Consider the following 72,089-nt stretch of genomic DNA (forward strand, 5'->3'; position numbering starts at 1 on the left):
GACTTCAGTTATGTGGAGAGATTGGAGAAGCTGGGATTGTTCTCTTTAGAGCAGAGAAGGTTATGGGGAGAACTAACAGAGGTGTTCAAAATTATGAGGGGTTTTGACAGAGCAAATAGGGAGAAACTGTTTCCTTTGGCAACTTGGTCAGTGACCAGAGGTCATCGATTTAAAATAAAATCAAACGAACTAGAGGGAAATTGAGGAGAAATCTTTTCACACAGATGTTTGTGAAGATCTGGAACGCACTTCCTGAAAGGAGCTTTCAAAAGGTAATGGGACAAGTAATTGAAGAGGATTAATTTGCAGGGTGATGGGGATAAAAGTTGGGATGTGGGACTAAATTGCACTGCTCTTCCAAACAGCTAGCAAAGGCAAGATAGACTGAATGGCCTCCTTCTGTGCTGTAAGATTCTATGGTTCTTTGATTTAGCCATAATCTTCCAAAGCTCTCTTGATTCAGGAAATTGTCCTTTTAGATTGGAACTGGAGGAGGCCATTCAGCCCCTCGAGCCTTTTACACAGGAACAGGAGGCCATTTAGCCCCTCGAGCCTGTCACATCGGAACAGGAGGCGGCCATTTAGCAACTGGAGCCTGTTAAATAGCACGAGAAAGGGACCATTCCGGCCGTCGAACCTGTTACGTTGGAACAGAAGGAGGCCATTTCGTCCCTTGAGCCTGTAACATAACAACAGGCGGCGGTCATTCAATCGCTCAAGCCTGTTTTTTCGGAACAGAAGGAGGTCATTCAGCCCCTCGAGCCTGTTACATAGGAAAAGGTGAAGGTCATTCAGTGCCTGGAGCCTGTTTGCTGGTGGTGCACTGCTCAGATCTGTGCACCTGTGTTGACGTTTATGGTTAAGTTAAAAAAAATCCTTCCCCATTGATTTCTTATTTAAATGATGCATTAGGACCGTAACTGGCAGGGTTCGAACCTGCAAAATGAAACCCCAGTGGAATTCACCGTTTGTCCACGATTAGGAGCAAGACAGTAGGGAAGTGAGATGATGGCGGTGGATGGGGACCGGCTGATCCTCTCCAGGGGGAAGATGGCGGTGTATTGAAATGATGGCGGTGGATGGGGACCGGTTGATTCTCTCCAGGGGGAGGAAGGCGGTGGATTGAGATGATGGCGTTGGAAGGGGACCGGTTGATCCTCTCCGGGGGAATATGGCGGTAGATTGAAATGATGGAGGTGGATGGGGACCGTTTGATCCTCTCCAGGGGGAGGATGGCGGTGGATTGAGATAATGGCGGTGGATGGGGACCGTTTGATCCTCTCCGGGGGAATATGGCGGTGGATTGAGATGATGGCGGTGGATGGGGACCGGTTGATCCTCTCCAGGGGGAGCATGGCGTTGGATTGAGATGATGGCGGTGGATGGGGACCGGTTGATCCTCTCCAGGGGGAGGATGGCGGTGGATTGAGATGATGGCGGTGGATGGGGACCGGTTGATCTTCTCCAGACCCCTGAACGCTCCCATCAGTCACCTCGCGACCACGCCCCTCGACACACGTCACACTCGCGCTGTTGCCGTGTTACTAACGACACACATGACAGCTTAAACCGCCGCACGCGTTTAAAAATCAGGAGCCACGTGACCCCTGTGCGGGTGTGGGGCGGTGTTCGTGGGCTGGGCCGGGCACCTGATTATTGGACAGAGATGTCAATCAGGTTTGACCCAATGGCATGGACCGACTCTATGGTGGCGGGGGGAGAGGGCGTTTATTGCTGCCGAGTCCGCAGCGCGCATGACCAGCCGCGCCGCCCCCGATCATCGGATGGTCCCAAGGGGGAGTGGGAAGAGGGAAAATGACAGAGAGCCCGTTACTTTAATCAGTGAAGGGCGTGGGGTGGGGGAAAAGGAGAATGAGATGGAGCCCCTTACATTTATCAGTGATGGGTGGGATGGGGGGAAGAGGGAGAACGACAGAGACTTCAATAACATTAATTTCCAGCAACTATCCTGCAACCTAATTTTCTGAGTCTGGCCCTCACTGTTGTTGTTTGTTTTTTATACTACTGTTTTCACAACACGGGAGGGTCTAAATCATTGGGGGTAAAATTGGACACTGGCAGCGGGCGTAAAATATTCGGAATCGCTTTTCCCGCCACTTACACCATTCACCTGATATTGAGCTGTATTGAATTCAATGGGACTGTATAACGGGTCAGCCATGAGAAACCGCTACTTTTTCGTCCACGCCCATGTTCAATTTCACCCCATTCAGCGTGTAAGAGCGTCCAAGACCATAGACTTCCCTACAAATTAGAGGGGAGGTGGTTGTCCATAACTTGGAGAGGATGCAGAAAGGATTTCCCAGAACCGTACCAGGGATGAGGGACTTCAGTTATGTAGCGAAACTGGAGAAGCTGGGGTTGTTCTCCTTGGAGCAGGATAAGGGGAGATTTAATCGAGGAGTTTTGATTGGGTCGATAGGGAGAAACTGTTTCCACTGGCAGGAGGGTCGGTAACCAGAGGGCGCAGAGTGATGATAATTGGCAAAGAAGCCAGGGGGAGATGAGTGGAATTTTCTTTACGCAGCGAGTTGTTCTGATCTGGAACCGAATACCTGAAAGGGCGGTGGAAGCAGATTCGTGTTTAAAATCTACCCCAATGACTCTGTGTATAACTGATGCTCTCTCTGTCCAGTCGGTCCCAGTGAAATAAAGCAGTTTAGTGATGTTCAAAATAGAATCGGATCAATAATTGTAAAGGAGAAAGTTTGCAGGGCCATGGGGAAAGTGCAGGGGAGCGGGACTAAATGGATCGCTCTTTTAAAGAGCCAGCACAGACACCAGGGGCCGAATGGCCTCCTTCTGTGCAGTTTGATTCAAATCAATGGGGTGATTGTAAATCGAAGCATTTACATCATTTGAGCATTTAATAGAAAATTTAACCCGCATCAAACCCACGTGAATCAGCTGGTAGGAAGAGTAAAGGGAACCCGAGGTTTCGGGTTTTGCCCCACACGAACTTTGTATGTCAGTAACATTTAGCGGAAGAGGTGACAGCGAGGTTGATGTGCGCTGACACTTCCTGGAGGCTCCACTCAGATTGTGTCGAGCGGACAGCAAAGAGGGGAGATCAGCCAAATCCCCGAGTACCAGAGTCCTGACTGGGGACAGGGAGAGCAAGGCGGGGAGATCAGCCGAATCACTGAGTATCAGCGTCTTCACTGGTGACCGGGAGAGCAAGGCGCGGAGATCAGCCGAATCCCCGAGTATCAGAGTCCTGACTGGGGACAGGGAGAGCAAGGCGGGGAGATCAGCCGAATCACCGAGTACCAGCGTCTTCACTGGTGACCGGGAGAGCAAGGCGCGGAGATCAGCCGAATCCCCGAGTATCAGAGCCTTCAGTGGGGACAGGAGCCGTGCGGACCGGATCTCATGTCGCTTCAGTCTTTTCAATGGATGAATTGGGTGAGTGACTGAGAATGTCTCAGAGTGGGGGATTATTTCGAAGGAAACACATTTCTACATTAAGTGCACAGCTCGTCGCACACACGGTTCTGGGTAGAAACCAGATGGTGATCAGAATTAAAGATAAAACCTTATGCAGAGAATGAATCAACACCAAATGCGGGTGATCCCATTATTCTCAGGTGAATGTTAGGGTCGAATTGAAACCCAGAGCTACTTTAATCAGAACACAGTGGGATTGAATAAACCTTCTGGTAAAAAAAAACAAATTGAAGGGGGAACTGAGTGCGTCTCAAAATGTCTGCCCCTGAGTGACACAAATTAAAAGCAACATGCTGAAACTTGCAGAGACAGAGGCGAACGGTTTCCATTTGTGGGAACTCACTTCCTCCAGCTTTTTATCGATAAGAGAAAGAGGTTTTTGCACTTTTCACGTTGTCTGCCCTTGCTATGTCTGATTCAACGTTTGATATGGACACGTGTCTTCTGGCAATTTAACTTGTTAAATACCTGTCTGTGTAGGATTTTAGATTTGGTTGATGGTTAAAGGTTAGATTTCATCATCCTGCTGCTTCTCCCCAACAGAAAATACACACAGGTACTCAGTCACTCACTTATATACAGAGGCATCCTCTGTCTCCCTCTCTGATGCGCATACTCACTCAGATATGGAGAGCCATTTTCTCTCTCTCTCTCTCTCTTCCTCTCACATACGCACACATTCAGTCAGTCCCTCACTGATACACTGTGTGTCTCCCTCCATCACATATGCACGCACCTGCTCAGAGTCACTCAGAAAAACAGAGCCATTTTCTCTTTCTCTCTCCTCTCTCTGCCTCTCACATACGCACACACTCAGTCAGTCCCTTACTGATACACTTTGTGTCTCCCTCCATCACATTACCACACACCTGCTCAGAGTCACTCAGATATACAGATGCATCCTCCCTCTCTCTCTTTGTCTCTCTCATACACACGCACTCACTCAGTTGTTCACTGATACACTATGTATCTGGCTCCCTCACATAAACACACATTCAGAGTCTCACAGTTATACAGAGGCATCCATTCTCTCTCTCATACTCACACAATCCTCAGTTGCCCACTGATAAAATCTGTTTCGCTCTCCCTCTCTCTCATATGCACACATACACATTCAGATTCATTCATTGATATAGATAAGTAAGCACTTCCCCTATCTCTCTCTATGAAACACACAAAGAGTCACTGACTGATGTACACACGCCTCCTCTCTCTCTCATATGGTGCACTGCCATCGTTTGGGGTCGGTGCCCTCGAGTGCCTGCCCCGCCTCTTGTGTAAGGAACAGTAAACTGTCATCCTGTGGTAACACAGTGTCCTCCCCGCCCCGTTGTGTCAGGCACGGTACAACGTCATCCTTTGGTGACACCGTGCCCTCACTAAAGTGTGAGTCCTTCGATCATATCCATTGTGTTTGGAGAGTGGCCCCGAGAAATCTTTCAACTCCAATTCCCCATCAACTACTGATATTTTTGGAGATAGTGATTTTATTTATCCTAAAACTAAGAGTAGGCCATATTTGTTTACACATTCTACTTCAAATCATTCACTTACTGATCCTGATTTTCTCTGATCAGAGATATTTTATTACAGGCATGTGAATGAGTTGTAATCTATCGTCCAGTTGTGTACATCAATGACCATTTATAGCAAAATAGAAACAAGTTAATTGCTGAGAGCTTCTATTTTCTTTTGTTCTCTTAAATATGGTCAAAGTTCCCTCCACATTCCCACACTGAGGTGTTGTTATTATAGTTAATATCTATTTGAGGGTAAAGTATTCTGATTAAAATGTCTCACTTGTCGTTACAAACGTTCCGTCCCCACCCACACATACCAGCACTTTGGAATTTGCAGCTAACTGGAGACACATCCAGTCTCTGAGTCAGGAAATGTCAATTCAAGACGGTTGGAAACCCAGTCCACAGCTGTCAACAGGACTTTTACTCATCGGAGTGTCCACAATAAACAGTAACACTCACAGCAAGGGAAACCCCTTCTTTCTATGATAAATCAGTCCCATGTTATGTTATATAATTATTCAGTGAAGTGAACTCTCTACAATAGTGACACTTCCCAGTCACGGTGTTGGGGCAGTACAGCTGCCTTCTGTGGGTAGAACCATGTCGCTGAGGATATTGTCCCATCAACTCTCCCTGTTTGTCGATGATGCCACTAAAATACACTTGGAAACTAGGAGTCTGGCCCCTCGATGAAGTTCAGCCAGAAAATATAAAGGAATGGCCACTGATTCACAAATAGCAAATGTGATCCTAAAAACAGGGGCAGCACATGTAGAAGGAATTGCCTCTAATTGTGGCTGGACAATGAAACGATCACATATTGTGGTCGGGGTGGTAAAGAGACATGGAATGTGGGAACAGAGTTCATCAAACAGTGTGTTTATTCAATCAAATATTTGATATTCAATCGTTTCAGATTCAATTCCTTTTATTTTAATTCAATATTAAAGGAAAAGTGTATTTTGCATTCGACTTCACATCGTCAATATTGGTCTCATTTTCTCCCCTGCCATAATTAGATCTCCAGGTGAATGACAGAGTGATTGAGAAACGTCCACAGCTGGAAGTAAACAGGGATTGTAGACTGATGAACAACAGCATGTTAAACAGCACAGGATTGTGAGAGCAACAACCAGAGAGAACCCTTCCGATTCAAAGAGCTTCCAAAGTTCGACTGGGGAGAAAGGTAAGAGAAAGTCCCATTTCCTCAGATAAACACTGTTCCTGTAGACAGTCCACAAAGGTTACAAGGTAAGGGGGGAAATGTTGAGAATGAGACTGGGAGAGTCTGATCACCGAGTACAATTATCCAGCATGAGGCCGTGCAATGAAATGTGAAGTGAGATCAGTTTCTGTCTCAAAACACACAGTCACAAATTAATCTTGTTTGTATTTTAGAGTGAAGGGGTTTGATCTAAGAGGTGACTCCATTCTGAGGCAGAGCCCAGCAGATAAACTGTGTCTCCCCGCCCCCAGCACCAACTCGGAAATAACCCACCATTATCGCCCCGATAATATCGATATTGCACTGTATGTTAATGCAGTAGCAAACACTGTTACCGAATTCAAATATATTTCATATCCAAATATCAAAATCAGTCCTCTTACAATTCTGAACTGGTTGGTGGGTTTTACTTAATGTTATTTCCCATCAGTAAGTCTATTTCTGGATATCACAATTGGAGTTGAAATAAATGATAATTTAAATATAAATTGGTGATAAAATAATACGTAAATTGTATTCTAATATTGATTTGTAAAATTTTTCCATTTGATTATTTTTTGTGTTGTCAGAATAAATGTTCCGGGTGATCACCTGATCCATCTCCCGGCCTCGGCCGAGGGTTCTTTTTATTCAACTGAAAGCGATGTTTCTCCAGATACAATCTAGATTCATTTCCGTGCACTTTCAATACATTTACCTGATTATTATGGGGACCTGCTTCTGGCAGAAAATATAAACACCGACTTTCATCCCTTTTAACACTAACTGGAGGTTCCAGAAATGTGGTTGGTCCAAATTTTGTAACATTCCAGATGTACAAAGAATGTGACGATCAGATGTTTTGCCATCGAATTCAGTATTGTGGCAGTAATTTAAATGGTCCCTGTTAACTGTTACAGGTTTAGATGGCTTAAGACAATCAGATTTACAGAGCAGACGGGGTCTGTTTTTAACAATGTGACTATTTTATCGATGTCCTTCTGTAGATGCGGTGCTGCTTAATATTCTGAGAAGCTCGAACTGATAGTGAATTCAGTAAATCCCCAGTATCTGGTCTTGTGGTGTAAAAAATCCGTTACTGGAATCGCAGCTTCATGGGTAGAAAAAGTGTCTGAAAGTTTAGGGTTAATCTTCATCTTAACTGAACTCCAAGTACGTGATGGTGGTTTTTGTTATTTCCGGTTGAGTTATTTTCGTTGAGTGATTTCCTGTATTGCCAGGGAAACAATCTGTCAGATCTCAGTACAAGAGGCGTTGGTTCCAATTTATATCCGAAAGACCATGAAACATTCATTTTGAACTCCTATCGATATATTCTGACCATGAAACATTCAGTGTAAACTCCTATCGATATATTCTGACCATGAAACATTCAGTGTAAACGCCTATCTATATATTTAGACCATGAAACATTCAGTGTAAACTCCTATCGATATATTCAGGCCATGACACGTTCAGTGTAAACTCCTATCGATATATTCAGACCATAAAACATTCAATGTAAACTCCTATCGATATATTCAGACCATGATACATTCAGTGTAAACTACTATCTACATATTCAGACCATGAAACATTCAGTGTAAACTCCTATCTATATATTTTTAGTGTAACATTGAGCACTGTTGCCTTTGCTGATTATAATATTCAATAACCTTTTAAGTGTTCTGTTATATATTTCAGAAATCTTATATCAGTAAATTTAAATTCATAATTCCTCATTACTTTAATTTAGGCAAATGTTACGCAGTAAGGATTTTTTATTAACACTTTGACATTTCACCAAATATTTCAAACTGAAATGTATGGCCTGATTTGTTACTGTTCTCTAGATATTACATTTCTAAACTTCCAGTTTAAGCTGAACAATTCTCAAAACTAGTCATCTGTTTTTTCTGTTTATGATCTTAAAGGAAAGTTTGGAAAACTGCAAAACAGTTTTGCACTGATCAGTAAAGAAGGTTTCTGTAGTTGAACTCTGAGTAACTTATTGAACTAAACTTCCCCATTTATAGAACATATCTTCTGGCAACACGCAGAGAGGGAAGGGATCGTGTCCTTTAATGGGGTGGTTTTAAAACCGTTACATTTTTCCGTGAAAAGTTGCTTACATCTTGTCCAAACGATATAGATCTGAAGCCTGAAATATAGAGTTTGTAAAACGTGCAGTTTATTGGGATAAAAAGCTGTGGCCTTTCAGTGGGATTTTCTTTTCCAGCTGAAGTGTGTGTCCCTCGGTCACATCCATTGTGTCTGGAGTGTGGCCCTGGTAAATCTTTCAACTCCAATTCGCCAGGAACTACTGATATTTTTAGTGATTTGATTTATCCTAAAACTAAGAGTGGGCCATATTTCATTAAACATTCTACTTTAAATCATTTGATTACTAATCCTGATTTTCTCTAAACAGAGATATTTTATTACAGCCATGAGAATGAGATGTAACCTGTTGTACAGTTGTCTACATGAATGACCATTTTTAGCAAAATAGAAAAAAATTAATTGCTGAGAGCTTTTATTTTCTCTTGTTCTCTTAAATATGGTCAACGTTCCCTCCACATTCCCACTCTGAGGTGTTGTTATTGCAGTTAATACCTATTTGACAGTTAAATATTCTTATTATAATGTCTCACTTGTAGTTACAAACGTTCCCACACCCACATGCCAAAACTTTGGAATTTGCAGCTAACTGGAGACACACCCAGCCTCTGAGTCAGGAATTGTCAATTCAAGACGGTTGGAAACCCAGTCCACAACTGTCAACAGGACTTTTACTCATCGGAGTGTCCACACTAAACAGTAATACTCACAGCAGGGGACACCTCTTCTTTCTGTGATAAATCCGTCCCATGTTATGTTATTTTGTGTAAATATTCAGTGAAGTGAACTCACTACAATAGTCCCACTTCCCAGTCACGATGTTGGGGCAGTACAGCTGCCTTCTGAGGGTAGAACCATGTCACTGAGGATATTGTCCTATCAACTCTCCCTGTTTGTCGATGATGCCATTCAAATGCACTTGGAAAATAGGAGTCTGGCCCCTGGATGGAGTTCAGCCAGAAAATATAAAGGAATGTTCACTGATTCACAAATAGCAAATGTGATCCTAAAAACAGGGGTGGGGCATGGAGAAGGAATTGTCTCGAACTGGGGCTGGAGAATGAAACGATCACATATTGTGGTCGGAGTGGTAAAGAGACATGGAATGTTGGAACAGAGTTCATCAAACAGTGTTTATTCAATCAAATATTTATAGTTTTTCAAATGTTTAAGTTTCAATTACTTTTATTTTAATTCAACATTAGAGGGCAACTGTATATTACATTCTCCTTCACACCATCAATATTGGTCTCATTTTCTGCCCTGTCATAATTAGAGCACCCGGTGAATGGCCGAGTGATTGAGAAAAGTCCACAGCTGGAAGTATACAGGGATTGTCGACTGAGGAGCAACAGCAGGTGAACCAGCACATGATTGTGAGAGCAGCAACCAGAGACAACCCTTCCGATTCAAAGAGCTTCCATCGATCGAATGGGGAGAAAGGTAAGAGAAAGTCCCATTTCCTCAGATAAACACTGGTCCTCTAGACAGCCCACAAAGGTTACAAGGTAAGGGGGGAAATGGTGAGAATGAGACTGGGAGAGTCTGATCACCGAGTACAATTATCCAGCATGAGGCCGTGTAAAGAAACGTGAAATGAGATGTTTCTGTCTCAAAACACACAGTTACAAATGAATCTTGTGTGTGTTTTAGAGTGAAGGGGTTTGATCTAAGAGGTGACTCCATTCTGAGGCAGAGCCCAGCAGATATACAGTGCCTCCACCCCCTCCCCGCCACCCTCCAACCCCACCCCGACCCAGCACCAACTCGGAAAGACACCACCTTCATGGCCCCGATAATATCGATATTAGGCTGTGTGTTCAGGTAGTACCAGACAGTGTTATTGAATTCAAATATATTTCATATCCAACTATCAAAATCAATCATCTTACAATTCTGCACTGGAAACTGAGTTTTACTTAATGTTATTTCGTATTAGTAAATCTATTTCAGCATTTCACAATTACGGTTGAATTAAATGATAATTTAAATATAAGCTGGTGATAAAATGATACGTAAATCGTATTCTGATAATGATTTGTCAAATTTCTTCCAATTGATTATTTTGTGTGTTGTCAGAATAAATGTTCTGGGTGATCACCTGATCCAGCTCACGGCCTCGGCCGAGGGTTCTTTCTATTAAACTGAGAGTGATTTTTTTCCACATACAATCTGGATTCATTTCCGTGCTCTTTCAACACAATTATTATGGGGACCTGCTTTTAGCAGAAAATATAAACACTGTCTTTCAGCCCTTTAAACACTAACTGGAGTTTGCCGAAATGACGCTTATCCAAATTTTGTAACATTCCAGATGTATAAAGAATGTGACGATCAGATGTTTCGCTCTCGAATCCAATATTGTGGCAGTAATTTAAACGGTCACTGTTAACAGTTACAGGTTTAGATGGTTCAAGACAATCAGATTTTCAGAGCAGACAGGGTCTGTTTTTAATAATGTGACTGTTTTATCCATGTCCTTCTGTAGATGCGGTGCTGCTTAATGTTCTGTAGGGCTGGCACTGATAGTGAATTCACTAAATCCCCACTATCCGGTCTTGTGGTGTAAAAAAATCCGTTATTGGAATCGCAGCTTCATGGTTCGAAGAAGTGTCTGAATGTTCAGGGTTAATCTTCATCTGAACTAAACTCCCAATACGATGGTGGTTTTTGTTATTTCCGTTTCGTTATTTTCGTTGAATGATTTCCTCTGTTGCCAGGGTAACAATCTGTCAGATCTCAGTACAAGAGGCGTTGGTTCAAATTTATATCCGAAAGGGAGGGAAGGGGATCAGGATCAGACTGTGCGGAGAGTGTCTGGGACTGGGGAGGGAGGGGGATCAGGATCAGACCGTGCGGGGAGTGTCTGGGACTGGGGGAGGGAGGGAGGGGGATCAGGATCAGACCGTGCGGGGAGTGTGTGGGACTGGGGGAGGGAGGGAGGGGGATCAGGATCAGACCATGCGGGGAGTGTCTGGGACTGGGGAGCGAGGGGGATCAGGGTCAGACCGTGCGGGGAGTGTCTGGGACTGTGGGAGGGAGGGAGGGGGATCAGGATCAGACTGTGCGGGGAGTGTCAGGGACTGGGGGAGGGAGGGAGGGGGATCAGGATCAGACCATGCGGGGAGTGTCTGGGACTGGGGAGGGAGGGGGATCAGGATCAGACTGTGCGGAGAGTGTCTGAGACTGGGGAGGCAGGGGGATCAGGATCAGACTGTGCAGGGAGTGTCTGGGACTGGGGGAGAGAGGGAGCGGGATCAGGATCAGACCGTGCGGGGAGTGTCTGGGACTGGGGGAGGGAGGGGGATCAGGATCAGACCGTGCGGGGAGTGTCTGGGACTGGGGGAGGGATGGAGGGGGATCAGGATCAGACCGTGCGGGGAGTGTGTGGGACTGGGGGTGGCAGGGAGGGGGATCAGTATCAGACAGTGCCGGGAGTGTCTGGGACTGTGGGAGGGAGGGAGGTGGATCAGGATCAGACTGTGCAGGGAGTGTCTGGGACTGGGGGAGGGAGGGAGCGGGATCAGGTTCAGACCGTGCGGGGAGTGACTGGGACTGGGGGAGGGAGTGTGGTTTTTGGGAGGTGTATGTGTGAGTGACGGTTGAGGGTGGAGGACATGTGATTGAGGGTGGAGGGTGGGTGACGTGAGTGAGGGTGGAGCGAGGAGGCTGTGTGAGTGATGGAGGTGGTGATATGTGAGTGAGGCTGGAGGGAGATGGATGTGAGTGAGGGTGGAGGGAGGTGAATGTGTGATTAACTGTGGATTGAGGAGGATGTGTGATTGAGGGTTGAGAGAGAGGGATGTGAGTGATGTTGGATGTAGAGCGATGTGAGGGGGAGGGAGGGAGGTGTGAGTGAGGGTGGATGGAGTGGGATGTATGAGTGACGGTGGAACGAGTTGGATGTGTGAGTGATGTTAGAGGGTGTGGGATGTCACTGAGGGTAGGGAGTGTGAGATAAGGTGGAGGGAGATGCATGTGAATGAGGGTTGTGTGTTTGGGATGTGCAAGTGAGGATGGACGGAGGGCGATGTGTGAGTGAGAGTGGAGGAAAGGTGATGTGTGAGTATCGGTGGACTGAGCGGGATGTGTGGTTGAGGATGCAGGGAGGGGGATTTGCGTGATGGTGGAGGGAGGTGGATGTGAGTGAGGGTGCAGACAGGGGGATATGTGAGTGAGGGTGGAGGTTGTGGGATGTGAGTGTGGAGGGAGGGGGATGTGACAGTGATGGTGGAGGGAGGCGAATGTGTGAGTGAGTGTTGCGGAAGGAGTGTGTGTGTGGGTGTAGGATAAGGAGGGAGATGTGTGAGTCAGGGTGGAGGGAGGGAAATGTAATTGAGGGTGCAGTGAAAGTGATGTGAGTGAGAGTGGAGGGAGGGAAATGTGAGTGAGGGTGGAGGGATGGGGATGTGAGTGAGGTTGATAGGGGTGACGTGAGTGAAGGGGAGTGAGGGGTTTGTGTGTGATGGTGGGGGGAGGGTGATGTGAGTGTGGATGGAGGGAGGGTGATGTGTGATTAAGAGTGGAGTGAGGTGTTTGTGGGTGAGAAGGGAGGGAGGGGATGTGAGTGTGGGTGGGGGATGTGAGTTAGAAAGGAGGGAGGGCATGTTAGTGAGCGTGGAGTGAGGGGTATGTGTGTAGTGTGGTGGGAGGGGGACGTGAGTGAAGGTGTAGGGAAGGGGCTGTGAGTAAGAATTCGAGAAGGGTGATGTGTGTCAGGGTGGAGAGACGGTGATGTGAGTGAGAAGGGAGGGAGGGGATGTGAGTGTGGGTGGTGGGTGGGGGATGTGAGTTAGAAAGGAGGGAGGGCATGTTAGTGAGCGTGGAGTGAGGGGTATGTGTGTAAGTGTGGTGGGAGGGGGACGTGAGTGAAGGTGTAGGGAAGGGGCTGTGTGTAAGATTTCGAGAAGGGTGATGTGTGTCAGGGTGGAGGGACGGTGATGTGAGTGAGAAGGGAGGGAGGGGGATGTGAGTGAGGATGGTTTGAGGGGGATGCTTGTGAGTGTGGAGGGAGAGTGATATGTGTGAGGGTCGGGGATGATTTGTGAGTGAGGGTGGAGGGAGGGGGATGTGAGTGAGGGTGGAGAGAGTTGATTTGTGAGTGAGGGTGGATGGAGGAGGATGTAAGTGGGGTTGGTGGAAGGGCTAAGTGACTGAGGTTGGAGGGCGGGGTATATGAGTGATGGTGGATGGTGAACAACATGACTGAGTGTTGGTTTAGTTAGTTCGGGAAGAAGGAGGAGTATGTGAGTGAGTGTGGAGGGAGTGGAATGTGAGTGAGCATGTAGTGAGGGGATGTTCATGAGTGTGGAATCTGGGAATGTGTGAGTGAGGTCGGAGGGAGGGTGACGTGAATGAGGGTAGAGGAAGGGTGACGTTGGTGAGGGTGCAGGGAGTTGGATGTGTGAGTAATGGGGTGGGAGAGGGAAGTATGTGTGAGTGTGGAGGGAGGGGGACGTGAGTGAAGGTGGAGTTAGGGGATGTGAGTGAGGGTGGAGGGACGGATATATGAGTGAGTGTGGTGGGAGTAGGATTTGAGTGAGGGTGGAGGGAAAGGGATGTGAGTGATAGTGGAGGGATGGGACGTGTGAGTGAGAGTGGAGGGAGAGTGATGTATGAATGAGGGTGGAATGAAGGGTATATGAGTGCGGGTGAAGGTGATGTGTTTGAGAGTGAGTGTGGAGGAACGGGATGTGAGTGAGGGTGGAGGGAGTGTGAAGAGAGTGAGGGTGGAAGAAGGGGTTTTGAGTGAGGATGGAGGGAGGGGAATATGTGTGTTTGGAGGGAGGAGTTTGTTATTGAGGGTGGAGGGAGTGGATGTCGATTGAGTGTGTAGGGAGGGGTTGTGAGTGAGGGTGGAGGGAGGGGGATGTGAGTGATGTTGGAGGGACGGGGAGGTGAGTGACGATAATGAGATGTTAATGTGAATGATGGTTGTGGGAGTGGGATGTGTGAGTGAGGTTGGTGGGATGGTGTGGGAGAGAAGCTGGAGAGAGAGAGATCTGAATTAGGATGGAGGGAGGGGGATGTGTGAGTGAGGCTGGAGGGAGAGGGATGTGAGTGAGGATGGAGGGAGGTGATTGTGTGAGTGAATGTGGAGTGAGGGGGATGTTTGATTAAGTGTGTAGGGAGGCAGATGTGAGTGATGTTGGATGTGGGGCGATGTGAGTGAGCATGGTGGGGAAGGGATGTGAGTGAGGGTGGAGGGAGGGAGATGTGTATTAGGGGGCGGGAGTGGGATGTCTGAGTTTGGTTTTTGGGAGGGGATTGTGTGAGTGACGTTTGAGGGTGGGGGGCGTGTGATTGAGGGTAGAGAGTGGGTGACGTGAGTGAGGGTGGACGGAGGAGGCTGTATGAGTGATGGAGGAGGGGGATATTGAGTGAGGCTGGAGGGAGAGGAATGTGAGTGAGGGTGGAGGGAGATAAATGTGTGAGTGACTGTGTGATTGAGGGTCGAGCGAGGGGAATGTGAGTGATTTTGGACGTAGGGCAATGTGAGAGAGGGTAGCGGGAGGGGGATGTGAGTGAGGGTGGAGGGGTGGGATGTGTGAGTGACGGTGGAACGAGGTGAATATGTGAGTGATGGTGGAGGGTGGGGGATGTGAATCAGTGTGGAGGGAGGGGCATGTGTCAGTGAGGGTGGAGGGAGGTGGATGTGTTGGTGGAGGTGGAGTGAGTGTTGTGGAAGGGGTTGTGGGTGGGGTGGGGGGTTAGGGAGGGAGATGTGTGAGTGTCGGTGAAGGTTGAATGAGGGTGGAGTGAAGGGGATGTGAATGAGGGTGGAGGGAGTGGAAGTCGAGTGAGGGTCTAGGGAAGGGATGTCAGTGAGGTTGGAGGGAGGGTGTTGTGAGTGAGGATGGAGGGAGGGGGATGAGAGTAAGTGCAGAGGGAGCTGATATTCAGTAAGGGTGGAGGGAAGGGTTTGTGAGTGAGGGTGGAGGGAAGGGGTTGTGAGTGAGGGTGGAGGGAGAGTGATTTGAGTGTGGGTGGAGCGAAAGTGGGTGTGAGCAAGGGTGGAGGGAGGGGTATGTGTGTGTGGCTGGACAGAAGTGAATGTGAGTGAGAGTGGAGTGAGGGGTATGTGAGTGAGAGTGGAGGGAAGGCGATGTGAAATAAGGTGGAGAGATAGGGATATAAGTGAGTGTTGAAGGAGTATGATGTGAGTGAGAGTGGAGTGAGGGGTATGTGAGTGAATGTGGAGGAAGGGGGATGTGATTGAGGGTGCAGGGAGGGGTATGTGTGTGAGGGTGGAGGGAGGGGGATGTGTGAGGGTAGAGGGTGGGGTATTAAGTGAGAGTGGAAAGAGGCTAAATGTGGGTGAGAGTGCAGGGAGAGGGATGTGAAAGAGGATGGAGAGATGGGGATGTGGGTGAATGTGGAGGGAGGGGCATGAGAGTGACTGCGTTGTCCCTCTCTCTGGGCCCGGGAAAGTTTGGTAGCTCCGGGAATTGTGGTTGTGGCTCAGAGAAATCTCCCCCTCCCTGAACCCTGGGCCTCAGTCAGTTTGGAGCTGCACTCCCGCTCACCCCGCCTGGTCTCACTGCCTGGTCTCACAGCCCAGTCCATGCCCTGGGTTACCTAATAAGAACGTAAGAAATAGGAGCAGGGGTGGGCCACAAGGCTCCTCGATCCTGCTCTGCCATTCAACTCCACTTTCCCGTCTGATCCCCATAGCCCTTGATTCCCTTAGAGTCCAAAAATTTATCCATCTAAGCCTTGAATATAGTCAACGACTGACCATCCACAAGTCCCTGGGGAAAAGAAAATCCATAGGTTCACAACCCTCTGAATGAAGATATTTCCCCTCCTCTCAGTCCTAAATGTCTGACCCCGTATCCTGAGAATATGCCCCTTGTTCTGGACTATCCATCCAGGGGAAACAACCTCTCAGCATCTACCCTGTCAAAAACCCTCAGAATCTTATATGATTCAATGAGATCACCTCTCACTATTCGAAACTCCAGAGAGTATAGGCCCATTCTACTCAATCTCTCCTCATAGGAGAACCCTCTCATCCCAGGAATCATTCCAGTGAACCTTTGTTGCTGTGCCTGTAAGACAATACACCCTTCCTTAGATAAGGAGACCAAAACTGTACACAGTACTCCAGGTGAGGTCTCACCAGACCCCTGTACAATTGTAGGAAGACTTCCTTACAATAAAGGCCAACATGCCATTTGCCTTCATAATTGTTTGCTGCACCTGTATGTTAACTTTTTGTGTTTCTTGTACGAGGACACCCAGATCTCTCTGAACACTAATATTTAATAGTTTCTCACCATTTAAAACTTATTCAGTTTTTCTTTTCTTCTTACAAAAGTGAATAACCTCACATTTCCCCACATTATATTCCATCTGCCACTTTCTTGCCCACTCACTGAACCTGTCCATACCCCTTTGCAGACTCTTTATGTCCTCCTCATAGCTAACTTTCCCAACTAGCTTTGTATTGTCAGCAAACTTGGATACATTGCACTCGGTACCTTCATCTAAGTTATCAATATATATTGTAAATAGCTGAGGCCCAAGGATTGATCCTTGTGTCACTCCACCAGTTACAGCCTGCCAACCTGAAAATGACCCGTTTATCCCTACTTTCTGTTTTCTGTCCGTTAACCAATTCTCAATCCTCAATATTACCTCCAACCCAATGAGCCCTTATCTTGTGTAACAAACTCTAATGTGGTAACTTATCGAATGCCTTTGAAAATCCAAATACACAACATCCACTGGTTCCCCTTTATCTGGACTGCCAGTTTCATCCTCAAACAACTCCAATACAGATTGTCATCAACGAGTGAATTCCGCCCTTTCTGTTGCTTCAAAACTAGCGGGGGTGGTGCTGTGAAAGGGACCAGGCTCTGATTGGCGGGTGGGGGTATCAATCACTTGTTTTGAACCAATAGAAGGGGCGGACTCCGTGAGGGACATTAATTTCTGCAGCGAGGAAAAGTGCAGATTAGATTCTCCTTCACACCGTCAATATTGGTCTCATTTTCTGCCCTGCCATAATTAGATCTCCGGTGAATGATGGAGTGATTGAGAAAAGTCCACAGCTGGAAGTAAACAGGGATTGTAGACTGAGGAACAACAGCAGGGGAATCAGCACAGGATTGTGAGAGCAGCAACCAGAGAGAACCCTTCCGATTCAAAGAGCTTCCAGAGATCGACTGGGGAGAAAGGTAAGAGAAAGTCCCATTTCCTCAGATAAACACTGGTCTTGTTGACAGTCCACAAAGGTTACAAGGTAAGGGGGGAAATGGTGAGAATGAGACTGGGAGAGTCTGATCACCAAGTACAATTATCCAGCATGAGGCCGTGTAATGAAACGTGAAGTGAGATCAGTTTCTGTCTCAAAACACACAGTCACAAATTAATCTTGTTTGTATTTTAGAGTGAAGGGGTTTGATCTAAGAGGTAACTCCATTCTGAGGCAGAGCCCAGCAGATCTCCAGTGTCTCCCCGTCCCCAGCACCAACTCGGAAAGAACCCACCTTTCTGTCTCCCATGATGTGAATATTACACTGTGTGTTAATGTAGTACCAGACAGCGTTAATGAATTCAAGTATATTTCAGATCCAACTATCAAAATAAATCATCTGACAATTCTGAACTGGATACTTAATGTTATTTCCTATCAGTAAATCTATTTCTGGATTTCACAATTACTGTTGAATTAAATGATAATTTAAATACAAACTTGTGAGAAACTGATACGTAAATCGGATTCTTATAATAATTTTTAAAATTTCTTCCAATTGATTATTTTGTCTGTTGTCAGAATAAATGTTCTGGGTGATCACTTATCCATCTCCCGGCCTCGGCCGAGGGTTCTTTTTATTAAACTGAGAGTGAAGTTTGTCCCGATACAATCCAGATTCATTTCCGTGCTCTTTCAACACAATCACCTGATTATTATGGGGACCTGCTTTTGGCAGAAAATATAAACAGGTCTTTCAGCCCTTTAAACACTAACTGGAGTTTGCGGAAATATTGTTCATCCAAATGTTGTAACATGTACAAAGAATGTGACGATCAGATGTTTCGCCATCGAATTCAGTATTGTGGCAGTAATTTAAATGGTCACTGTTAACAGTTACAGGTTTAGATGGTATAAGACAATCAGATTTTCAGAGCAGACGTGGTCTGTTTTTAACAATGTGACTATTTTATCGATGTCCTTCTGTAGGTGCTGCTTAATGTTCTGTCGAGCTCAAACTGCTGGTGAATTCACTAAATCCCCATTATCAGGCCTTGTGATGTAAAAAATCCGTTATTGGAATCGCAGCTTCATGGTTAGAAAAAGTGTCTGAATGTTCAGGGTTAATCTTCATCTTAACTAAACTCCAAACACGTGATGGTGGTTTTCGTTATGTCCTTTTCAGCAACTATCGTTGAGTGAGTTCCTCTATGCCAGGTGAACAATCTGTCAGATCTCAGTACAAGAGGCGTTGTTTCCAAATTATATCCGAAAGACCATGAAACGTTCAGTGTAAACTCCTATCTATATATTCAGAACCTGACACGTTCAGTGTAAACGCCTATCTGTCTATTCAGACTATGAAACAGTCAGTGTAAACTCCTATCTACATATTCAGACCATGAAACAATCAGTGTAAACTCCTATCTATGTATTCAGACCATGAAACATTCAGTGTAAACTCCTATCTATATATTCAGACCATGAAACATTCAGTGTAAACTCCTATCTATATATTCAGACCATGAAACATTCAATATAAACTCCTATCTATGTATTCGGCATACCAGGAGTAGGGACATCGTCTGGATACGATGAAAACATTTTAAGAGTTGCTTTTACTCCAGAAGAATAATATTATAATACAGCAGTAGGTTGTGTAGATATATATAATTCATAAGACTTCCTGTTGCCATGGTTTAATGATCATTTTCTGAAATCGATAACTCCTGCGTGAATACTTTTTTAATGGAGATTATTATTCCACCAGTTATTCAGTCCTCCCAGCACTGCTGGCACTGTAGTGAACATTCACACATGTCCTCCTCCCATTCTGGCCTGTTTCAACAAACAGTGAGAACACATTCCAGTTCATCTATGCCAGTGTGAGCAAGGCCATCGAGATGCACTAGTAATGAATTAAAAGTCTTATTTCCAACGCACACTTCCTGTAAGTGTCACACTTAATGCTGCACTCGTCTCCTGTCACATTCACTCGCTGTTACACATCAAACTTCATAATTCAGAAATTAAACTTGGAGTATAACCTCTCGCTCCCTGTCAGTGGCGTATGGGTGTGGGGCCGGGTCAGTTGTGTGTGTGTGTGGGGCCGGGTCAGTAGGGTGTGGATGTTGGGCTGTGTCAGTGGCGTTTGGTTGTGGGGCCGGGTCAGTGGGGTATGGTTGTGGGGCTGGGTCAGAGATGTATGGGTGTGGGACTGGGTCAATGGGGTTTGGGTTTGGGGCCGGATCAGTGGGGTGTGGGTGTGGGGCCGGGTCAGTGGGGCGTGGGTGTGGGGCCGGGTCATAGATGTATGGTTGTGGTACCTGGTCAGTGAGGTATGGGTGTGGGGCCGGGTCAGGTGGGTATGGGTGTGGGGCCGTGTCAGTGAGGGATGGGTATGGGGCCGGGTCAGGTGGGTATGGGTGTGGGGCCGTGTCAGTGAGGTATGGGTGTGTGGCCGGGTCAAATGGGTATGGGTGTGGGGTCGTGTCAGTGAGGGATGAGTATGGTGCCGGGTCAGGTGGGTATGGGTGTGGGGCCGTTTCAGTGAGGTATGGGTGTGGGGCCGGGTCAGGTGGGTATGGGTGTGGGGCCGTGTCAGTGAGGTATGGGTGTGGGGCCGGGTCAAATGGGTATGGGTGTGGGGTCGTGTCAGTGAGGGATGAGTATGGGGCCGGGTCAGGTGGGTATGGGTGTGGGGCCGTGTCAGTGAGGTATGGGTGTGGGGCCGGGTCAAATGGGTATGGGTGTGGGGCCATGTCAGTGAGGTATGGGTGTGGGTCCGGCTCAGGTGGGTATGGGTGTGGGGCCGTGTCAGTGAGGGGTGGGTATGGGGCCGGGTCAGGTGGGTATGGGTGTGGGGCCGTGTCAGTGAGGTATGGGTGTGGGGCCGGGTCAAATGCGTATGGGTGTGGGGCCGGGTCAGATGGGTATGGGTGTGTGGCCGTGTCAGGGGGTATGGGTGTGGGTCCGGGTCAAATGGGTAATGGTGTGGGGCCAGGTCAGTGAGGTTTGGGTGTGGGTCCGGATCAGAGGGGTATGGGTGTGGGGCCAGGTCAGTGAGGTATGGGTGTGGGTCCGGATCAGAGGGGTATGGGTGTGGGGCCAGGTCAATGGGGTGTGGGTGTGGGTCCGGATCAGAGGGGTATTGGTGTGGGGCCAGGTCAATGGGGTGTGGGTGTGCGAGGCCGGATCAGTGGGATATGGGCACGGTGCCGGGTCGGTTCGGAATGGGTGTGAGGCTAGTTCAGTCGGGTATGGGTTTGGGGCCGAGTCAATGGAGTGTGAGCGCGGGGCCGTGTCGGTGGGGTGTGAATTTTGGGCCGGATCGTGGGGTGTGGGCGCTGGGCCGGGTCAGTGGGGTGTAGGATTGGGGCCTGATCGGTGGGGTGCGGGTTTGGGGCCGTGTCAGTGGGGTACGGATGTGGGGCCAAATCAGTGGGGCGTGGGCACGGGGCCGTGTAGGTGGGGTGTTCGTTTGGGGCCGTGTGGGTGGGGTATGGGCGCGGGGCCGTGTTGGTGGGTTGTGGGCGCGGGGTCGTGTCGGTGGGGTGTGGGCGCGGAATTATATTTGTAGGACGGTGGAACAGCAGCGTATGAACTGTACAGGGTCGATGAGAAGGCAATCTCCAGGTAACAGAGCCTCACTGCAAAGAAAATATGTTTTTAAGGAGAAGGCCGATAAACACGAGGGAGAAAGATAGAAGGATATACTGATAGAGTGAGATGCAAGAGGGAGGTTGGAGGCTGACGAGGTGCAGAAACTCCGGCATGGTTCAGTTGGGCCCAATGGCCTATTTCTGTGCTGTACATCCTGCATAATTCTACGTAAAATAAAGGGAATTGACGAGGCTGCGTTTTCTGCAGCAGTTTTGTAGAATGCGAATATCGGAATCTTTTCTCTCATTCTGTAGTCTGGAACACGTGAACTCTTCGAGTGGAACGGAGAGATTCTAGTCGCCCAGTCAGAGAGTTATGTGATGCACAAGTGAAATGAGTTTAACTTGTTCTATAACATTAAACCACCAATGAGACTTTTGTATTACAGACGAGAGGGTTTGATCAAAGAGACACGCCCAGTTTGACACGTGGGTGAATAGGTGGACTCGTGCATCTCGATCTCTTCCTCCAACGCCTCTCCTCCATTGTCCAGCTCAGTGGGGCTCCCCTCGCTTGGTTCCAACTATAACCTTTGACTCCCTTGTTAATCAGGAATCTATTCAACTCAAAATATTTAAATGGAGAGAGATATTAAAAATATTTAATGACCCTGCCTCCACCACTCACTGGGGAAGGGATTCCACAGACTCACAACCCTCTGAGAGAAAACATTTCTCCTCATCTCCGACTTGAATGGGAGACCCCTTATTTTTAAACTGTGGCCCCCTAGTTCTAGTCTCTCCCACAAGGGGAAACATCCTCTCAGCATCTACCCCTTCTAGTCTCCTCAGGATCTTATATGTTTAAATAAGATCACCTCTCATTCTTCTAAACTCCAATGTATACAGGCCCAACTTGTCCAACTTTCCTCATAAGATAACCCCCTCATCCCAGGAATCAGTCGAGTGAACCTTCTCTGAACCGCCTACAAAGCAGTTATGTCCTTTCCCAAATAAGGAGACCAAAACTGCACACAGTATTCGAGATGTGGTCTCGCCAATGCCCTGAACAACTATAGCAAAACATCTCAACTTTTACATTCCATTCCCCTTGCAATAAATGGCAACATTCCATGTGCCTTCCGAATCACTTGCTGTACCTGCATACTAATTTTTTGTGATTCATGTACTAGGACACCCAGATCCCTCTGGACCTCAGAGTTCTGCAATCTCTCTCCATTTAAATAATATACTGCTTTTCTAATCCTTGTGGACAAGTTCATATTATCCAACATTATACTCCATCTCCCTAATTTTTCCCTACTCACTTAACCTATCCCTATCGCTTTGCAGACTCCTTATGTCGTCTTCACAAATTACTTTCCTACCTCCCTTTGTGTCATCAGCAAATTTAACAACCATACATTAGGTCCCTTCATCCAAGTATAATTGTATAAATGCAGAGATTAGACAAGCGTGTAAGAAAGGCATAGTGGTCTTCATGGGGGACTTTAACCTTCACATAGATTGGGAAAAGCAGACTAGCAACTGTCAGAAAGGTAGTGAATTTCTTGCGTGTGTCCGGGATAGTTTTCTACTGCAGTATGTTCAAGAGGCAACAAGGGGCAAACCATACTGGATTTAGTAATGAGTAATTAACTAGATTTAGTTAACGGCTTAACTGTGTGTGAACATCGATCCAATAGTGATCATAACATGAACAAATTCAATGTAGTGTTTGAAAGGAAAAAAAGTGAATCAGCTGCTAAGATTCCAGACTTGGGCAAGGCCGATTTCAATGGAATGAGACAGAGACTGTCCACAGTAAACTGGGCAAATCTGTTAATAGGTAAAACGACTGATGATCAGTGGGAAATGTTTAAAGAAACATTGAACGTGATCGAGAATCGGTTTATACCCATGAGGGGCAAGAACTCTACTTGACAAAAAAAAAGCCATGGACAACTAAAGAGGTAAGGGATAGTATAAGACATAAGGAAAGGGCATACAAAAAGGCAAAAAATGGCACAGATCCTGGCGAATGGGAAAGATACAAAGATCAACAAAGTGTCACAAAACAGATAGTAAGAGCTACAAAAAGAGAGTATGAAAAGAAACTCACAAGGGATATCAAAACCAATACGAAGAACATTGATAGTTATATTAGGAAAAAGAGGGTGGTCAGGAGCAGTGTTGGCCCCTTAAAAACTGAAAGTCAGGATATTGCCATTGACAATGGGGAAATGGCGGACATGTTAAACAATTACTTTGCGTCAGTATTTACAGTCGAAAAAGAGGATAGCATGCTGGAAATCCCAAGAAAACGTATATTGAATCGGGGACAGGGACTCGATAAAATTAACATAAGTAAAGCAACAGTAATGAAGAAAATAATAGCACTAAAGAGCGCCAAATCCCCAGGACCAGATGGTTTCCATCCCAGGGTTTTAAAGGAAGGAGGTGAGCACATTGTGGATGCCCTAATTATAATCTTTCAAAGTTCTCTAGATTCAGGAACTGTCCCTCCAGGTTGGAAAATTGCACATGTCACTCCGCTTTTTAAGAAAGAAGAGAGAGGGAAACCGGAGAAATATAGACCAGTTAGCCTCACATCTGTTGTGGGGAAAATGCTGGAGTCTATAATTAAGGATAGGATGACTGAACACATCGAGAACTTTCAGTTAATCAGTGAGAGCCAGCATGGATGTGTGAAATGTCGGTCGTGCCTGACAAACCTGATTGAATTTTTTGAAGAGGTGACTAAAGTAGTGGACAGGGGAAGGTCAATGGGTGTTATTTATTTGGACTTCCAGAAGGCATGTGTTAAGGTCCCACATAAGAGAATGTTAGCTTAGATAGAAGCTCATGGAATCGGGGGAAAAGTACGGACTTGGTTAGGAAGTTGGCTGAGCGAAAGGCGATAGAGAGTAGGGATAATGGGTAGGTACTCACATTGGCAGGATGTGACGAGTGGAGTCCCGCAGGGATCTGTCTTGGGACCTCAATTATTCACAATATTTATTAACGACTTAGATGAAGGCATAGAAAGTCTCATATCTAAGTTTGCCGATGACACAAAGATTGGTGGCATTGTAAGCAGTGTAGATGAAAACATAAAATTGCATAGGGATATTAATAGATTAGGTGAATGGGCAAAACTGTGGCAAATGGAATTCAATGTAGACAAATGTGAGGTCATCCACTTTGGATCAAAAAAGGATAGTACAGGGTACTTTCTAAATGGTAAAAAGTTAAAAACAGTGGATGTCCAAAGGGACCTCGGGGTTCAGGTACATAGTTCATTGAAGTATCATAAACAGGTGCAGAAAATAATCAAGAGAGCAAATGGAATGCTGGCCTTTATATCTAGAGGACCAGAGTACAAGGGGGCAGAAGTTATGCTGCAGCTATCCAAAACCCTGGTTAGACCGCACCTGGAGTACTGTGAGCAGTTCTGGGCACCGCACCTTCGGAAGGACATATTGGCCTTGGTGGGAGTGCAGCACAGGTTTAGTTGAATGATACCCGGAATTCAAGGGTTAAGTTACGAGGAGAGATTACATAATGTGGGGTTGTATTCTCTGAAGTTTCGAAGGTTAAGGGGTGATCTAATCGAGGTTTATAAGATATTAAGGGAAACGGATAGGGTGGATAGAGAGAAACTATTTCCGCTGGTTGGGGATTTTAGGAGTCGGGGCACAGTCTAATAATTAGAGCCAGACCTTTCAGGAGCGAGATTAGAAAAAATTTCTACACACAAAGTGTTGTAGAAGTTTGGAACTCTTCCACAAACGGCAATTGATACTAGCTCAATTGCTAAATTTAAACCTGAGATCGATAGCTTTTTGGCAACCAAAGGTATTCAGGGATGTGGGCCAAAGGCAGGTATATGGAGTTCGATCACAGCTCAGCCATGATCTTATCAAATGGCGGAGCAGGCACGAGGGGTTGAATGGCCTACTCCTGTTCCTATGTTCCTACGTCATTGATAAAGATTGTGAATAGTTGAGGCCCAAGCACTGATCCCTGTGGCACTCCACTCGTTACATCTTTCCAACCTGAAATTGAACCATTTGTGCCTATTCTCTGTTTCCTGTTAGCTAACCAATTCTTTATCCATGCTAATATTTTACCCCCTCCACCATGAGCTCTTATTTTGTGTAGTAGCCTTTGATGTGGCACCTTGCCAAAAGCCTTTTGGAAATCCAAGTGCACAACATCCACAGGATCCTCTTTATCCATGTTGCTTGTTGCTTCCACAAAGAACTCTAATAAATTAGTCAAACACAATTCCAGCCGTACAAGCCCCACCACCAGGATCTCTATGAGCCTCCGACTCTGGCCTCTTTCACATTTCACCCATTCTTCACCCGATCTATGGCTGCCGGGCCTTCAGCTGTCCCGGCTCTATGTTCTGCAATTCTCACCCGAAACCTCTCCACCTCCCTCTCATCCTTTACGATCCTTCTAAACCCACTTCTTTGACCAAACTTTTGCCACCCCTCCCTCTACCTCCTTTATTCAGCGCCCATCTTTTGTCTGATTCGGGGTCTGTGAAAGGCTTTGGGATGTTTTTCGATGTTAAAGGGTCTGTGGTAATGCAAGTTGTTGCTGTTTTGTGTTTATTATACTAATGTCAGTGTGAGTGAAACAAGAGTAACTCAATTTTACAATGTCTCAAATTTAGTTACAAATTAATGCCGGAGAATAACTTCAACTCTAGTTTGGTAGGACGTCCGTTCGTGGGCATACACACCGCGAGACACACACACGTGGAGAATCTTCATTGTAAAGTAGCAGTAAAATCGACCACTTATATATTGATGGTGTTTTCTGAGATTGTAAGACCCCGAAAGATATACAACAAATAAATTCCGTACATCACCGAATGGTTTAACGTTACACGATTGATAACATTTCAATTAGTGTTAATATTAAAACATTGGTAATTCTCTTCATCTCCGAACAGTGCTTATTAGTGTTAATGTTAGAATAGTGGTGAATCTCCTCACCTCTTACAGTGCTCATTAATGTTAATATTAGAACAGTGGTAAATCTCCTCACCTCCTACAATGCTCATTAGTGTTAATATTAGAACAGTGGTAAATCTCCTCACCTCCTACAGTGCTCATTAATGTTAATATTAGAACAGTGGTAAATCTCCTCACCTCCTACAATGCTCATTAGTGTTAATATTAGAACAGTGGTAAATCTCCTCACTTCCTACAGTGCTCTTTAGTGTTGATATTAGATCATTGGTAAATCTCCTCACCTCCTACGGTTCTCATTAGGTGCTGACACCATGAGAAATATGGTAAATATATATATATCCAATAGAAGCACCAACCAGGACACATCTCCTTGAACTCAGGGAGGCTGTCACTGCCTATAAACACCAGAGGAATCACACCCAGCTGGATATTGTGCATGTCGATAGATATCATATTCATAAAGTACCAGGATTTAATATCAAAACACAACTGATCAAAAATATGAAACACTTCTGTGAATAAAATAATACAATAGCGCCAGAATGTAAAACCGAGTGAGGGGTCATTTAATACATCAATGATCACCCAGCTCCATATTTCCCTCCAGAATATTCACTAACTCAGGAATAAGGCTGATGCTGGCCTGCACTGTGAGTAAATCTTACTAATGGGCGCTCCCAGTGCAGAGTCTCTGCCGACGGGAGCCCGTCTGGAACTGGGTTGTTGAGATCAGCGGGACTCACTGGATTTCACTGGGCAGCTGACTGTGTCACACCTGATGTGGAGTATTGATCATCACACTCGGGAAATGCTCCATCCCAGAGCTAACAACTGTTGTACTGATGGGAGAGGAGGGATTTGGTATCATGTTTAACAATGCAAAGCTCTCCTGCTCATTGTAATATTGCTGCCTAACCTCCTATTAATATCATATTGATTACAGAGCATTATAATCCAGGAACGTCTGTCACCACCATGGCTGAAGGTTGAAACAGGGGAGAAGATCCAACATCTTCAAAAAGAATGAGAATGGACACAGGTAGGTTCAGAAAATTCATCAAAATATAATTTCTGTCCTGACAAAGGGTCCAGATCACGAGCAGGAACCTCAGCTCACACAGGAAGAGGTAACAGCACAGATACTGTGTAGATAGAGAGAAGTGAGTGGCCATCTAGAGGGACGGTGCAGTCACAGGTAGAGGGATCTCCTGAGTACTGGAACTGGCTAATGGATACCTGGTGTTGGGGGCTGTAAGGTGGACAGAGACAGTGACTCAGAGGATGGTCTTCCTGAGTAACAGTGTGAGACCAGGGAGCAGGGGGACACCCCGAGTGGGGCGGGGGTGAGAGACAGGTGGGACACAGGAATAGGAGAGCGATAGTGGTGGGAGATTCTATAGTCAGGGGAATGGACTGACTCTTCTGCAGCCCTGGTGTCAAAGGGAAGAACATCCTGGAACGTGTGGGACCATCTTTTGGAAGGAAAGGAGAACAGAGAATAGCCATGGTCGGAACAAATAACAAGGATAGAAATACGTGTATCGAGGGAACACTGAGACTTAGCACTAGACTAAAAAACAAGGTTTAGAGTCGGCCATCTCCGGATTGCTTTACGCTGGGCTGTTTAAGGGGGGAAATATCAGTCAGGTCAATCTGTGGCTGCAGTGCTGGAGCAGGAGGGAAGGGTTCACGGTCTTGGGGACTGGAGTGAGTTCAGGGAGAAGGGAAGGGATGGTCACGGTCTGAACCGACCAACAATGGTTTTACAGACTGGGTGAATGGAGCAATGGGAGGGTTTCAACTCATAAGACTGCATGGTGGGAAATCACAGGTTCTGAGACTAGAGAGTGAAATTAATAAAACTGTTGGAGCAGAACAGAAGATTTATGAAATTGTGAAAAGTTATTAGCAGGAAAAAAAGAAGGTTGTTTTGAAATATTGAGAGATCAATTCATTTGGTATTTAAAAAAGCAAAGAAACGGAAACGGGTCAACATTCCAAAAAATCGGAGTTCGGATTGTGTGTTATGTCTGTGAATATACAAATAATTCCAAACATATTCGGAAAATCAGAAGTATAAGAGATGTGATCTAGTATCAGGAAGACAAGGCCTGAGCTTTCACAGGGCTCAGAGCGAAATGTTTCTCATTAAAACATTTTGAGGGGAGAGAAAAATAGTTCTGGACGCCAGTATTAATAAAGGTTCTATGACAGAGCTAGAACAATAACAGCTTGCATTTATATACTGCCTTTAATGTAAAACGACCCAGGGTGCGTGACAGGAGCGATTATCATACAAAAATTGACACCGAGTCAAATAAGGAGATATTAGGACGGGTGACCAAAAGCTTGGTCAAATAGGTAGGTTTTAAGGAGCGCCGTAAAGGAGAAGAGAGAAAAGGAGAGGTTTCGAACATCAGAATGTTCCAGGGTGCTATGTTAAGGTCGATTCCTTATGAACGCAGTTAAGCAATAGGAAGGGAAATAGCACAATTCTCGGTGTGTTTTGCAGGACAGCAATCAGTGAAGGTGAGATGGAGGAGGAACTGGGGGAAACGAGTTGTGGATGAAGGTTTGGGGAGATAAAAAATATTTCATTTCGTTTCTAAAAATGATGGTGGAAGTGAAAATGTTGGTGTACGAGAGGAGGATGTGGACACATAGTTAGTGATAACTGTAGAGAAGGATTTGGATCGCCGAGGTGGATAAATCACTGGGCCCAGAGATAACACACCCGAGGCTGTTAAATTGAGTCAGAGAGGAGATAAGAGGGACTCTGATCACAATTTCTCAATCCTCGATTGTTGTCAAAAATATCCAGGTGGACCGAAGCAGAACAAGTAATGTCTCTGTTAAAATAGGGAGAGAGAGTCAACGGGTAACTGGAGACCAATTAATCTCCGTCAGTCGTGGTCTGTAATTCCAGGTCGAATTAGCGAACATTTAGAGATACAGGGGATGATGAGCGGAGGCTGGAACTGATTCGCTGCAGTCAGTCGTATTTGACAAATCTGATACAGCTTTGTTGAGAGATGACTATATCGATCGATGGGATGTAGCACAGGCGGTGTATATATGGGTTTTCAGAAGGTGTTTGATAATGTGGCTCACAGGAGGCTTCAGCCGTTTGGTTGCAGAGGAAATGTAGCCGCCCGGATAGAAAGTCGATAATGTGTTTAGTTTTCTCCATTTTTGTTCACAGATCCGAACACTGCAATCACTGAGTTGCTGACAAAGTGCGACGATTACCAACTGTTCCAGTTGACGAAATTCTACCGGGACAGATTGGAACAGGCGATTGAAGAGGGGGTGGAGGGCGTCAGCTCGTTGTTAACATACGAGAGACATTTCAGTGGACAGGAACATCAGGTAAGTGGGAAGGATACAGAATGAATTTGGTCATTTAAACATCACATAACTAACAGGATATCAGATCTTAGAATCAGAGAATGTTACAGAAGAGAAACTGGTCAAATAGGAAAGAAATGGATCAAACTGAAAATACAGTGAATCTGAAACAATGATACGAAATGGTGAAAATACCCAATGGATCGTTCAGTCTCTGTACAAAGGAGAGGGGAACGGTTCGGGTATAACTCTTGTGTGGACTGAAAACAAAAGGGAATCAGTTTAAGTGGGAATGGGAAAAGGAGGTACCAATATATTCATTATAATTATTTACAGAAAGTCACTGGTCTCGTGGAGAAGGGAAACAGGGCGGACAGTTCCAACCTTCTCCTAAATCTGGTGATGGAGAACGGCTCTCGGGCCCGAAGGGTGATGTGGGAATCCTTTGTGAAAATGCACCATGCGGTACCAAAGTTGGACAAAATACTGAACGAGATGCAGGAACTTGGTACGGTAATATCACACACTGAATTCAATTTCAGATTGAAACACTGCAGAATTTACCAACATATTACACAGATCTTATCTCATGAAAGCTCATTGATTTAAACAGGTCCTGATCCATTTGATTATATGAACATCGGACGAAGTTTAACTGAAATACCCAGTCATCTGAAAGGTAAGTGACGACATGGAGATTTCAAACTGTTTATTTCACTTCTGAGAATCAGAATGTTTGACTGTAGCCTTTTGTTTAGAGATTGTCAGAATCTGTGAATCAGAAGTTGAAAGGTTGGAGGGAACAGAATAAAGTTTGATTTTGATTTGTTAATAATCTTCAGATCGTCTGCACGATCTTTTACTATTCACGTTTCCCAATTATTTGTAAATTTGTAGATGTTTTATTACTCCAACTAATCCAGGTGCTGATTGCTAACAGCTGTGAAAAACCGTTCATACCTGGGAGGATCCCGATACACCGTGAATCCCCATACACACCTGGGAGGATCGTGATACAGCTTTAATCCCCATACACACCTGGCAGGATCCTGATACACTGTGACTACCCATACACATCTGGCAGGATCCTGATATACTGTGACTCCCCATACACACCTGGCAGGATCCTGATACACTGTGAATCCCCATACACACCGGGCAGACCCTGTTACACTGTGAACCCCCATACACATCTGGCAGGATCCTGATACACTGTGAATCTCCATACACACCTGGCAGGACCCAGATACAGTGTGAATCCACATGCACACCTGGCAGGATCCAGATACAGTGTGAATCCCCATGCACACCTGGCAGGATCCTGATCCACTGTGAATCCCCATGCACAACTGGCAGGATCCTGATACACTGTGAATCCCCATACACACCTGTCAGGATCCTGATATATTGTGAATCCTACACACAACTCCAGTGTGCCTCACAGATCCTTTCGGCTCACAATTAATGAGCAGTGCTTTGTGCCAGACGTCACGGTTTACCTGCGCCCCTAGAAATCTGCTCCCAATCACCTGTAGGGAACGAGGTGGAGAAATGCGAAATATTGAAAATGTTATCTTTTCACAGACGTCAAAGTATTCGATCTGATCTGAGAAGATTTGCGGATTTTCACACAATAGATCATTAATCCGTGGAGAAATGTGAGGGAAAGACAATGTTCAGGGTAATTCGGAAGTTATGGGCTAGCTTCCTAATGGCAGGGAAAGGGAGAACTTATTCTACTCAAAGAATAGTCCTTTAACTCAGGGTCTTTTTGGACCCAATGGAATGACTAATGGCAGTGAAAGGGAAAACTTATTCTATTCAAAGAATAGTCCTTTAACTCAGGGTCTTTCTGAACCCAATGTAATGAATGATGGCAGTGAAAGAGAGGACCTATACTGCTCAAATAATAGTATTTAACTCAGGGCCTTTTTAGACCCAATGGAATGAATAATGGCAGTGAAAGAGAGAACTTATTCTGCTCAAAGCATAGTCCTTTAACTCAGGGTCTTTTTTAGACCCAATGGAATGACTGATGGGAACAGATTTGTAATTTCCCAAACCTACAATGTGGGGAATTCTGACCGAAATGAAACAACTGAGTGTAATTATTGGGAGAACAGTTGAAATGAACTGTGAATGTTTTCTGCTCGAACATTACACAGAATGATGTGTGCAGTAGTTGTATTTTTTAATTCTAATCGGTGTTATGACAGGAAAAAGCAATTTCGCCCAAATAAGCCTGTCCCTGTTAGATAGATGACCCCACCTACCCGTCGTCTCAATGTATCCAAAGAAACACGTCTGATTGTCTCTTGACCCACTTACACTGCCACTTTATTGTCTTCCCAAGTTTCTCTGGCACTTTGTGTGAGAAAATTACCCTGAATTCCCTTCTCCGTTATTAATTATTTTGTTGATTTTGAGCCTGTTTCCTGTTTCGGATGAGTATATTCAAGACTGTGATCGATAGATTTTTGGACACGAAGGAAATCAATGGAGAATAGGATCGGGCGGGCAAGTGGATTTGAGGTGGATCAGCCATGATCTCATTGACTGGCGGTGCAGGCTCGAAGGGCCGTATGGCCCACCCCTGCTCCTACTTCATATGTTCTTATGTCCTTACTAATGTTGGGAATTCCATTAAAACATTTCAATACTGAAATCTCTTAACCAAACAAAATACATCAAACCCTCGCACCATCGCCTCAGCCTAAACTCGTAATAAATTAAATCATCTTTCTGACTCCCCTCTGTACATACAGAATGGCAGTAATCTTTACCTGTGATCAGGTGACTATAGAAATGCAGGTAATACCCCAGACAACCTGCCCGAGTCCTAAAACAATAATAATTTAACTCCTGTCTATTCAGTCCGCCCCTCTCCCATTGCGCACAACACCCGAGATAACCTGCCCAAGACCTGATACAATAGGAGTGGAACTTCTGTTCGTTCACAGTCTGTCCCTCTCCCAGTGCCCACAATATCCCAGATAACCTGCCCGAGGTCTGATACAATAACAGTGGAATTTCTCTCCATTCAGAGTCTGTCCCTCTCCCAATGCAAACAATAACCTATTTCCAATTTCCGCAAAAGGTGAGCACCACTGACGGTTTCATAGGTTAATCCTCCAGAACCTCGAGTTTCGTATCACCAGAACCATGTGTGGATTTGAAATGAGATGTCCATGGTACAGGGCGGGGCTGATAAAATTAATCAGCCGAGGGAAAATATCACCTTCATAGAAATCTCCATGTTCAGTAAATATTAGAATCAAGTGAGAATTTGAAACTTTTCTCAGCCCTTGTTCACTTTCAAGCGAGGTTTCCAGTAACTGAGTTTAATTTCCTGCTCGCACCTCTATTGAAGATGTGAATTCAACCTCGGAACATTTTACTGACTAGGAAAGTGATATTGAGAATTTGTTTTTATATCAATACAACGAATATTGAGAACCACTTTCTGCCTGATCTTATTGAAGATGTTCAAGAGAAACACAAGGAAACACTCCGGGTCCAAACTGAAACACTGAGAGTGAACACAATCCTAATAAAGGAGAAGGTTAAGATTTTCCAGCTGGTCAATCCATACACTGAGCTAACGGTCATTTCTACTGTTCGAGATCGGACACTTGCAGAACATGAACTGCTGGCAAGAGGCCGAGAGCATGAAGAGTGGAGAGAGAAACATCTCCGGAGAGAACTGGAAAAAATCCAAACTGATCAATTGTTCCAGAGCAGTTTTTTCCCGGAGAAAATGCAAATCTGGGAGTTCAGCAGCGGTGAGCGGAGTCGCGGGGATTGGAAAAACAACAATGGTACAAAAGATTGTTTATGACTGAGGCCACTGGGAAAATATACCCACACTTTCAATTTGTTTTCAGTTTTAAATTCCGGGCTTTGAACGCTATTAACTGTAGAATAAACCTGAGGAATCTGATACTGAATCTGTATTCTTACTTTGGGAATATGTTGGGAGATCTCTGGAAGAACCCAGAGGGATTACTGTTTATATTCGATGGTTTAGATGAATTCAAGGACAGCATCGATTTTGCAAATAATCGGAGAAATACAGAACCTCAGTACATGTGCACAGATCCTGAAGACTGGTGTGAAGTGTCTGACATTGTGTACAGTTTAATACAGCACAAGCTGCTCCCAGGATGTTCAGTGCTAGTGACCAGCCGCCCCACTGCATTACATTTATTGGAAAACGCTGAGATCAGTGTCTGGGCTGAAATCCTGGGATTTGTTTGGTGAAGAACGGAAGGAATATTTCAACAAGTTTTTTGAAGATCAGGTGGTGGCAGCAGCTGTTTTCAAACACTGGAGGAGAACGAGATCCTGTACACCATGTGTTACAACCCTTCCTACTGCTGGATCCTCGGTCTGTCACTGGGTCCCTTCTTCACACAAAGAGACAGGAAACAGCAGCGAGTTCCCAAGACCATCACCCAACTATATTCCTACTATATTTACAACATTCTGAAAAACCATGGCCGAGAGATTGAATCCCCCCGTGATGTGTTACTGAAGATCGGTGAGATTGACTTCACTGGAGTCTCCGAGAAGAAGATTGGTGTTTCGAAATGGAGATTTGATCCAGTACAATCTGCAACCTTCCCAGTTCCTGTCTGGGTTCATGATGTAACTTTTGGAGAGAGATGATTCTGCCCAGAGTGTGGTTTACACATTCCCGCACCTCACCATCCAAGAGTTTGTAGCCGCTCTCGCACAATTCCTGACTCCAGATCCTGGGGACATCCGGAAACTCCTCCGTGAAGCCCACAGCAAGGAAGATGGGCGATTGGAGATATTTCTCCGTTTTGTTGCTGGTCTCTCATCCTCACAGTCAGCTCGGCCCCTGGAGGAGTTTCTGGGTCCATTTCTTCATCAAACAATCTGCGGAATGATTGATTGGCTGAAGGAGAAAGTTGAAGGAGAGATTGGAAATACAGCTTGTGAATCTGATGAAAGGGACCTCCTGAACACATTCCACTACCTGTTTGAGTTTCAGAATAAAACACTGTCTCGGGTCACAGTGGGATCTGTGGAAACAATTACATTTAATGGATTGCGACTGACCCCTATTTACTGTGCGCTGCTGTCTCATGGCATTGGACTCTGTGGTATAACAAAACACCTCGATCTGGAGAACTGCTCCATTCAGTGTGAAGGACTCCAGCGGCTGGGACCCGTACTACACAAATGCCAGGTGTTGAGGTAACTGTATATTTGTCTCTAACTGTTGGGCCAATTGTCCAACAGTCACAGATTGTATTGTTGCTCCGTAATGAAGGGAAACAAACAGTTCCGATAAACCAGAGAGAAGCAGATGCAACACAAATATGACAAATGATAAGAGGATCGGTTAGTAATTCCCTAAGGACTGGAGAATCTAAAATGGATCGTTGTGAAAAGTCGGGATTTTACAGTCTTTATCGGATCAGTAAATACATGTCACTGAAAGAGTCTGATAATTTAATTACAATAAATGATATTTATTGCTGTTTTTATCACTACCTGAGATACATCCATTGAAGAGGCTAATTCTCACTGTTACTCACACGTGGACCGATACTAACTGCAGCAGTCTTTGTGTCTGAGCATCCCACCCTCTTACCGAGGTTTGGGGGCAAGTGACAGTCACCGGACTGTGATCGTGTGTAGGAGAGGGAAGCAGAAACACCAAACATTCAGTAACAAAGAGCAAAACACAGCTTTCGGGCAGTCAACCGCCAGTGGGCGAGCTGAGCTTTCCCCGCAGGACGACGGTCCGTTATCTTAACTCATCAATGACACAGCCCTTCACACTCTCCAATACATCCACCTTCTCTTCACCCAGCTGGCAGCACTCGTGCCTCTGAATCAGAAGGTCGTGGATTCAGGCCCCTCGCTGATTAATCCAGGCCGACACTTCAGTGGGATTGGGGAACTAAAATCTGCCAGTAAAATGGTTCCAATCTAACGGGTTGTGGGGTATTAGCCCAGGAATACAGATACACACTGGTCAGCGGTGGGGCCTCCCACTCAGCAGGAGGCTCCTGGGTAAACCAGGTGCAGTCAACCCGTGAATTTCCCACAGTCTGCCCCCCGTGTGTGAGGTCCCGCTCGGGGAGGTAACCACAGAAAATTCCCCATAAACTGTCGGGCCCGTTATCCTGAAATAAGTAAAGAGCCAGTTCAATGGGAATAAAGAGAGAGACTCCCCTCCCCCGCCCCTATAAACTAGGAGTGCAGAGACATTTAAAACTTGTAACAAGCCAAAATAAACTCTCCTTATCACATGAAATCCTGGGGGACGGATTTTGCAACAGCAGTTAGCGCCGTTTCACAATATAATTCACCCCGAGATATTGTACAGTTTCATACAATACTGCATGAAGTACAGGTAATCACCGCTTTATCATTTATTTCGGGGAAAATCGCCGCATTCCCATAAAATCTGGGAATTAACAAGCATCAGAAATGAGACAAGTTTCCCCGAACATGAAGGGAGCGGTCATTGAACTCCAGGAGGGTAATTCTGATCATCAGGGAATGAGGCCGGACTAAGGGACACTTAATGGCTTCACACAGACAGCGCTTTATTTGATAAATACATTTACTGACAGTTCCTGAATCTATGGGGCGTTGGACAGAGAGAGATTCATTGTCAGCGACACGGAAATCTGGTTATTAATTTCCTGAATAGTTTTCAGTGTTTCCTGTAGTATCAGAGAGAAATTGTGTCAAATCGGGGATTGGATTCAGTATGTTTCTCACTCTCTGTCTGTTTGTGTTTAGACTGGGTAATAATAAACTGGGAGATTCAGGAGTGAAACTACTGTCTGCGACTCTGAGGAACCCGGACTGTAAAATACAGGAACTGGGGTAAGTATCAGACTGTGTGAGATTGTGTTTATCATAATTGGATGTCTAACACCGCACATTATTATTAATATCAGTGATGGTGTTGTTAATAAACACTGTACATTATTATTAGCATCAGTAATAGTGTTATTAATAAACACTGTACATTATTATTAGCATCAAAATAGTGTTATTAATAAACACTGTACATTATCATCAGTATCAGTGATAGTGTTATTAATAAACACTGTGCATTGTTATTAGTATCAGTGATAGTGTTAATAAACACTGTACATTGCTATTGGTATCAGTAATAGTGTTATTAATAAACACTCTACATTATTATTAGTATCGGTAATAGTGTTATTCATAAAAACTGTCCATTATTAGTATCAGTAATAGTGTTATTAATAAACACTGTACATCATTATTAGTATCAGTAATAGTGCTATTAATAAACACTGTACATCATTATTAGTATCAGTAATAGTGTTATTAATAAACACTACATTATTATTACTATCAGTTATAGTGTTATTAATAAACACTGTACATTATTATTAGTATTGGTAATAGTGTTATTAATAAACACTGTACATTATTATTAGAATCGGTAATAGTGTTATTAAGAAACACTACATTATTATTACTATCAGTAATAGTGTTATTAATAAACACTGTACATTATTATTAGTATCGGTAATAGTGTTATTAATAAACACTGTACATTATTATTCGTATCAGTAATAGTGTTATTAATAAATACTGTACATTATTATTAGTATCAGTAATAGTGTTGTTAATAAACACTGTACATTATTATTAGTATCGATAATAGTGTTATTAATAAACACTGTACATTATTATTAGTGTCAGTAAGTGTTATTAATAAACACTGTACATTATTATTAGTATCAGTAATTGTGCTATTAATGAATACTGTACATTATTATTAGTATCAGTAATAGTGTTATTAATAAACATTACATTATTATTACTATCAGTAATAGTGCTATCAATAATATAATGTACATTATTATTAGTACCAGTAATAGTGTTATTAATAAACACTGTACATTATTATTAGTATCAGTAATAGTGTTCTTAATAAACACTGTACATTATTATTAGTGTCAGCAATTGCGCTATTAATAAACACTGGGGATTTACTCTGATTCCTGTTATTTCTCTCTCTCTGATCCCCAGTTTGGATGATGTCGGTCTCACAGAATCTTGTACCGAGGATCTCGTCTCCGCTCTCAGTACAAACCGTAAACTGACGGGTCTGAACCTTGGATCAAACTACTTCGCAGACCGATCTGTCCCCGCTCACCGCTCCCTCATACTGACCCGTAGGAGTCTGGAGTGGATCTGGTGAGTGTTTGTGTTAATGTTTAATGTAATCAATAAAATATATATGGGATTCAGTCCCTTTTATGGGTAATATTTGTCTGTAATTATTATTGAAATATTAACCCCAGTCTCCCTGTTATTTACAGTGTTGTTCAATCTGTTTATTTCCTGTTTAATCTTTAATCTGTTTCAGGCTTTGGAGGAATCAGTTCAGTTCAAACGGAAAGAGACACCTGGAGTCACTGCAGGAATCCAGACCCGGACTGAGTGTGGGAGTGTGATCATTTCAATTAATAACCATTCCTGGTCTCATGATATGAATATTTTTGGCCGATTCTCTGCCCCTCCCCTTTAACCGGCCGCGCTCCAGGTTGAAATCCGAACGGCCCTTTAACGGTTTCCAGCTCGAGCTGAGCGAGCGTCGTCTCCCATTGTGACGTCAGAGGCCCAGCGACAGGGTCACGAGACTCAGTCACCCGGTCCCACAGCGCTGATTCTGCCGGATATCCGGGGCTGGATGGTCCCCAATGGGACACTGGGTCAATGTACAGACAGGAAGGGCACAGGGTGGGGCTCAGTCTGGGCTGCAGTGGGACACTGGGTCAATGTACAGAGAGGAAGGGCCCAGGGTGGGACTCAGTCTGGGCTGCAGTGGGACACTGGGTCAATGTACAGACAGGAAGGGCCCAGGGTGGGGCTCAGTCTGGGCTGCAGTGGGGCACTGGGTCAATGTACAGACAGGAAGGGCCCAGGGTGGGGCTCAGTCTGGGCTGCAGTGGGACACTGGGTCAATGTACAGACAGGAAGGGCCCAGGGTGGGGCTCAGTCTGGGCTGCAGTGGGACACTGGGTCAATGTACAGAGAGGAAGGGCCCAGGGTGGGGCTCAGTCTGGGCTGTAGGGGGACACTGGGTCAATGCAGAGACAGGAAGTCCCAGGGTGGGGCGCAGTCTGGGCTGCAGTGGGACACTGGGTCAATGTACAGACAGGAAGGGCCCAGGGTGGGGCTCAGTCTGGGCTGCAGTGGGACACTGGGTCAATGTACAGACAGGAAGGGCCCAGGGTGGGGCTCAGTCTGGGCTGCAGTGGGACACTGGGTCAATGTACAGAGAGGAAGGGCCCAGGGTGGGGCTCAGTCTGGGCTGTAGGGGGACACTGGGTCAATGCAGAGACAGGAAGTCCCAGGGTGGGGCGCAGTCTGGGCTGCAGTGGGACACTGGGTCAATGTACAGACAGGAAGGGCCCAGGGTGGGGCTCAGTCTGGGCTGCAGTGGGGCACTGGGTCAATGTACAGACAGGAAGGGCCCAGGGTGGGGCTCAATCTGGGCTGTCGGGGGACACTGGGTCAATGTACAGACAGGAAGGGCCCAGTGTGGGGCTCAGTCTGGGCTGCAGTGGGACACTGAGTCAAAGTACAGATAGGAAGGGCTTAGAGTTGGCTCAGTCTAGACTGCAGTAGGACAGTGATAATTGGGCTCCTCTCCCAGTGAGGAGTCAGAATCTGGACCGTGTCCCTGTGTACCGTGCCTTCAGCTGCCGAGGCCCGAAGCTCTGGAATTCACTCCCTAAACCTTTCCACCTCTCTCCATCTCTCCCCTCCTTTAAGATGCTCCTTAAAACCTACCTCTTTGACCAAGATTTTTGGTCACCTGTCCTAATATTTCCTTATGCTGCTCAGTGTCAAATTTTGCCTTAATACTCCTGCAAAGTACCTTGGGACGTTTTACTGCTATAAAGGCGCTATATAAATGTAATTTGTTGTCCATGTGCTGTGTTATTAAAACTCCACCATTTATTTCAGCTCAGGCCTGGACTCCTCATTATTTAAAATAAAAATATTGGTGTTCGTATTTTAAAATATTGAATAAATGTTCCTGGAAAAGACGTCACACCTCCTCCAACTGGCATCATAGATGTGACCGGTCGGTCCATTGAACCGGTTTGGTCTTACACGGGGATATGCATTTTCACAAATTAGTGAGACGGACTGTAAGCAAAAGGCTCAGCTGGGACTCCACAAAATGTCCTCCCGACATGCAAGGCAAAATGTCCGCCATGCACCTGCCGCAATATCACAGAATGATACGTTACAGTATTTATCCAATTCTCGTTTGAAATTTACTGTTGAATCGGCTTCCACCTCCCTTTCAGGCAGTAAATTCCAGATCATAACAACTTGCTGCATAAAAATAATCCTCTTGTCACCTCTGTCTCTTTTGACAATTATTTTGAATCTGTGTCATTTGGTTACCGACCCCCTGCCACTGGAAACAGTTTCTCCTCATTTACTCCATCAAAACCCCTCAAATGGCCGCTTTGTCCCCTCAAAGTTGTCCCATCTCTCCGAAACACAAGCATCATTTTGAAATTATAACAAACCCTCGAAGCCCGGACAGGGGTTCACGTTTCCGACGTTAATCTCCTCTCGGCCCCTGTTTGTCTCACAGTGGGTTAACGTGTTTGTATAACATTGCAGGCCGGGCTATTTTAACCCCAGGCTTTAACCTGGTTAAATCACAATCGGTTACAATCGAACAGGAACATGTTACACCGAGGCCCCAAAACCATGGCCCAGAGAGGAAATTACACCCCAGGGCAATAAAAAGACCAAACTCACGTGGGCCCTGTTTGGGTGCAGCCTGTGGAGGAGGCCTCGGTCGGTCCCCTCTGGGGGAGCCTCAGACGCTTCCCTTTGTGGGAGGCCTTGGTCGCTCCCATTTGGGAGTGGAGTCCTCGGCCGGTCTCCTCTCGGGGAGGCAATGGGCACCCCAGAGTGGCAGTCTTAATATTTAGACTACCACCACAACACTAACTTCTATTTATAATGTATATCTATGTCTATTTACATACGGCCAGCACGGCAGTATCTTGGACAAATTGGCGGAAAGCACAGTGGCCATCTTGGACAAATTGGCGGCAAGTACAGCGGCCATCTTGCACAAAATTGCGGAACGTACGGCGGCCAACTTAGACAAAATGGCGGCAAGTATCGCACAGACTGTCCCCAGTGATATCACAGTGACAGAAAAGTGCACCCAGTCACCCCAGTGTGATCCCAGACTGCTCCCAGGGATCCCACAGTGCACTCAATCAGCCCAGATGGATCCCACAGTGCACCCAATTACCCCAGAGGGATCGCAGAGTTGCAGTCTTTATATTTGGACCACCACCACAAAAACTACTACAACAACAACTTGCATTTATGATATATAATATAGATATACTGCATAAATCTATTTGCACTCGGCCAAAATGACGGCATTTTGGACTAAATGGCTCTAAGTACGCAGGACATCTTGGAAAAATGCGGCAAGTACGGCGGCCATCTTGTACAAAACGGAGGCAAATATTGCGCACAGAGTGCGCAGTGATCGCACAGTGACCCCAGAATGCCCCAGTTACCCAACAGTGACCCCAGAGTGCACCCAATCACACCAGAGTGATTCCAGAGTGCATCCAGTGATCCAAGAGTGCACCCAGTCAACCCAAAGTGATCCCAGAGTGCAACCGGGATGACAGCGTGCATCCAGTCACTCCAGAGTACAGCCAGTCATCCAGAGTGAAACCAGCCTGCACCGCAAGTACGGCGGCCATCTTGGACAAAATGGAGGCAAATACGGCAGCCATCATGGACGAAATATCGGCAAGTACCGCGCAGAGTGTCCCCAGTGATGCTACAGTGACCCCAGAATGTCCGAGTGACAGTGCAATGACCCCGAAGTGCAACCAGTCACCCCAGAGAGATTTCAGAGTATTTACACACGGCCAGCATGGCGGCAAGTACGGCAGCCATCTTGGACAAGAAGGCGTCAAATACAGCGACCGTCTTGGACAAAATGGCAGCATGTGCGGCGGCCGTCTTGGACAAAAAGGCGGCAAGCACGGCGGCATCTTCGACAAAATGGCAGCAAGTACGGCGGTCACCTTGGACAAAATGGCGGCAAGTGCGGCGGCCATCTTGGACAAAAATGCTGCAAAGACGGCCGCCAATTTGGACAAAATGGAGGCGAGTACAGCAGCCATCTTGGTCGAAATGGAGGCAAGTTTGGCACAGAGTGTCCCCAGTGACCCTAGAGTTAACCCAGAGTCACACCCAGTGATCCCAGAGCGCACCCTGGGATCCCAGAGTACACTCATTCACTTCAGAGTAATCCCAGTGTGCACCCAGGGATCTCAGAGTACACCCAGTCAGTCCAGAGTAATCCCATTGTGCACTCAGGGATCTTAGAGTGCACCCAGCCTTACCAGCATGATTACAGAGTGCACCCAGTGATCCCAGAATGCACCCCGTCAACCAGAATTGATAGCAGAGTGTGTCCTGGGATCCCAGAGTGAAAGCAGTCAACCCTAAAAGATCCCAGAGTGCACCCAGGGATCACAGAGTGCACCCACTCACCCCGAGTGATCCCAGAGAATTACACACGGCCAGCATGGCGGCAAGTACGGCAGCCATCTTAGACAAGATGGCATCAAGTACATCTACCGCCTTGGACAAAATAGCGGAAACTACGACGGCCATCATGGACAAAATGACCGCAACTACGGCGAACATCTTGGCAAAATGGTGATATGTATGGAAGCCAGCTTGGACAAAATGGCAACAAGTCCGGCGTCCTTGTTGGATAAAATGGCCGTAAGTATAGCGGTTATCTTGGTAAAAATGGTGGGAGGTAATGCTGCCATCGTGGAAAAAATGGCGGCAAGCACGGCAGCCATCTGGGACAAAATGGCGGCAAGTGCAGCGGCCTTCTTGGACAAAATGGCCCAAATACGGCAGAAATCTTCGAAAAATGGCGGCGAGTACGGCAGCCATCTTGGTCGAAATGGCGGCAAATACCCCGCAGAGTGCCCACAGTGATACCACAGTGACCCCAGAATGTCCCAGTAACCCCCGAGTTAAACTAGAGTCCCACCCAGTGATTCCAGACTGATAGCAGAATGTCCCAGGGATCCCAGAGTGATCAGAGAGAGCACTCAGGGATTACAGAATGCAACCAGTCACTGCTCAGTGATCCCAGATTGCATCCAGGGAACCCAGAGAGCACCCAGTCACAACAGAGTGATCCCAGAGAGCACCCAGTCACCCCAGATTGATCCCAGAGAGAGCCCAGTCACCCTCGAGTGATCCCAGATTGAACACAGAATGGCGGCAAGTACGGCGGCTCTCTGGGACAATATGGCGGCAAGTACGACGGCCATCGTAGAAAAAGTTGCCACAAATATGACGGCCATTTTGGAAAAAATGGCGGTAATACGACGGCCATCATGGACAAAATGGCGGCAAGTACAGCAGCCATCCTGGACAAAATGGAGGCAAATACGAAGCCACCTCCAACAAAATGGCGGAAAGTATCGCACAGACTGCCCCAGTGATCCCACAGTGATCCCACAATGTCCAAGTGACCCAGGAGTTAGCGCAGAGTCGCACCAAGTGATTCCAGGGGATACCCAGGGATGCCAGAGTACACACAGTCAACCCAGAGTGATCCCAGAGTGCACTCAGGGATCACAGAGTGAACCCAGTCACCCCAGAGTGATCGCAGAGTATACACACGGCCAGCATGGAGGCATGTACAGTAGCCATCTTAGACAAGATGGCGTCAAGTACAGCGACGATCATGGACAAAATGGTGGCATATATGGCGGCAATCATGGACAAAATGGCGGAATGTAATGCTGCAACACTGGACAAAAATAGCGGCAAGTACAACGTCATTCTTGGATAAAATGGCCGTAAGTATGGCAGCCATGTTGTACAAAATGTCGGCAAATAGCACTGCCATCTTGGCCAAAATGGACACATGTACGGCGGCCATCTTGAAAAGATGGTGGCAAGTGCAGCCGCCTGCTTGGACAAAATAGCCGCAGGTACGGCAGAAATCATGGAAAAAATGGCGGCGTGTACGGCAGCTAACTTGGACGAAATGATGGCAAGTACCGCCCAGAGGGTGCCCAGTGATCTCACACTGACCCCAGAATGTCCCAGTGAGCCCAGAGTTAAACAAAAGTCGCACCCAGTGATCACAGAAGGCACTCAGTCAACCCAGAATGATCCCAGAGTGCATTCAGGGATATCAGAATGCACCCAGTCACCCCAGAGTGATCCCACTGTGCAGTAGTGATCCAAGAGTGGCTGCAAGTACGCTGGCTCTCTGGGACAAAATGACCGAAAGTTCAGTGGCCATCTTAGAAAAAATCGCCACAAGTATGGCAGTCATTTAGGACAAAATGGCGACAAGTATTGTATCCATCTTGGACAAAATGGCCGAAAGTATGGCAACCAGCTTGGAGAAAATGGCGCCAAATACAGCGGTCATCTTGAACAAAATAGCGGCAAGTACACAGCCATCTTGGACAAAATGGCACAAATTACCACGCAGCGTGTCGACAGTGATATGACAGTCACCCCAGAACGTCTCAGTGAACGCACAATGACCCTAGATTACACCGAGTCACCACAGACTGATCCCCGAGTTCACCCAGGGATCCAAGAGCGCACTCAGTCATCCAAAACTGATCCCAGAATAATCGTGGTATCCCAGAATGAACGCTGTCACATCAGATTGATCCCAAAATCACCAGTTACTCCAGAGTGATCCCAGAGTACACCCACGGATCCCAGAATGCACCCAGTCACTCCACAGTGATAACAGAGTGGCACCAAGTACGGCGGACCTCTGGGATAAAATAGCGTCAAGTACAGCAGCCGTCTTGGACAAAGCGGCCATATGTTCGGCGGCCATCTTGGTAACGGCCTTCTTGGAAAAATTGCTGCAGTTATGGCAGCCATCTTGGACAAAATGGCCGCAAAGACGGCGGCCATCTTGATCAAAATGGCGGCAGGAACGACGGCCATTTTGGAAATAATCACCGCAAGTATGGCAGCCATCGTGGAAAAACTGAAGGCAAATATGTCGGCTATGTTTGACAAAATGGCGGCAAGTACGACCGCCAGCTTGGCCAAAATGTCGGCAAGTACGGCAGACATCTTGGACAAAATGGCGGCAAGTACGCAGAAATCAGGGACAAAATAACCGCAAGTTCAGTGGCCATCTTAGAAAAATCGCCACAAATATGGCAGCCATTTTGGACAAAATGGCCATAAATATGGCAACCATTTTGGACAAAATGGCGCCAAGTACAGCGGTCATCTTGAACAAAATAACGGCAAGTACACAGCCATCTTGGACAAAATGGCGGCAATTACCACGTAGTGTGTCGACAGTGATATGACAGTCACCTCAGAACGTCTCAGTGAACCCACAGTGACCCCAGATTACACCTAGTCACCAGAGGCTCATCCCAGAGTTCACCCAGGTATCCAAGAGCGCAGCAGGTCATCCAAAAGTGATCCCAGAGTACTCGTAGTATCCCAGAGTGAACCGTGGCACATCAGATTGATCCCAAAATTCATCCAGTCACTCGAGAGTGATCCCAGATACACCCAGTGATCCCAGAATGCACCCAGTCACCCCACAGTGACACCAGAGTGGCACCAAGTACGGCGGACCTCTGGGATAAAATGGCGTCAAGTACAGCAGCCATCTTGGACAAAACGGCAGCATGTTCGGCGGCCATCTTGGTAAAAATTGCTGCACGTATGACAGCCATCTTGGACAAAATGGCGGATTGAACGACGTCCATTTTGGAAATAATCACTGCAAGTATGGCAGTCATCGTGGAAAAACTGGAGGCAAATATGTCGTCCATCTTTAACAAAATGGCGGCAAGTACGACCGCCATCTTGGCCAAAATGGCGGCAAGTGCGGCAGACATCTTGGACAAAATGGCGGCAGGTACGCAGCAATCTTGGACAAAATGGGGGAAATTACAATGCAGAGTGTCGACAGTGATACGACAGTGATCCCAGAATGTTCCAGTGAACAGACAGTGATCCAAGAGTTCACCTAGTCACCACAGAGTGATCCCAGACTGCACCCAGTCACCTCAGATTGATCCCAGAGTGCACCAGGGATCCCAGAATGCTCCCAGTTATCCCAGAGTGCAACCAGTTCCACCAGAGTGATCCCAGAGTGGCAGTCTTTATATTTAGAGCACCACCACAACAACTACAACTAAAACCACTTGTATTTATAAGATGTGTATAATATATTTTTGATATGTATGTTAACACACGGCCAACATGATGGCAAGTACGGCAGCCATCATGAAAAAAACGGCGGCCAGCATGGAGGCCATCTGGACAAAATGGCAGCAAGTAAGGCGGCCACCTTAAACAAAATGGCGGCAAGTACGGCAGCCATCTATGGAAAAATGACGGCATGTACGGCGTCCACCTTGGATAAAATGGCCGCAAGTACGGCGGTCATATTGGACAAAATGGAAGGCAAGTAAGGTGATCATCTTGGATAAAATGGCGGCAAGACGTCAAGGCTGTTAGACAGGAACAGCAGGAGGCCATTGAGCCCTTCGAGCCTGTTACACAGTAACAGGAGGAGGTCATTCAACCCCTTGATGCTGTTACACTGTAGCAGGAGGCCAATCAGCCCATCAAGCATGTTAGATAGGAACAGGATGAATCTTTTCAGCCCTTGGAGCCTGTTATACAGGAACTGGAGGTCATGCAGCCTCTCAAGCCTATGACACTGAAATAGGACAAGGCCATTTAGCCCTTGGAGCCTGTTACACACGAACAGGAGGCGAACCTGCACCTCAAGATTGTCAGATAGCAACAAGAGGAGGCCATTCTAACCCTCGAGCCTGTTACTCAGGAAGAGGAGGCCAATCAGCCCCACAAGCTTGTTAGATTGTATCAGAGGGAGGCCATTCAGCCCCATAAGTCTGTTATACAGGAACTGAAAGCCATTCAGCTCCTCGAGCCTGTTATACAGGAACTTGAGGCCACTCAACGCTTCAAGCTTTTCAGATAGCAAAAGGAGGAGGCCATTCAGCCCCTCGAGCTTTTTACATGGGAACTGAAGTCCATTCAGCTCCTCGACCCCATTACACAGGAACAGAACGAAGCCACTCAGGCTCTCCAGCCTGTCACACAGGAACTGGAGGAGATTTCGCCTCTGAAGCCTGTTAAGTAGGAACAGGAGGAGGCTATTCAGCCCCTCATAACTGTTGTACATGAGCTGGAGGAGGCTATTCAGCCACACGATCCTGTTACATAGCAACAGGTGGAGGCCATTCAGACCCTCGAGCCTATTGCATTGGAGCAATAGGAGGTCAATAAGCTCCTTGAGCCTGTTCCACCACTCATTCAGATCATGGCTGATCTGTATCTTAACTCCATCTGCCGCCTTGGTTCCAGAATCCTGAATACGATAACCTAACAAAAATTTATCAATCTCAATTTTGAAATTTCGTATTGACACCATGCCTCAATTTACTTTTGTGGGAGAGAGTTCCAGGTTTCCACTACCCTATGTGTGAAGAAGTGCTTCCAGACATGAACCCTGAACGGCCTAGCTCCAATTTTAAGGTTATGTCCCCCTTGTGCTGGACTCCCCCACCAGAGGAAGGAGTTTCTCTCTATCTACCCTATCAACTCCTTTAATCATCTTAAAACACCTCAATTAGATCGCCCCTTAATCTTCTATATTCAGGGAAATACAAGTCTCGTCTAATCAACCTGTCCTCATAATTTAACCCTTTAAGCCCCGATATAATACTGGTAAATCTGCGCTGTACCCCTTCCAAGGGCAATATATCCTTCCTGAGGTGCAGTGCCCAGAACTGAATGCAGTCCTCCAGATGGGGTCCAACCAGAGCTCTGTACAGCTGGAACATAACTTCCACCCCTTAAGATTCCAACCCTCTTGAAATAAAGGCCGACATTCTATTAGCCTTTTTAATTAAGAGAAGACATGACCCCGGAGATTTGTATCTGAATCAAATGCTTGACTTTGTGAGGTGCAGCCTGCCTTTAAGAAGTGCAGTCTGCCTTTAAGAGGTTCTAACCACTCACACAATATTCCCCCCAATCTACCACCACCACCCTCCCACCTCCCCCCACCCCCCCCCCACCACACCCCCCACCAACCCACAACCCGCTCCACCCCCCCCCCCCGCCAGTGCGAGTGAGGATGTACCTTTATATCAGTGAGTTTGAGCGAGGATGCCCCTTTATATAAGAGTGTGAGCGAGATTGCCCCTTGAAATCAGTGAGTGTGAGCGAGAATGCCCCTGTATATGAGTGAGTGAGAGTGAGATTGAGCGAGGATGCCCCTGTATATCAGTGAGTGTGAGCGAGGATGCCCCTGTCTATCAGTGAGTGTGAGCGAGGATGCCCCTTTATATCAGTGAGTGGGAGCGAGGATGCCCCTGTATATCAGTGAGTGTGAGCGCGGATGCCCCTGTATATCAGTGAGTGTGAGCGAGGATGCCCCTGTATATCAGTGAGTGTGAGAAGAAAGCCCCTGTATATCATTGAGTTGGAGCGAGGATGCCCCTGTATATCAGTGAGTGTGAGTGAGGATGCCCCTGTATATCAATGAGTGGGAGCGAGGATGCCCCTGTATATGAGTGAGTGAGAGTGAGATTGAGCGAGGATGCCCCTGTCTATCAGTGAGTGTGAGCGAGGATGCCCCTTTATATCAGAGTGTGATCGAGATTGCCCCTTGAAATCAGTGAGTGTGAGCGAGAATGCCCCTATATATGAGTGAGTGAGAGTGAGATTGAGCGAGGATGCCCCTGTATATCACTGAGTGTGAGCGAGGATGCCCCTGTCTATCAGTGAGTGTGAGCGAGGATGCCCCTGTCTATCAGTGAGTGTGAGCGAGGATGCCCCTTTATATCAGTGAGTGGGAGCGAGGATGCCCCTGTATATCAGTGAGTGTGAGAGAGAAAGCCCCTGTATATCATTGAGTGGGAGCGAGGATGCCCCTGTATATCAGTGAGTGTGAGCGAGGATGCCCCTGTGTATCAGTGAGTGTGAGAGAGAAAGCCCCTGTATATCATTGAGTGTGAGCGAGGATGCCCCTTTATATCAGTGAGTGTGAGCGCGGATGCCCCTCTATATCAGTGAATGTGAGCGAGGATGCCCCTTTATATCAGTCAGTGTGAGCGAGGATGTCCGTTCATATCAGTGAGTGTGACGAGGATGCCCTGTGTATCGGTGAGTGTGAGCGAGGATGCCCCTGTATATCGGTGAGTGTGAGCGAGGATGCCCCTGTATATCAGTGAGTGTGAGCGAGGATGCCCCTTTACATCAATACACCATCGGTTTGCTCTGGGATCGAGCATTTCTCGAGTGTCCTGATTTAACGCTCCACGTCAGGTGGGACACAGACAGCTGCCCTTGAACCCAGTCAGTCCTCGTTCCCCACAATAAATTCTCCCCTTTCTGAACGTCAGGGACCCACACTTGTCTTCCTAATCTTTTTCTTTTTACATACTTGTAGAATCTTTTCCAGTCCGCTTTTATCTTCCTTCCACCTTTACTCTCATACTCTGGTTTTCCTCTCAATCAATCTCTTGCTCCTTTTTGCTGAATTCTAAACTGCTCCCAATCCTCAGGCTTCCTGCTTTTTCTGCTCACTTTATCTCACTCCTCTTTCGATCTAATCCTATCCTTCAATTCTTTTATTCGTCACGGTGGGGCCGCTTTTCCTTTGGTGTTTTTGCCCAGAAAGAAGTGAATGACCGGAAATACAATCAGAAGTAGCTGATTGACATCCCTGCTCACCAATCGGGGCTCAGCACCCGCCCCGCGTTTGATTGATTGACCTCGAGTTGGGGACGTCGGCTCGGGTCATGTGGCTGCTAATTTTAAAGTTGCGCGGCAGTTAAACCGACACAGCGTGCGTGTGACGTGTGTCGAGCGGCGGGGCCGCGAGCTGACTGATGGGAGAGTCCAGGAGAAGATCAACCGGTCCCAATCCACCGCCATCATCTCAATCCATCACCCTTGGAGAAGATCAACTGGTCCGCATCCACCGCCATCATCTCAATCCATCGCCTTCCTCCCCCTGGAGAAGATCAACTGGTCCACATCCACCGCCATCCTCTCAATCCACTGCCATCCTCCCCTGGAGAGGATCAACCTCTTTGTGAAGGCTTTGTGGAGTGAGGAGGTGAGTCACTCGCCGCAGAATACCCAGCCTCTGACCTGCTCTTGTAGCCACAGTGTTTGTATGGCTGGTCCAGCTAATTTTCTGGTCAATGGTGACCCCCAGGATGTTGATGGTGGGGGATTCGGTGATGGTAATGCCATTGAATGTCAAGTGGAGGTGGTCAGACTGTCTCTTGTTCGAGATGGTCATGGCCTGGCACTTGTCCAGCGCGAATGTTACTTGCCATTTATCAGCCCAAGTCTGGATGTTGTCCATGTCTTGCTGCATGCGGGCTTGGACTGCTTCATCATTTGAGGGGTTGCGAATGGAACTGAAGATTCTGCAATCATCAGCGAATATCCCCATTTCTGACCTGACGATGGAGGGAAGGTCATTGATGAAGCAGCTGAAGATGGTTGGGCCTAGGACACTGCCCTGAGGAACTCCTGCAGCAATGCCCTGGGGCTGAGATGATTGGCCTCCAACAACCAATACCATTTTCCTTTGTGCTAGGTATGACTCCAGCCACTGGAGAGTTTTCCCCCTAATTCCCATTTACTTCAATTTTACGAGGGCTCCATGGTGCCACACTTGGTCAAATGCTGCCTTGATATCATGGGCAGTCACTCTCACCTCACCTCTGGAATTCAGCTCTTTTGTCCATTTTTGGACCAAGGCTGTAATGAGGTCTGGAGCCGAGTGGTTCTGGCGGAACCCAAACTGAGCATCGGTGAGCAGTTTATTGGTGAGTAACTGCCGCTTGATGGGACTGTCGACGATACCTTCCATCACTTTGCTGATGATTGAGAGTGGACTGATGGGGCGATAATTGGCCAGATTGGATTTGTCCTGCTATTTGTGGACAGGACATAACTGGGCAATTTTCCACATTGTTGGGTAGATGCCAGTGTTGTTGCTGTACTGAAACAGCTTGGCTAGAGACGCAGCCAATTCTGGAGCACAAACTTCAGTACGAAAGCTGGGATGCTTTTTCGTCAGGCTGCAGGAGGTTTCAGTTTCGGTCCCAGCTATTAGGTTCAATCTGATTGACATCTCTGTCCAACAATCAGGAGCCCGGTCCCGCCCCACTGATTCACTGCCTGCACGGAGGGGGTCACGTGGCTCCTGTTATTTAAACCCCTGTTCAGGGAGTGGGAGGCGGAGAGGCAAGTGGTCGGGGAGTTGTGATGGCGGTGGAAGAGCGGGCCCAGGCCGCGGAAGAACGGGCCCAGGCCGAGGAAGTACGGGCCCAGGCGGCGGAAGAGCGGGCCCAGGCAGCGGAAGAGCGAGCCCAGGCCTCGGAAGAGCGGGCCCAGGCCGCGGAGCATCGACTCCAGGCCGCGGAACAGCCGGCCCATGCCGCGGAAGAGCGAGCAGAGGCCGCAGAAGAGCGAGCAGAGGCCGCGGAAGAGCGGGCCCAGGCCGCGGAGCGGCGACTGCAGGCCGTGGCGGAGCGGGCCCAGGCCGCGGAAGAGCGGGCCCAGGCAGCGGAGCGCCGACCCCAGGCCGCGGAAGAGAGAACCCATGCCGCGGCGGATCGGCGACTCCAGGCCGCGGAAAAGCGAGCAGAGGCCGCGAAAGAGCGGTCCCAGGCCGCGGTGCGCCGACTCCAGGTTGCGGAAGAGCGTGCCCAGGCCGCTGACCGGCGACTACAGGCTGCAATGCCGATTTCCCCTTTGATGAAGCGGAGGCTGCAGTCCAGGGTGGCGGAGAAAGTGGCAGGTGGGTGCTGCAGAGCAGGGAGTGGGCAGTACCGAGAGTGAGGGTAATGGAGCGGGGGAGTGTTTGGGAGGATTCATACCATCGTGGCCGGAACTGCGGATGATTATTGTCAATATCACACCGTATCTGTGTGAGGTAGTGTATTAATACTGTCCGTTCTTCTCCATATCAGCTAAAGGTTGTATTACCGGTGTGGGGCGCTGTCGGTCGGTGGGGGTGGTGTTTCAGTCGGTCGGGGCGTGGGGCGGTGTCGGTCGGTCGGGGGCGGTATGTCGATCTGTCGGGGCGTGCAGCGGTGTCGGTCCGTACGGCGGAGTCGGGCTGTGTCATCAAGCTGAGCTTCCGATCTGATATTCTCTCCACCGCAAGGACCGCCTACTTCCACATTTTTTTTTATTCGTTCATGGGATGTGGGCGTCGCTGGCGAGTCCGGCATTTATTGCCCATTCCTAATTGCCCTTGAGAAGGTGGTGGTGAGCTGCCTTCTTAAACCGCTGCAGTCCGTGTGGTGAAGGTTCACCCACAGTGCTGTAAGGGAGTTCCAGGATTTTGACCCAGCGACGATGAAGGAACCTCGATATATTTCCAATTCGGGATGGTGTGTGACTTGGATGGGAACGTCCAGGTGGTGTTGTTCCCATGTGCCTGCTGCTCTTGTCCTTCTTGGTGGTGAAGGTTCCAGGATTGGAAGAAGCTGTCGAAGAAGCCGTTTCGAGTTGCTGCAGTGCATCATGTGGACTCAGTAACATCGTCCATCTCCATCCCTTCTTGAGCTCATCTGCTGCTGAAACCCTCCTCCGTGCTTTGATCACCTGCAGACTCGATTTTTCCAATACTCTCCGAGCCGGCTTTGCTCCTTTCATCCTCCGTAAACTTAAGTGAATCCAAAACACTGCTCACCGATCACTGTGAATTCCCATGCACACATGGCAGGATCCTGATACATTGTGAATCCGCATACACACCTGGAAGGATCCCGATACACTGTGAATCCATATGCATACCTGGCAGGATCCCGATACACTGTGAATCCCCATAAACACCTGGCAGGTGCCTGGTACATTGTGAATCCCCAAACACAAATTGGAGAATCCTGATGCACTGTCAATCCCCATAGACATATGGCAGGATCCTGATACACTGTGAATCCTCATACACAACTGGCAGGATCCTGATACACTGTGAATCCACATACACATCTGGCAGGATGCTCGTACACTGTGAATACTCCTACACATCTGGCAGGATCCTGATACACTGTGAATCCCAATACACACCTGGCAGGATCCTGATTCACTCTGAATCCTAATACACACCTGGCAGGCTCCTGATTAGCTGTGAATCCCCTTAAACACCTGGCAGGATCCTGATGCACTGTGAATTCCCATATACACGTGGAAGGATCCTGATAAACTGTGAATTCCCATGCACACTTGGCAGGAACCTGATAGATTGTGAATCCCCGTACAGATCTGGCCGGTTCTTGATGTATTCTGAATCCCCATATGCACCTGACAGAAACCTGATACACTGTGAGCCCCCATACACAACTGGCAGGATGCTGATACACTGTGAATCCCCATACACAACTGGTAGGATCCCGACACTTCCTGCCTCCAAACACACCTGCTAAGTGCTGCCCAGATGTTCTGTGCTCACAAGTAAAAAGCAGTGCCGTGGATTAATGTGAGGGAAAGACAATGTTCAGTGTAATTTGGAGTTACGGACTGGCTTCCTAATGGCAGTGGAAGAGAGAACTTATTCCACTCAAAGAACAGTCCTTTAACTCATGGTCTTTTTAGACCCAATGGAATGACTGATGGCAGTGAAAGAGAGAATTTATTCAATTCAAGAATAGCCCTTTAACTCAGGGTCTTTTTAGATCCAATATAATGACTGATGGCAGTGAAAGAGAGAACTTATTCAATTCAAGAATAGCCCTTTAACTCAGGGTCTTTTTAGACCCAATATAATGACTGATGGCAGTGAAAGAGAGAACTCATTCCACGAAAAGAACAGTCCTTTAAATCAGGGTCATTTTAGACCCAAGGGAATGACTGGTGGCAGTGGAAGAGAGAACTTATTCTACTCAGAGAATAGTCCTTTAACTCAGGGTCTCTGTGGAGCCAATGGAATGACTGATGGAAATATATTTTAATTTCCCAAACCTGCATTAGAGGAAATTCAGACCAAAATGAAACAACGGCGTATCATTATTGGGAGAACAGTTGATATGAACTGTGAGTGTTTTCTGCTCTAACATTATTCTGAGTGATGTGGGCAGCAGTTCTAATCCTAATTCTAATCGGTGATATGACAGGACTGTTTTAAGAACACATTCAATCTAGATGTAAAATGGTGAAAAATTGTTCACAATTTCTGAAACACAATATAACAGGAGAATGATGAGGGACAGGAAAAGGCCATTTTGCGCAAATAAGCCTGTCCCTGTTCGAGAGATGACCCCACCTACCACTCCTCTCAGTGTATCCACAGAAACACGTTCAATTATGTCTTGACCCCACTTACACTGCCCTTTTAGTGTCTTTCCTTGGTACCTGGGTCCCCCGAACCCCACCACATTGGGTGAGAAAATTACTCTAATTTCCATTCTTATTTCTGACTTTCAATTTTCTCCGTTATTAATTATTTTGGTGATTGTGAGCCTGTTTCCTGCACTAATGTTGGGAATTCGATTGAAACTTTCCAATACCGAAGTCCCTTGTCCAAACGAAATACATCAAACCTCCTCACCCTAACCTCAACCCAAACTCGAATACCTGAAATCATCTTTCTGATTCCCCTCTGTACCTTCAGAATTGCTGTAATCATTACTTGTGCTCAGGTGACGATAGAAGTTCAGAAAATATTCCAGATGGCCAACCCGAGTCCAGTTTCTAAAAGCTGCCCTAACACATAGGTTAAACAGTGGAACTTCTGTCCATTCACAGACTGTCCCTCTCCCAATGCCCACAATATCCCAGATAACCTGCCAGAGGTCAGATACAATAACAGTGGGAGTCTGTCCATTCACGTCTGTCCCTCTCCCATTGATACCCAATACCCTATTTCCCATTTCCGCAGAATGTCAGCACCACTGACAATTTCATAGATTGATTCACGAGAACTTCTACTGTCACATAACGAGGATAATGCGTGGATTTGAAACGAGACGTCTATAGTGCATGTCAGGGCTGATGGTATGAACCATCAGAGGGAAATAACACCTTCAAAGAAATCTCCATGTTCACTAAATATTACAATCAAGTGACGATTTGAAACTTCTCTCAGCCCTTGTTCACTTTCAAACGAGGTTTTCAGTAACTGAGTTAAATTTCCTGCTCGCACCTCGATTGAAGCTGTGAAACTGAATATTAAAGAGATATTGAGAATTTGTTTTCATATTAATATAACTAACATTGAGAACCACTTTCTGTCTGTTCTCATTGAAGATGTTCAACAGAAACACAAGGAAACACTCCGGGTCCAAACTGAAACATTGAGAGTGAACACGATCATAATAAACGAGAAGGTTAAGATTTTCCAGTTGGTCAATTTATACACTGAGCTAACAGTCATTTCAACTGTTCGAGATCGGACACTTGCAGAACATGAACTGCTGGCAAAAGGCCGAGACCATGAAGAGTGGAGAGAGAAACATCGCCGGAGAGAATTGGAAAAAATCCGAACTGACCAATTGTTCCAGAGCAGTTTTTCCCAGAGAAAATCCAAATCTGGGAGTTCAGCAGCAGTGAGCGGAGTCGCGGGGATTGGAAAAACAACAATGGTTCAAAAGATTGTTTATGACTGGGCCACTGGGAAAATATACCCACACTTTCAATTTGTTTTCAGTTTTAAATTCCGCGATTTGAACGCAATTAACTGTAAAATAAACCTGAGGAATCTGATATTGGATCTGTATCCTTACTTTGGGGATATTCTGAGAGATCTCTGGAAGCACCCAGAGGGATTACTGTTTATATTTGATGGTTTAGATGAATTCAAGGACAGTATCGATTTTGCTGACAATCGGAGAAATACAGAACCTCAGTACATGTGCACAGATCCTGAAGACTGGTGTGAAGTGTCTGACATTGTGTACAGTTTAATACAGCACAAGCTGCTCCCAGGATGTTCAGTGCTCGTGACCAGCCGCCCCACTGCATTACATTTATTGGAAAAGGCTGAGATCAATATCTGGGCTGAAATCATGGGATTTGTTGGTGAGGAACGGAAGGAATATTTCAACAAGTTTTTTGAAGATCAGGCGGTGGCAGCAGCTGTTTTCAAACATGTGGAGGAGAACGAGATCCTGTACACTATGTGTTACAACCCTTTCCACTGCTGTATCCTCGGTCTGTTACTGGGTCCCTTCTTCACACAAAGAGACAGGAAACAGCAGCGAGTTCCCAAGACCATCACCCAACTATATTCCTGCTATATTTACAACATTCTGAAAAACGATGGCCGAGAGATTAAATCCCCCCGTGATGTGTTACTGAAGATCGGTGAGATGGCCTTCACTGGAGTCTCCGAGAAGAAGATTGTGTTTAGAAATGGAGATTTGATCAAGTACAATCTGCAACCTTCCCAGTTCCTGTCTGGGTTCATGATGGAACTTTTGGAGAGAGATGATTCTGCCCAGAGTGTGGTTTACACATTCCCGCACCTCACCATCCAAGAGTTTGTAGCCGCACTCGCACAATTCCTGACTCCAGATCCAGGGGACATCCGGAAACTCCTCCGTGAAGCCCACAGCAAGGAAGATGGGCGATTTGAGATATTTCTCCGTTTTGTTGTTGGTCTCTCCTCCTCACAGTCAGCTCAGCCCCTGGTGGAGTTTCTGGGTCCATTTCTTCATCAAACAATCTGCCGAGTGATTGAATGGGTGAAGAAGGAGGTTGAAGGACAGATTGGAAAGACATATAGTAAAACTGCGAAACGGGACCTCCTGAACACATTCCACTACCTGTTTGAGTCTCAGGATGAAACACTGGCTCTGGTCTCAGTGGGATCTGTGGAAAGACTTACATTTAGTGGATTGCGACTGACCCCGATTGACTGTGCAGTGCTGTCTCATGTCATTGGACTCTGTGATACAATAAAAGAACTCAATCTGGAGGACTGCTCCATTCATTGTGAGGGACTCCAGCGGCTGGGACCCGCACTGTACAAATGCCAGGTGTTGAGGTAACTGTTTATTTGTCTCTAACTGTTAGCCCAATTGTAGAACATTTACAGATTTTGTTCTTGCTCCCCAATGAAGGGAAGCAAACAGTTCAGATAAAACAGAGAAAAGCAGACAATTTTCCCCAAACATGACGGGACCAGTCATTGACCTCCAGGAGGGTAATTCTGATCAGCAGGGAATGAGACCGGACTGAAGTACATTAAAAGGATTCACACAAACAGCAGTTTATTTGAAAAAACATTTACTGACAGTCCCTGATTCAGTCCTTGAATCTCACTCTATCCATTCCCTGGCTAGAGTGAGATTCATTGTCAGAGACAGGGAAATCTGGGAATTAATTTCCTGAAGATTTTTCAGTGTTTCCTGTAATATCAGAGACATATTGTCAGATCGGGAATGTGGTTCAGTTTGTTACTCACTCTTTGTCTGTTTGTGTTCAGACTGGGGAGAAATAAACTGGGAGATTCAGGAGTGAAACCGTTGTCTGCGGCTCTGAGGAACCCGGACTGTAAAATACAGGAACTGCGGTAAGTACCAAACTGTGTGAGATTGTATTTATAATAACTGGATGTCGAACACTGTACATTAGTGTCAGTATAAATAATAATAATACAAATAAATACTGGGAATTCACTCTGATCTCCAGGTTATGGGATAACGATCTCACAAATTCATGTACCAAGGATCTCTCCTCCGCTCTCAGTGCAAACCGGTCACTGACGGGTCTGAACCTGGGTAATAATAAACTGGGAGATTCAGGAGTGAAACTGCTGTCACCGGCTCTGAGGAATCCGAACTGTAAAATACAGGAACTGGAGTGAGTATAAAACTGTGCGAGATTGTGTTTATAATAACTGGATGCTGAAAACGGTGCATTAATGTCAGCATAAGTAATAATAATACAAATAAATACTGGGAATGTTCTCTGATTCCTGTTATCCCTGCTCGTCTCTGTCTCTCTCCTCTCTCTCTGATCTCCAGGTTGTGGGATAACAATCTCACAGCTTCTTGTACGGAGGATCTCGTCTCCGCTCTGAGTACAAACCTGTCACTGACGGTTCTGCACCTGGGTAATAATAAACTGGGAGATTCAGGAGTGAAACTACTGTCTGCGGCTCTGAGGAACCCGGACTGTAAAATACAGGAACTGCGGTAAGTACCAGACTGTGTGAGTTTGTGTATATAATAACTGGATGTCTAACACAGTAGATTATTATTAGTATCAGCAATAGTGTTACTAATAAAGTACATTATTATCAGTATCAGTAATAGCGTTATTAATAAATACTGTACATTATTATTAGTATCAGTAATCGTGTTATTAATAAACACTGGGAATTTACTCTGATTCTTGTTATTTCTCTCCCTCCGATCCCCAGTCTGTATAATGTCGGTCTCACAGATTCTTGCACCGATGATCTAGTCTCCGCTCTCAGTGCAAATCGGTCACTGACGGATCTGAACCTGGGATCAAACTCCTTCACAGACCGATCTGCGCCCGCTCTCCGCTCCCTCATACAGACCTGCAGGAGTCTGGAGTGGATCGGGTGAGTGTTTGTGTTAATGTTTAATGTAATAAATAAAATATCAATGGGATTCAGTCCGTTTTATGGGTAATATTTGTTTGTAATTATTATTGAAATATTAACCACAGTCTCCCTGTTATTTACACTGTTGTTAAATATTTTACTTTCTGTTTAATCTTTAATCCATTTCAGGCTTTGGAGGAATCGGTTCAGTCAGAATGGAAAGAATCAAATGAAGTCACTGCAGGGCACAAGACAAAGACTGATCGTGGGAGTGTGAAAATTTCAATTTATAACAATTCCTGGTCTCATTATATGAACATTTCAATTTATTACCATTCCTGGTCTCATTATATGAACATTTCAATTGATAACCATTCCTGGTCTCATGATATGAATATTTTTGGCCGATTCTCTGTCCCTCCGCTTTAACCGGCCGCGCTCCAGGTTTCAATCCTAACGGCCCTTTAACGGTTTCCAGCTCGAGCTGAGCGAGCGGCATCTCCCATTGTGACGTCAGAGGCCCAGCGACAGGGTCACGAGACTCAATCACCCGGTCCCCCAGCGCTGATTCTGCAGGAAATCCGGGGCTGGATGGTCACCAATGGGGCACTGGGTCAATGTACAGACAGGAAGGGCCCAGGGTGGGGCTCAGTCTGGGCTGCAGTGGGACACTGGGTCAATGTACAGACAGGAAGGGCCAAGGGTGGGGCTCAGTCTGGGCTGCAGTGGGACACTGGGTCAATGTACAGACAGGAAGGGCCCAGGGTGGGGCTCAGTCTGGGCTGCAGTGGGACACTGGGTCAATGTACAGACAGGAAGGGCCCAGGGTGGGGCTCAGTCTGGGCTGCAGTGGGACACTGGGTCAATGTACAGACAGGAAGGGCCAAGGGTGGGGCTCAGTCTGGGCTGCAGTGGGACACTGGGTCAATGTACAGACAGGAAGGGCCCAGGGTGGGGCTCAGTCTGGGCTGCAGTTGGACACTGGGTCACTGTTGGATCAATGTTCATCGGAACACCAGGGACTCCCTATCTTTTCTTGTATTATTGCTGCTGGATCTGTTCCGTCCTCTGAAACAGACAGAGTAGGCCCTGGTTTAACATCTCTTCGGTGAAAGCAACATTCAATCGAAAATAAAATCAGTCAGAGTGGAAAACGAGCTGCTTATTCGCTTTCGCCTGTTTTGCTCTAACGCCCAAGATGAATTTATTCTCTAATCTACTCCGTGGACTGGCGATCTCATGGGATTGAATTGTCAGATATCGGAATGGTTAATCCGAAATTAATCTTACCAATCTGCAGTCGTGTCAGACACTGATCTAAACTATAATGTGATAATCAGTGTTCCAGCTAATGCTGAATGACGGTGATACTCTCAGCTGCTTTTACAATCGGTTATTCGTTGTTTTCAGTATCTGCATATTAATTATGTGTTTAAATTGCTTGGTGACCCTGTGTACAACTGTTTATATGTAATTATTGTTGTTATATTCAATAAAGATAATTATGAATTCCAATTCAATAAACCATTCTTGTGCATGATTTGCTGTCTGACTTCTTCTTCTTTGAAGATTTGGCAAGAAACTGTTGATGCAGTCACTCAGTAGCTTGTGGGGATCCGAATTAATGGTCGATGAGGTGAACTCATTCAATCTGAACTCGGTCATGTCAGCCAGTTCAGGGAGCAATATTAGGCATCATTCACTTCTCGACATAGGTCACAATCGAACAGGAACATGTTAAACCGAGGCCCCAAAACCAGGGCCCAGAGAGGAAATTAAACCCCAGGGCAATAAACAGACCAAACTCACGTGGACCCTGTTTGGGCGCAGCCTCTGGAGGAGGCCATGGTCGGTCCCCTCTGGGGGAGGCCTCCGTCGGCCCACTCTGGAGGATTCCTCGGGCGGTCCCCTCTCGGGGAGGCAATGGGCATCCGAGAGGGATCCCAGAGTGGCAGTCTTTATATTGAGACCACCACCACAACAACTAAAACAACAACAACAACAATTTGTATTGATAACATATAGATGTGTATTTGCACACGGCCCGCATCACTGCAAGTACGGCAGCCATCTTGGACAAAACGCGGGTTTGTCCAGCGGCCTTCCTGATCAAATTGGCTGTAATAACGGCGGCCATCTTGGAAAAAAAGCTGCAAGGACGGCGTTCATCTTGAACATAATGGCGATAACTATTGCGGCCATGTTCGACAAAATGAGCGCAAGTACGGTGTCCATCTTGGACGAAATGGCGGCCAGTGCGGCAACCATCTTGGATAAAATGGCGACAACTACACTGCCATCTTGGACAAAACGGCGAAAATTACCATGCAGAGTGTCGACAGTGATCCCAGAATGTCCCAATGAACCCTCAGTGACCCCAGAGTGCACCTAGTCACCACAGAGTGATTCCAGAGTGCACCGAGGGATCCCAGCATGCACCCAGTCACCCCAGATTGATACCGGATTGCACGCAGTATCCCAGAGTGAATCCGGTCAACTCAGAGTGGTCCCAGATTGCACCCAGGGTTCCCAGTTTCCATCCAGTCACTTCAGAGTGATACCAGAGTGAACTCAGTCACCCCAGGGTGATCCCAACCTGGCAGTCTTTATATTTAGAACAGGACCACAACAATAACTTGTCTTTATAAGATATGTATCATATTTATATTTATATGATATATATGCGTGCATATTTACACACGGCCAGAATGGTAGCACGTACCGCAGCCACCTTTGGCAAAATGGCAGCAAGTACTTGGGCCATCTTGGACAAAATGGCGGCTAGTAGTGCGGCCATCTTGGACAAAATGGCGGCAAGTACCGCGCAGAGCCTCCCCAGCGATCCCACAGCGACCCGACAGTGAATGAAGATTGTACCCATTGATCCCACAGTGCAACCAGTCATACCGGAGTTAACCCAAAGTGGCAACCTTTATATTCAGACCACCACCACAACAACTACGATTACACCAACAACAATCTGTATTTATAACATATATATGTGTGTATTTGCACACTGCCCGCATGACGGCAAGTACGGTAGCCATCTTGGATGAAATGGCGGCAAGCACCTCAAGGCTGTTAAACAGGAACAGCAGCAGGCCATTGGGACCTTCGGGCCTGTCACACAGTAACAGGAGGCCAATCAGTCCCTCAAGCCTGTTAGATAGGAACAGGTTGAGGCTTTTCAGCCCTTGGAGCCTGTTATACAGGAACTGGAGGTCATGCAGTCCCTCAAGCCTGTGACACTGGTACAGGACGAGGCCATTTAGCCACTCGAGTCTGTTAGACACGAACAGGAGGCTAACCAGCTCCCGAAGCCTGTTAGATAGTATCAGGAGGAGGCCATTCAGCCCCTCAAGCCTGTTATACTGCAACTGAAAGCCATTCAGCCCCTTGAGCCTATTACACTGGAAAAGGATGAGGCCATTCAGCCCCTCAAGCCTGTTCGGTCGGAATAGGCGGCGGCCATTCAGCCCTTCAAGGCTGCTACACAGGAACAGGAGGAGGCCATTCAGCCCTTCGAGCCTGTTACACAGGAACAGGAGGACATTCCGTCCATCGAGCCTGTTAAATAGGAACAGGAGGAGGCGATTCAGCACCCTCAAAACTGTTGTACAGGAACTGGAGGAGGCCATTCAGCCAGTGGAGCCTGTTACATAGCAACAGGTGGAGGTCATTCAGCTCCTCGAGCATGTTATATAGGAACAAACGAGGTCATTCAGCCCCACGAGTCTGTTACATAGGAACAGGAGTAGACAATTCAGTTCGTTGAACCTGTTCCGCTATTCAATTAGATCATGGCTGATCTGCATCTGAACTCCATCAACCCGCCTTGGTTCCAGAATCCTTAATACCCTTGCTTAATAAAAATCTATCAATCTCCGTTTTAAAGTTTCGGATTGACCCCCCGCCTCAACAGACTTTTGTGGGAGAGAGTTCCAGATTTCTACTCCCCTTTGTGTCAAGAAGTGCTTCCTGAAATCACCCCTGAACGGCCAAGCTCTAATTTTAAGGTTATGCCCCCTTGTTCTGGATTTCCTACCAGAGGAAGTAGTTTCTCTCCATCTACCCTATCAACTCCTTTAATCACCTTAAACACCTCAATTAGATCACCCCTTAATCTTCTATATTAAGAAGAATACAAGCCTTGTCCATGCAACCTGGCCTCATAATTTAACCCTTTTCGCCCTGATATTATTCTGGTGAATCTGCGCCGCACCCCCTCCAATATCCCCCCTGAGGTGCAGTGCCCAAAACTCAATGAAGTCCTCCAGATGTTGTCTAACCAGAGTTCTCTACAGCTGTAACTTAATTTCCATCCCTTTATATTCCAGCCCTCTTGAATAAAGGCCAACATTCCATTATCCTTTTTAATCTGATCCACAGTGTACCAGTGATACCACAATATCCCAGTGAACCAGCAGTGTCCCTCTGATCCCACAGTGTTCAGTGATCCCACAATATCTCAGTGAACCTGCAGTGTCCCAGTGATCACACAGTAACCCATGATCCCAGTGTCCCAGTGATCCCACAGTGTCCCAGTGATCTCACAGCAACCTAATGATCCCATATTGTCCCGATCCCACAGTGTCCCAGTGATCCCATAGTATCCCAGTGAACTTGCCGTGTCTCAGAGATCCCACAGCAACCCGTGATCCCACAGTGGTCCCATTGATCTCACGGTGACCCGGACACAACTCACGTGAGGTTAATTGCGTGCAGCCTGTGGTGAAGGCCTCGGTCAGTCCCCTGTGGAGAGAAAGTTTCCTGTCCAAGGAATCATCGTCCTACCAAAAATTCTCTTTGCACATCTTCATGTTACAGCATTTCCACAAAAATATTCCTCTGCAGGAAGAGAAAGATAGTGAAATGGAATAGATTAAAACAAAGCAAGCGATTACAAAGGCACAGCAGGAGCCCAGGGCTCCCTCACACTCACTCACTCACTCATTCCATTACACAGGCAGGAAATCTCTCAGCAAACATCACTGACAAACGAAATCCCCAGTTACAAGGCAGAGAATCGAAAGAAAAGAGAGAAAAGTTGGGAGAGAGAGAGACAGAAAGACACTCAGGGCAGACTGAAGAGCAAATGTTGCTTCTCTCTCTCTCCAATACAAGTTTGCAGGGTTTTCCCTCCTGCTTTGCCACTCACTCCCTCACTCACCACTGCCTCACACCCCTCCCCTAAAAGGTGCTGGTCTGTCTGTCTGTCCTGGTTAGTGTTTGCTGCAGGTTCCAAATGGCCCCTGTGCTCATTTTCTGTTCTGTTCCTGGAGCCGTGGGCAAAAAGCCTGGGCATTTTTTGCTACTTTACCCATATATGTTGCAGTTTGCAAAGGCGAACGAACTTTACCTTTGCTCTTTTCTCTTGTTTTAATTAGCAGTGGATAAAAAGCCTGCAACATATAGGGGTAAAGTAGCAAAAAATGCACGGGCTTTGTGGTCAACTTACAGTTTGTGGCTTTTTCCAATTAGCCAAAGAGTTGAAACTAATTCATGACTTTTAAAACAGACAAAGCAAAAAAGTTTTTTTTTAAACCTAATACACAGCATGATCCCTCACTCAGTTACAGGGACAATCTCTCAGTAACATTCATTTACACAGAAACAAAGCCCAGTTTATAAAGGAGAAGAATCTAAAGAGTAAAAGATTGAGAGACAATCTTGATCGACAACAACAACTTGTATTTATATATTACAGCAACTACTACAGCATCAATTTGCATATAAAGATAAATATGTATTTCCATAATACAACTACGATTATAAAGCCTCCATAAAGCGTGTAGGGAAAGAGCGGAGGGGGAAATGGGACTAATTCGACAAACCTTTCAAAGAGGCGGCACTGGTACAGTGGGCCGAATGGTCTCCTCTTGTGCCGTAGTTACCATGAAACCAAGAATCTCTGAACAACAACTTCAACGCCATGAACCTGAAACAAAATGGACACCAGTAAGGCAGTCATCTTACTCAGGGGCAAGTTGAACATCTTACTGAGGGACAACGCTGCAATTTAACTGAGGGGCAAGGCGGCCAACTTACTTGGGGGCAAGATGGTCATATTGAACAAATTGGCCGCCATGAAGCTAAGACAAAATGGCCACCCTGATCCTGAAGCATAACGGCTGCCAATCAGGCAGCGATCTTACTGAGGGGCAAGCTTGTTACGGTGAGAGGCACGGAGAGGGTTCATTTGTTGTTCCTATTAAATCACCGATACACTACAGTTAAAGATACAAACGGAGTCAAACTGGCACCAGCTGGAGTTTTGGAACATAGGAACATAGAAACAGGAGTCGGTCATTCAGCCCCTCATGCCTGCTCCGCCATTTGATAAGATCATGGCTGATCTGTGATCTAACTCCAGATACCTGCCTTTGGCTCATATCCCTTAATACCTTTGGTTGACAAAAAGCTATCTATCTCAGATTTAAATTTAGCAATTGAGCGAGTATCAATTGCCGTTCCAAACTTCTACCACCCTTTGTGTGTGGAAATGTTTTCTACTCTCACTCCTGAAAGATCTGGCTCTAATTTTTAGAGTGTGCCGCCTACTCCTAAAATCCCAAACCAGCGGAAATAGTTTCTCTCTATCCACCTTATCTGTTCCCCTTAATATCTTATAAACTTCGATCAGATCACTCTTTAACCTTCTAAACTCTAGAGAATACAACCCGAATTTATGTGATCTCTCCTCGTAACTTATTCCTTGAAGTCCGGGTATCATTCTAGGAAACCTAAGCTGCACTCCCTCCAAGGCCAATATGCCCTTCCGAAGGTGCGGTGCCCAGAACTGCTCACAGTACTCAATGTGCGGTCTAACCAAACAGATAGTAAGAGCGACAAAAAGAGAGTATGAAAATAAATTTGCAAGGGATATCAAAACCAATACAAAGAACTTTTAAAGTTATATTAGGAAAAAGAGGGTAGTCAGGAGCAGTGTTGGCCCTTTGAAGACTGAAAGTGGGGATATTGTCATTGACAATGGGGAAACGGCGGACTCTGGGATGATAACTATCTGGTCCTGGGATTTGTCGCTCTTTAGTGCTATTATTTTCTTCATACTGTTGTTTTACTTATGCTAATTTTATTGAGTCCCTGTCCCCGATTCAATATTAGTTTTCTTGGGATTTCCGGCCGAACCAGGGTTTTGTATAGCTGCAGCATAACTTCTGCCCCCTTGTACTCTCGTCCTCTGGATAAAAGGCCACCATTCCATTCGCCTTCTTGATTATTTTCAGCACCTGTTCATGACACTTCAATGAACTATGTACCTGAATCCTTAAGTCCCTTTGGACATCTACTGTTCTTAACGTTTTACCATTTAGAAAGTACACAGTTCTATCCCTTTTTGATCCAAAGTGGATGACCTCACATTTGTTTACATTGATTTCCATTTGCCACATTTTTGCCCATTCACCAAATCTATCAATATCGCTTTGTAATTTTATGTTATCATCTACACCGCTTACAATGCCATCAATCTTTGTGTCATCTGCAAACTTAGATATGAGACTTTCTATGCCTTCATCTACGTCGTTAATAAATATTGTGAATAACTGAGGCCCCAAGACAGATCCCTGCGGGACTCCACTAGTTACATCCTGCCAATGTGAGTACCCACAATTTATCCCTACTCTCTGTCGCCTGCAAGTCCGTACTTTTACCTCGATTCGATGGGCTTCTATCTTAGCTAACCGTCTCTTATGTGGGACTTTATCAAATGCCTCCCGGAAGGCCATATAAATAACATCCATTGACATTCTCCTGACCACTACTTTAGTCCCCTCTTCAAAAAATTCAATCATTTTTGTCAGGCACGACCTACCTTTCAAAAATCCATGCTGGCTCTCTCTGATTAACTGAAAATTCTCGAGGTGTTCAGTCACCCTATCCTTAATTATAGATTCCAGCATTTTCCCCACAACAGATGTTAGCTAACTGGTCTAGAATTCCCTGGTTTCCCTCTCTCTTCTTTCTTCAAAAGCTGAGTGACATGTGCAATTTTCCAATCTAGAAGGACGGTTCCTGAATCTGGAGAACTTTGAAAGATTATAGTTAGGGCATCTGCAATGTTCTCACCTATTTCCTTGAAAACCCTGGGATGATAACTATCTGGTCCTGGGATTTGTCACTCTTTAGTGCTATTATTTTCTTCATTACTGTTGTTTTACTTATATCAATTTTATTGAGTCCCTGTCCCTGATTCAATATTAGTTTTCTTGGGATTTCTGGCATGCTATCCTCTTTTTCGACTGTAAATACTGACGCAAAGTAATTATTCAACATGTCCGCCGTTTCCCCATTGTCAATGACAATATCCCCACTTTCAGTTTTTAAACGGCCAACACTGCTCCTGACTACCCTCTTTTTCCTAATATAACTATAAAAGTTCTTTGTATTGGTTTTGATATCCCTTGCAAGTTTCTTTTCATACTCTCTTTTTGTCGCTCTTACTATCTGTTTTGTGACCCTTTATTGATCTTTGTAACTTTCCCATTTGCAATTTTTTGCCTTTTTGTATGCCCTTTCCTTATGTCTTACAATGTCCCTGACCTCTTTAGTTGTCCATGGCTGTTTATTTTTGGCAAGTAGAGTTCCTGCCCCTCAGTGCTACAAACCGATTATTTAAACATTTCCCACTGATCATCAGACGTTTTACCCATTAACAGATTTGCCCAGTTTACTGTGGACAGTCTCTTTCTCATCCCATTGAAGTCGGCCTTACCCAAGTCTAGAATCTTAGCAGCTGATTCACTTTTTTAACCTTTCAAACACTACCTTGAACTCGATCATATTCCGAACGCTATTGGATAGATGTTCACGCATTTAAGCTGTTAACTAAATCAGGTTCATTACTCATTACTAAATCTAGTATGGCTTGCCCCCTTGTTGCCTCCAGGACATACTGCTATAGAAAACTATCCCGGACACACTCAATCAATTCACTGCCTTTCTGACAGTTGCTAGTCTGCTTTTTCCAATCTATGTGAAGGTTAAAGTCCCCCATTAAGATCACTATGCCTTTGTTACACGCTTGTCTAATCTCTGCATTTACACAATCGAGCACTTCAGAGCTGCTGCCAGGGGTCCTATACACAACCCCCACTATAGTCTTAGATCCTTTCCTATTTCTCAATTCAACCCATAAGGCCTCTGTTGGCTGCTTACCTCTCGTTATATCCTCCTTTATCAATAAAGTGATTTAATCTCTTATCACTGAGGCTACTCCTCCCCCTCTTCCATTTTCCCTATCTCTCCTGTAGACCTTATAAACTGTTATATTTAGTGCCCAATCCTGACCATCCTGCAGCCATGTCTCAGTAATAGCTATCATGACATCCCCTCCAATTTGAATCTGAACCTGTAGTTCATTTAATTTATTCTTTATACTCCGTGCATTTGTATTTAGAACTCTTAGTTGGGGCATACGCCCTAGCCTGACCTTCAGCTTTGATGCTGGGTTAATCGTTTTCCGCCTTTTCGTTTTCACTTTATCTGTAGTGCCTAAAGTACACTTTCTTTCTGCTGCTCTATGCTTTTTCCCTTTCACTTGTTCTTGAACAACTGTTTGTACAATTTGTATTGAAAATTTCCCCTGAGTCTTCCCCTCTCTTGCTGCTCTCAACTTTACTCCTTTCTGACTCCCCGCTCAGGTTCCCATCCCCCTGCCACTCCAGTTTAAACCTTCTCCAACAGCACTAGCAAAGCCCCCCGCGAGGACATTGGTCCCGGTCCTGCTCGGCTGTAACCTCTCCCGCTTGTACAGGGCCCACCTCCCCCAGAACCACTCCCAATGTCCCAGGAACCTAAATCCCTCCCTCCTACACCATCCCGCATTCATCCGGTCTATTTTCCTGTTGCTATACTCACTAGCACGTGGCACTGGTAGTAACCCTGAGATCATTACCTTTGAGGTCCTGCTTTTTAATTTATCTCCGAACTCCTTAAATTCACCTTGCAGGACCTCATCCCTTTTTACCTATGTCGTTGGTACCGATATGGACCACGACTACTGGCTGTTCATCCTCCCCCTCCAGAATGCCCTGCAGCCCCGCTTCGTGACATCCTTGACCCTAGAACCAGGGAGGCAACATACCATCCTGGCGTCGCGTTTGCCGCCACAGACACGCTTATCTGTTCCCCTTACAACTGAATGCTCTATCAATATAGCCCTGCCTCTTCTTTCCTCCTCTCTTGTGCAGCAGAGCCACCCGTGGTGCCACGAACTTGGCTCTTGCTGCTTTCCCCTGTCAAGCCATCTCCCCCAAAAGTATCCAAAGCGGTTTATCAGTTCGAGAAGGTGATGGCCCCACGGGACTCCTGCTCTACCTGCCTAGTCCTTTTCCTCTGCCTGGCGGTCACCCATTTCCTTTCTGCCTGCGTAATCATTGCTCTGTTGTTAATAGGAAAATAACCTGTGACGGCAATTGTACAAATTCAGGGCAATAAGGATCAGGTTGGCATGAAAACGGGCTTTAAACTGAGATTAATAAAGCCGGGATCCGAATACAATTCATTTACACAGAATTAGAATAGTGATAAACAAACAACTGCTGATCGAAAGGCAAGATAATTCCGAACACTTAACGTTTCAACTCAGAGAGTTCAATGTGTCCTTCCCTCTGGCGTTTGACGCCAATAAACTAACAGCGAGATTTGCCCCTTGCTGTCTCTGCCCTTTTATTTTCCGATAATAAAGAAGTTTTATGATGAGCAATAAAATCGAATTGAGGACACAGAACTGAATCCGGCTGCAGAACACAGTTTCTCTGTGGGGTCTCGTGAACCACAGATGGAAGAGCTGGGGGTCAATTTAATCATTGTTACCACACAAAGAATTAATGACTTCGGTTAAAAGATCAGTAATTTATCAGAACAATTCAATCCGAATGAGACGGTGTGTGATTCAGACCGAGCCTCACACCAGAGAACAGGGCGGAGAGGGATTGTACTGATCAGGCTGAAGGGCGTGTTTATGACGGTGATGTGTAACTGATCTTTACACAGGTTGTGTTCATTAACCTGCAGACCCCACAACCCTAACTTACCCGGACACTATGGAAAATGAATCAGGAGCCGCAGCACAAGGTAAGGACCCCGAATATACTGAGGACAATTGCAGTGTTTTAAAGCAGCAGAACTGACCCATCGCCGTGTATTTGTGTATTAGTTCAATGAGATTGAAAAGTTTTATCCATATTGTGAACTCTCTGAGTTGATTGTATCAATATTGAAACGATTTTTTTTTACAAAAGTTAACTTACTGGAAGAAGCGCCATTTAACAGAATAAAATGTCCAAATGTAAACTCACGCACTGAAATCATGCTGTTGTAAATAATTTTCAAAGATAATTTTCGTTTATGACACGGTTATAGGTTGAGGTTTTTGAATGTAAATCACAGCCTCCAACCGTCACCGAAATCCAATGTTTCCAACAACGGGAGTGTTACCCTTTGACCCGCATTGATATCAGGATGCTGGGGCTCCTTCGTGCAAAATCCAAACAAACGCTGCCTTGTTGTCCAGGAGATTTACTGTCATTTCTTCTCTCGTATTCAACTCTTGTATTGGTGAACAAGTCAGGGTCCGGGGATTTGAGACACCGCCCGAACTGAGTGTATCTGAACAGATTATTGATGAAATAATGCGGATGCTGCAAATCTGAAAAATGCTGGAAATGCTCAGCACGTCAGGCAGCATCCGTGGGTAGAAGAACAGATTTAACGCTTAAGATTGAAGTATCTTTCATCAGAACTGGAAGAATTAAAGATTTAACAGTTTTTAAGCAAGTACAGAGTCAGGGAAAGGACGGGGGGAAGGGGAGGGGAGGAAGGAAGTGACGGACACACATGCCAAGTAAAGCGGCAATCCAGAGGACTGGGAGAAATATCGGAAACAACAAAGGGATACGAAGAAAATATTAAGAGATGCAAGAAGTGAATACGGAAATAAGATTTGCAAGTAATAAAAAGGCGAATGGTAAACACCCCAGGGTATTAAAACAAGGAGGTGTTGGAATTGCAGAAGCGTTAGTCATAATCTTACAAAGCTCTCTTGATTCGGGAATTGTGCCGCTGGACTGTGCAGCAAAATTGCTACTGTCATTGCATTATTTAGGGTGAGATAGAGAAACCAGGTAACTGTAGGCCTGTCAGTTTAACGTCAGTTGCAGGGATGTTACCAGAATTGGTGATTAATTATAGTGTGACTGAGCAAATATGAGCTGATCAGAGAGAGAGATTGCGTGGCTCTGTTAAAGCGAACTCATGTCTGACTAATCCAGTTGAATGTTTTGAGGAGATCACTAATAAGGTAGAAAAACAATGTCTGTAGATGTTATCTATGAGAACTTCCAGAAGACATTCGATAAGGTTCCACACAAAAGATAATTGGCAAAAACGAGAGAGCTTGGAATTTTGACTTGGGTTAGAAATTGTAAGGGAGTTGGGAGTCAGTGGGGATAAATGGTATGTACTCAGATTGACAGGTTAGGGAGTTGGGAGAGAGTGGGGATAAATGGTATGTACTCAGATTGACAGGTTAGGGAGTTGGGAGACAGTGGGGATAAATGGTATGTACTCAGATTGACAGGTTAGGGAGTTGGGAGAGAGTGGGGATAAATGGTATGACCTCAGATTGACAGGTTACGGGGTTGGGAGACAGTGGGGATAAATGGTATGTCCTCAGACTGACAGGTAATGGGGTTGAGAGACAGTGGGGATAAATGGTATGTCCTCAGGTTGACAGGTTACGGGGTTGGGAGACAGTGGGGATAAATGGTATGTCCTCAGATTGACAGGTTCGGGAATTGGGAGAGAGTGGGGATGAATGGTATGTACTAAGATTAACAGGTTAGGGAGTTGGGAGACAGTGGGGATAAATGATATGTCCTCAGATTGACAGGTTACGGAATTGGGAGACAGTGGGGATAAATGGTATGTACTCAGGTTGAGAGGTTATGGAGTTGGGAGACAGTGTGGATAAATGATATGTCCTCAGATTGACAGGTTAGTGATTTGGGAGACAGTGGGGATAAATGGTATGTACTCAGATTGACAGGTTAGGGAGTTGGGAGACAGTGGGGATAAATGGTATGTACTCAGATTGACAGGTTAGGGAGTTGGGAGACAGTGGGGATAAATGGTATTTACTCAGATTGACAGGTTAGGGAGTTGGGAGACAGTGGGGATAAATGGTATTTACTCAGATTGACAGGTTAGGGAGTTGGGAGACAGTGGGGATAAATGGTATGTACTCAGATTGAGAGGTTATGGAGTTGGGAGACAGTGGGGATAAATGGTCTGTACTCAAATTGACAGGTTGTATCAACTTGGCCTCTATTCCCTCGAGTCCAGAATGTTGAGGAGTGATCTGATCGGGATGTTTAAAATGTTAAAAGGATTCGATAGGCTAGATGCAGAGAAACTATTTCCTATGATGGGGAATCACGAACGAGGGGACATAATCTTAAATTCGAGTTAGACCTTTCAGAAGGGAAATAAGGAAGCACTTTTTCACATACAGGTCGTAGAAATCTGGAATTCTCTTCCGCTGGAGTCTTCGGAAGCTGGAACAATCAAAGCTTTCAATACTGAAATCGGTAGATTTTTGTTCGTTCAGTTTTTCAATGGACTTGGAGTTAAGGCGGCTGAATGGAGTTGAGATACACACCAGCCATGATCTCACTCAATATTGGATCAGGGATGCGCTTGACGCTTTCCGCCACCGCTGGACGCCGCAGGGACTGGAGTGCATCATCGACACTGAGAATAAAGTTAGGATTTGATTCTGGTTTCGTTTGATTTTGTGATGAATAAAGGTGTCAAAAAATAGTGCAGCCAGCTCCAGGGTCGGAATGGTTTACTCCTGTTCCTATGTTTCATGACAATCGATGACTTGCTGCCCTGGAACATACCGCATCACTAAAAATTCCAGATGTGAACTATCCATTCAATGG

At 46.1% G+C, this 72,089-nt stretch overlaps 1 protein-coding gene across 1 annotated transcript; it reads left to right on the forward strand.

The window, feature by feature from the left end:
- Nucleotides 1-2,842: 2,842 nt before the first annotated feature.
- On the forward strand, nucleotides 2,843-59,662 carry LOC137314007 (uncharacterized). The gene is given in 32 exon segments (XM_067979693.1): nucleotides 2,843-3,426; nucleotides 6,011-6,177; nucleotides 9,593-9,759; nucleotides 17,333-17,498; nucleotides 27,052-27,147; nucleotides 29,311-29,477; nucleotides 29,793-29,964; nucleotides 30,070-30,135; nucleotides 32,939-33,198; nucleotides 33,200-33,295; nucleotides 33,297-33,710; nucleotides 33,712-33,781; nucleotides 33,784-34,034; nucleotides 34,036-34,679; nucleotides 36,243-36,329; nucleotides 37,515-37,682; nucleotides 37,855-37,939; nucleotides 40,517-40,646; nucleotides 41,161-41,699; nucleotides 42,090-42,500; nucleotides 42,803-43,009; nucleotides 43,435-43,594; nucleotides 44,438-44,668; nucleotides 45,334-45,456; nucleotides 45,759-46,007; nucleotides 50,824-51,402; nucleotides 54,855-56,592; nucleotides 57,034-57,120; nucleotides 57,240-57,410; nucleotides 57,575-57,745; nucleotides 57,973-58,140; nucleotides 58,312-59,662. Coding segments are annotated over 28 exon segments (7,548 nt in total). The 5' UTR covers nucleotides 2,843-3,426; nucleotides 6,011-6,177; nucleotides 9,593-9,759; nucleotides 17,333-17,498; nucleotides 27,052-27,131; the 3' UTR covers nucleotides 58,400-59,662.
- The last annotated feature ends 12,427 nt before the right edge of the window (nucleotides 59,663-72,089 follow it).

This window comes from Heptranchias perlo, unplaced genomic scaffold, assembly GCF_035084215.1.
Source record: "Heptranchias perlo isolate sHepPer1 unplaced genomic scaffold, sHepPer1.hap1 HAP1_SCAFFOLD_50, whole genome shotgun sequence".
NCBI lineage: Eukaryota > Metazoa > Chordata > Chondrichthyes > Hexanchiformes > Hexanchidae > Heptranchias > Heptranchias perlo.